Below are 71,619 nucleotides of genomic sequence, written 5' to 3'. Positions count from 1 at the left end.
TTGGCTTTGGCTCTCCATCCACTGGCAAAGGCATGTTTTGGCATCTTGCCACTTTGTATCCTCAAGTACAGCCCTTCTCTACCCCTATTTCCTCACGTGGATAACACCTCATGACTACCAGTTGCTGAGGGAGTAGTGTCACTGAATGGCATGTCAGTCCCAGTCCTGTCTCATTTCTCCAAGCACACGCTGCCAGCCATCCAGATCATAACATCCAGAGTCCCTTTTCTCCCATCAAGGGCATCAGAGGACTCCCTACCTGAGACTGCCTTCTAACTTTCCTAGCAGAGACCTAAGGTAATGTGTACAGGCTGCACTTGGCCATGGATTCTTTTTGCCTGCTATTTATTCCATGGATAGCCTCTGCCTTTATAATTCTCCTCACAGGACTACCCCAAAACAATATGATAATGGCTTAGAGAACCAGGTCCTTGAGTACTTTTGTTCTTCCAGCCTTCTCCAGGTGCTTTCCAATAATGTTTCTTTGTCAGGGTTAGGAGAGGGGCCCTGTCTATTTCCCCCAAGTTTACCAAGTCAAATGTAGTTATCTATTGCTTGTGTCAAACCCATCACACAGGGCAAGAGCACTGGGGGTCCTATCATCATCCACAGTCTAGCTTGAAACCTGAGTAGAATGGCCTTACTCCGACCCTGTCTTGTTGACCTGTGTGGTCCTTGGGGTCAGTGACAGGTCTGACATAGAATGTCCCTCAAGGACCAAAACTGTTTCAATTCTTCAGAACAAAGAGGACAAACAAGGGCTGGGGAAGCCAATACAACAACCAAAGGACCTCAAGTGTTTGAGACACTCTATCCTGCATTGACATTCCTGAAGTTGCAGTGACTAAGGCTAGACGGCCAAGGGAAAAGATCCAGCATTCCACGGAAATCCACACACAGCAAATAGCCAAAATATGTACTAGCCTCTCTTCCAAACCCTTGATTATTCTGGCCTGGAACCCTCTCTGTCCTGACATTAGAAGCACCTCTCCTTTTCCTGCCCAACTGCCTTCTTGGTATGGACATCAGCTATAGCTCATCTCCGAATGTGCTGAGAAGCACCCTCTGAATGTCTCCTAACACTTCAGGAACAGCACTGCTGGTGTCAGATGCCACTCTCAAATAAATATCTACCTGTTGATGAGCATATCTCTCATTGTTCTTTACACTCAAATGACATATATGTATATAGAAGAAAGTCAACATTATTCACATATGTGCTAACACACACACACACAAGAAAAAGAGGTAGAGAGAGTGGTCTATAGATAGATAGATAGATAGATAGATAGATAGATAGATAGATAGATAGATAGATATAGATATAGAGAGACAGACAGAGAAAGACAGACAGAGACAGACTGAGAGAGAAACACACAAAGAAAAGCAGGGAGAGAGAGAGATTGAGAGAGAGGGAAACAAACACACACAAACACATACAAAGAAAAACAGGAAGAGAGAGACAGAGACAGAGAGAGACAGGGAGATGGAGAGAGACAGAGAGTGAGAGGGAGATAGAAAAACACACATTTGGGATGATGTCACAGGTGAGGCAGGTACAGGATAGAAGGAGGTCTGTGTTTGAATGAGAAGGAAGGACAGGCAGGAGAAAAGTTTGAAGGAAGATGAGAAGATTGGAACGGAAAAGAAGAAACAGGAGGGGGAGGGACAGAAGACGTGACAGAACAATATGACAGGGGATGTTAAGATTCCATGCTGTACCTTTACAGGTTGTTATGGATGTTTTTAAGGGATGGATATGTATTGGGCTTTGTATGTTTAGGTGGGCGATTGTATCTTATTAATTGGGCCAAAGGTTATTGTGTTGTGTGTTCTTTCATGTAGTGATTTTAGTGTAAGAAAGTGTGCACTGGCTGTCTGGCCACCACAGAGTTGGGATGTGTGTTTCTGGCATGGAAACCTGCCTTGGGAACTAAATAGGAAGAAAGATTGCTGATGGCTCACAGAGAGGCCTTCGGTAGTGTGATATGGGTTGGAGCAGAGCAAGTGAGAGGCTTTGCTGACTGACAGTTAAGATATCCAGCAGATATCTTGGGACACTGTGGAATAGACCTAAAGTGGTGATAAATGACCACCATACTTTTTTATTTTTTATATTTTGACAACAACAACAGACACACACACACACACACACACACACACACACACACACACACCCCAATAGTCACCTACGTAGGCTGTATATCCATCAAATACTTTACCTTCCTTATCATCAACAACTACTCCACATCACGTGTCCTGCTTGTAGTCCCAATGTCACCTTCTATCCCATATTTGTAGGTACACACTCAGAACTGTAAGATACAGGGTGCCCTGCCAGGAATGACTCCTAAGGTGCTTCTAGGTATTGCAATGCTTATAGGAACATTCATGTAGGTGTCGATGCTCCCCACCAGTGCCAAGCTAGCAACGGGATCAGACAAGTATGCTAGCCATTTGGTTATAATCATCATAGGAAGGAATTAGGCAAAAGGACCCACCACAGTCCCAGGAAACCATTCACTCTTGCTGGCGCCTAAGGGTATAGAGACTAGGGCCTGACCAGGAAGGTATATGAAGAAGGTATCCATTTCCATGTCATTGCCACATCTTTGAGATCCTCATAAATTCTGAGTGACACATAGATACATAAATTCTGTGTCTGTGACAGAATATGAAGGAGGTCATGTTAGACATTCTTGCAGGCCACTGGAGTCAGGAAATTGACATGGCCCTGACTCTGTAGGAAGCTGACTAGACAATTTCTGCTTGGTCCTAGGACTTTGGCTGAAGGACTCTAAGAAACACCTCTCAGCTGACAGGAGCCTCCTAAGGAGCTGTCTCCTAAGAGGCTCTGCCAGAGCTTGACAAATGCAGAGGCAGATGCTTTCAGCCAACCATTGAACTGAGAATGGGATCCCCAATGGAGGAGATAGAGAAAAGACTGAAGGAGCTGAAGGGGTTTACAACCCCATAAGAACAACAACAGTATCAGCCAATAGCCCCCCGAGGGCTCCCAGGGACTAAACCAATGTCCCAGGAGTACATAGGGATGGCTCCAGTTGCATATGTAGCAGAGGATGGCTTTGTTGGCCATCAACAGTAAGAGAGGCCCTTGTTTCAAAGCTTGATGTCCCAGTGTAGGTCAATGTTGGGTGGCAGAGGTGGGACGGAGTGGGGGTGTGGGTGAAGGAGCACCCTCATAGAAGCTGAGGGAGGATGGGATAGCGGATTTCTGGAGAAAAAACTGGCAAAGCGAAAACATTTAGAGTGTAAATAATATAATCCAATAACAAGTATTTATATATAAAAAAAAAACCTCTCATCCCCAGAGTGACTATTTTGTTCGTCAGCATGAATTGATTTCCCCTAATGTTCTAATTTTTTTTAATAGTTCTCCTTTTTGACTTTGTTGAAATTATATCTGATAATTGAGCTAAATCTGCATAATTGAATTATTAAAATATGTGTAATGTCTAACCTACAAAGAAAAATAGACTGTCACTTCACTCAGTTAAGGAAGAAAATATAAACAACAGGAGAAAAGGTTGTTTTATTATGGAAGGTAGGTAGACGGGAAGTAGAAAGTTAGGAAGTTCTTCCTCGTATCCTCCCTTTTTTGTTTTTCTTTTTCTCCTCCTTAACCCAGGTTCTCTCCATCTGCCCTCTTGTCTCTCCTTGCAAAACCACCAAACAATGTATGTGTGTAGAGACATTATATTCTTAAAACCAGCGAAAAGGAAAACTATATTGTATCTTGTGTCTAAGCATGCTCATACATATGAAGAATAAAGGGGGCTTCAGCTCAGAGTCTCTTAATCATTGTTCCAGCACCATAGTTTTAACTGGGTTCCCACAGCTAAATTCTTTTAGATGATGTGAACATAAATGTGATGATGACTCTGATACAAGCCGAACAAAACTAAAAGACTACATGCTATATAAGTCATAAAGACTGGGTTATGCCTTCTACAAGGTTTGCCTGTGTGCTTGCAAGCCTAAAGGTTTTGCAGGGTGTACACAGTTAATATTAATTTGCTTCATTACACTCTGTGTGGAAAGGGATTCAGTCTTCTCTTAATAAGGAGATGTGGCAAAATGTCTTGATAAATTCTGTCTTCAGAACTCTAGTGAGACTGCCTAAAACACAGCTGGACTTGTTAACTGTTCTTATTCCTTCCAAAGGGAGGAGACAGGCAAGATCACTGGGCTTTCAACTGTGTATCTTGTCAATCCTCCCACCTGGTTGTATGAGATTAGGCTCTAGTTATATGAGACCGCAAGGTTTTCTGGGTATACAGGCTAAAAACTCGAAATAGGGAGGATCCCTTCAAAGAAGATATACTGAAGAAAGGCCTCAAATATTGCCTAACATTTCCCCTTGAAAATTTTCTTATAACAAATGATGTCTCTGCCTACTATTTTATATCTCATGGTAGTTAAGATGTTGTTTTCAATGTTGTATATACATTAAAATCACATAAATTTCTCTCTCTCTCTCTGTCTCTCTCTCTCTCTCTCTCTCTCACACACACACACACACACATACACACACATTGAAGAGTATTTTCAAATGCATAAAAATAATTATGGGTGTCTACCACTCTGTCTACTGCCTCCACCTTCTTAGTTCTTGTTAACCTAGCACCTATGACAAAAACTTAATACTTAAATATCCATATAAGGTAATCTTCTCTTGTACAATATGCCAGCATACATTCCCATAATTATCATAGTCAACACATGTTGACAAAATATGACTGAAAGATGTATGTCTAATCCCTTATATCTTTGTTAACTTTGTTAAGCTTTATCTATTTAGAGTCCCTGAGTCACATAAAAAGCCTTGGTGGTTTGTAGAAGGATTCATAGAAAGAAATGGGGTTCCTACTCTCTCTCTCTATACTGTAATCGATAGTCCAAAGTTTATTTTCATTGTAAAAGAGCTTCAATTCAAAATGATAATTTCTAAGACTCATTAAGATAAAATTATAAAAATCTAGTGTCCTGAACATTAGTTATTGTAAGCTCTTAAAGACATTTAAGCCATACAAATTAATGGTCAGTCTCCTTATAAACGATCACGTTCTTTCATGTACTCAGAACTGTGATTGTAGTCAAGCTAATGCAGATCTATTTCTTTTACCGAGACTAGCTTGGCAGGATGGACAAACTACATCTCCCATCTGTATATGTTGTCAAAGTTAAGTCCGAATCAAGTATCTCGAAGCAAGTAAACTTACTCTCTTTAATGTAAAATAATATTCAAAATTGGAATACTAGAAGCAAAAACAAAACTATTTTTATGAAAAAATAAATGCTTGGGTAAAATAGGTTTCATTTATAATACACTTGCATAGCAGGATTTCCGTAGGCCTATAAGTAGGTCCATTGTATGGAAGACAAGAGTAAGCCCCAGGCTAGCTTTGTTGCAGGAGAAATATGCATAGGAAAATAGGATGTCAAAAGGCTGATGGTGCTGTCTTTGTCTGTTCAGGCCTGACCAGCTCTGACTGTTGTAGACCTGACCAGCTCCTGCCTCATGGAGGATCTTCCAGTCTCACAAGCTTCCTTTATTTCCCAAAGAACAGAGAGTGAAAAATCAACTACTCTGGCCTCACTGTCTCCTACACTGACATGTGAGGATGCTATAAACAGTGGAACCTGGAAAGTAAGCCTATCACTGGACTGGTATGGGACCTGCGTGCTAGTTCAATTGACCATGCCCTCTGCTATGCCTTTCAAGTCTTCATTTTAACAGGAGCTAATTTCATGGTCCACACACTAACCACAAATGATCCATGACTAAAGGGGGCTGCCAAGTTCTCTGCCATCAAACTCATAGTTTAGGGCAATGATTCTGTGTACTGAAGTGGTGCCTTTGGAAACTTAGCTAGACAATTTTGTAAACATAACTCAGAATGGGGTTCTATTTGTCTTGTAAATTGCCGATTAGATGCCGAATTCCATGGAGTTTTTTTAAAAAAAAGCTTCCAGGTGGTCTTTCTTTATCTGGGAGTCCTGATGTAGCACACTGCTATTACAGTTGTTTTTTCCTACAAAACTCTGGTACATCCTCCAGCCAGTTGTACAATGGCATTTGAGGTTACTAAACAAAAGTTATTTTGGACTGTCTCTTAATGTTCCCTACAAAGATGTACAGTTATTACCTCCTGACTTTTGTCCTGGATCTTTGCCATCTGTTGAGTTTTATCGTGACCCCTTGGATGGACCCTGTCACCGTTGTCTCCTGCTATTCTTCTTGTTGGACCTGACAACCTAGGACCTGAAAGAATGTGATTGACTATGCTGTAATAGTGTACCCACCCTTACTTTAGTTTCGGTGTACTTGTATACATGAAGGTACTTTTGTACACGGATGTGACAAAGAAAGCAATGACCCAAGGACAGTTGTTTGAACTGAGAAAAGCATGTAAATAAACACCAGTAAGAACATACAAAATATTAACAAGAGCAGCAATTTCCCAGATCTCGGTCTGGACAGACCAAAGTTAAACACAACTGCCTGGCATGTACTGTAGATTATATCTGGGAAAGCATGAAAGCAAAGCAGAAGGCCAAGTCTAGATTCAAGTACACCGACCAGATTGGAACCTATAGCTGTGGACTGACATCCAACAAGAATAAAACATGCCTTATGAATTGAATGAAAATGTTTGTCACAGGAGGCACAAAATCACATCCAACAACAATCTAGGGGACAAAGTGGACATGAGGGGGAAAAAATAAGGTCCTCTGCCCTTTTCCGATATCATCTCTCACAGTCCCCAAGGCATTGCTCACATTGGACCATTCTTTCAATGTTTCAGCAGACACTATTTTAGTGTGCAACAGCTGCTGCCCTTTCTACACAGTCCCTTTTGTCAGCTCAAAAAGGAATCTGCATGCTAAAGTCCTAAAGGCAATTCTGGCAACCTCTGACGCCTGGATCCACCTCTTCACTCTTTTGGCCACACTGAGCACTGTTTTCAGGTCTCAGAGCGAAAACGGGTGAACTATATCCTTTTAATGTCTCTGCTTCACCAGTTCTCAAAAACCTTAGAGAAGTTTCTAGCCCTTCAGAACCATGGCTGCTGCAATATCTACCCCAAGACTAGATCTGACTACTGCTAAAGAGAGGATCGGTGCCCTCTTCATCCAACAATGCTGCTCATGCACCAACAAACCCTAACTGGTTTGAAAGGTGGTTGAAATACACAAGGACAGACAAAAATACAACCACAAGCCTCCTCTTATGCATGGGCCATGAGTTCTCTCTCAGTCTGTCTCTTTCCCTGGATCACTCCTTTCCTCATTATCATCTGCATTTTCACACTTTTACACCGTCTTCACCCTACTGAAATTCACCTCATACCCAAAGAAACCCTCCATGTAAGCAGCTCTCCCAGTGGATCTCACCAGCACGAGGCATTAAGAGGCACCCACGTACGAGCAATTGAGCTCCAAGCGGTACAAGACAGCCAAAGGAAGACCTGACTTTGGTACAGCAAAGTATAGTCACCCTACTGAACCAAATAGATTGCCTGGCTGTAGTGTTCCTCCCAAAATGCAATGCATTAGATGTAATGATTGCCGAAAAGGAAGGTGTCTCTGCCTTGCTAGAGGAAGAAGGATGCTGGCTTTCTGTGACCGATCTGGCCAAGTACCAGAGAAAGCTAAGCCATCACTGAACAGAATTAAAAACAGAAAAGGGGCAGACAGCATTTACCTGACTGCCAAGTGATGGTTTTGCTTCCTAGTCAGGTACTAACATTATGATTTGTGCTAACTTCACTCTTTGTTTCCGGTCTTTCTGCTGTCTCACCGAGTTTCTCCAATGTAGACTACAAGCTTGCACTGCTCAGAGGGTCACAGAGTCCTTTATGGTCCAAACCTCACAGTCCCTGCCTATCCTACCTGGAAGGGTCTCAGCATGCTCCTTCCACCATTCAGAACATACCCATCTCCTTGACTCCTCTAGATGGATGATGTCCCATCCCCACTTGCCACCCGGCCTTCCCACTCACATGAAACTATGGCCCCTCTCCCATCTTCTTTTTACCCTTCCAGAATTGGGCTATGTTGGATAATGATAATAGCCTCAGGTCATGAGGAATCAAGTCAAGATGTAAGGGTCAACAACCCTCAGTCAAAAAGAGTGACTTAGGTCCATCCTGCCTGGTCATTTCTGTCCACCTGCAGAAACAATATGTCTGGGCCTCAAAAGCAAACTACACAGATTCCACTCAAATCACACACACACACACACACACACACACACACACACACACACACACACACACACACACACACACACACACACAGAGTACACACAAGCTGGAAGTTCCTGGTAGCTACCCAAGTATGTGTTTATGTATAAAAATATTTTCCTTCACGCCACTAAGTGCACTCAACGTTCATCCCAGGAAAAGGTTGACGCCACTCACTATTGCAACAAAACAGTCTCAGCCTGTTGAGATGGAGTCATTCTGCCTCTCTGCCTTACTTTTCTTACACTCAGGATGGTACAACAAGCACCCTTAAATGTATCTCTGAGTCCCATCTGTCCAGTTCTTCTCCCCATTAAGCCATCAAAATACAAAAGTACACAGGGTAACAATGTTGTGCTCTCTCCCATGTGCACTTAATCTCTGTTGGGAATAAAACAGTAACAAATTCAGAGACTGATGAAAGAAAAAGTCATTCTCAGCACCGAGTTCTGCAGAAAGGGAATGTGTACACACTGTCATGGAGACCAGGGGCAAAAACGTCTCTGGAACATTGGTTTAGGGGCAAGAGAGTGGGTTTTACAGTCCTCCCATGGGGAGAAATGTCTGCCCCCTCTCTCTGTCTGTATGTTGGAACCAAACTTCACATCTCATTGGCCAAGTACACATGCCTCATCCAATAAACAATCTTGGGCTAGAGGTTGCTTCCCCCTTTCCTGATATTCCCCTGTAAAATGTGTAACAGAGTGCTGAGTCCAACATGTACCAGACACCAGCTAAGAGAGAGAAGAGGAGGCCTAGCATCTCCTGTAAACCCAGTGAGGCCTATGAGCACCAGTGAGGCAAGTTCTCACTATGCACTGTAGGCTGGCCTCAGACTCACTGTGTGACTCATACTGGCCACAATCAGTATGAGTTTTAGGCGATTGTGGGGTCAATGTTAGGAAAGAAGCTGTGTTTCCTGTGCAGAGATTGGAATGTGACAGGTCCAGACGCTACTTACCTTACCTTGGGCTACATCTAATTTACTGAAAGAACCATTCCTTGCCTCTCTGTGTACCCATACCTCCAGGAGTCTTCAGGGAGCCAGTGAATTAAAACTTGATAACTACTATTTGGCCTGAACAGAAGGGAAAACTAGGTTTGGATTCCAAGTGTGACACTGAAGCAATAGATGACCATGGACGTTAACCCAAGAGGTACTTAAACTTGGACACCAACTATGTACGCTGTGCAAGCTCTTCACTTTATAAAAAGAATATAAAACCATGTGATTTCACACTACTTATCAAGGGCCTGTTTGTTTGAATTGGAGGCAGGGTCTTGCTATGAATTCCAGGCTAGTCTTAGCCTTCCTCCCCTCCTCTGCCTCACAAGGGCGTGATAAACATTGGTGTGGATGCCAGTTCTGTGGTGAAAGTGTAGTGAGGTGCTCAAAATCCATAACTAGCTTTTGTTATATGGTTATGCAGCACACATTTGCTTTTCTAAAATCATTCATTTGTCCCCTGTCACAATGGCAGGGGGTCAGCCTGTCTAAACAAAGGATATCAGATGTCACTTGACATTCAAAAGAAAAAATCATTCATTTGGGCTCAGCCATTGCAGTTGAAAAACCTGGAGAATAGCTCTTTGCGCCCGTTGGTTTGGTGTTTTATAGCTTGTTTGCTTTTTGACTTTGTGTGTTTTGCTTCTCTATGCAAGTCCATGATATACTTTGGGGACTGTTGTCACCTGCTGCCAGTGTTATAATCACAAACCTAAGTTCATTTACTCCTTGTCAGCTAGAAAGGGCAAACAGCCAGGGCAGTTGTTGGAGAAAGAAAAAGTTTTATTTAGAAGACTACTAAGAAGGCAGAGAGGCAGACAGTATCACAACAAAGACTGTGTTCTTTTAGAGTAGCAGGACTTTTTAAAAACCTTTAGTCAAGTGCTTAATTGCCTGGCTGTGCATGGTTGGGGCATATGTCTTAAGTGCCAGCATAAGCCAGCAGAGAGTGTTGGGTCCCCTGTAGCTGGAATTCCTACAGGCATTTGTATGCCAAACTCCTGTGTCAGAACACGAATCACTCTTAACCACGAAGCCATCTCTCAAGTCTCTTAACCCATTAGGTGGCTTTTGTCAGACTCACCAGTTGCAGCAAAGCCAGTGGAAAACTTCTAGACTGCACTCTGCCTTCCAAGGATCAGAGATCCATTGTGGAATGGTAGGGGTGGAAAAGACAGAATATGAGAGCCAGAGGATGTGGATGGCTACAGGTCAATGGTATTCCTTCTCATACAGCAGGGCAGCTGCACATATGAACTCACAGAGGTTCTGAAGTCATGCAGAAGACTATTGCAATAGTTACAAGTACACATGTGACATCTGAAGCCACACTAAATTCCAGTGTCTTTCTTATCCTTGTATTGTCATGAAGTACCCCATGAACAAGGTACCTCAAGAAGCTAAGATTGATTCACTGGGAGCTCACAGTACCAGAGGGCTGGCGTCCTTGACTATGATGGAGATAGGCTGGCAGGCAGGCACACAGAATTGTGCTCAGAGCATTTAGCAACCGTCCAGAGCCAAGTGCAGCTGGCCGTCTCTGACTATTGTCAGGGTCCAGCCTCAATTCTGAATGACAGTTCTCAACTGGAAGCAGGGGAAAAAGTATAAAAGACTACTTTGGAGTACAAACCGACAGGCAATTTTTCAATGCTTAAAGTTTCTTCAATTCTTCTTCTTCGTTGTCTTTGTCATCTTCCTCCTCCTCCCTCCCTCCTCTTCCTCTTCTTCCTTTCATTCTTCTTCTCCTCCTCCATCTCTCTCTCTCCCTCTCTGTCTCTCTGTGTCTGTCTGTCTGTCTGTCTCTCTCTCTCATACACACACACACAAACACACACACACACACACACACACAAACACACACACCTGCAGCTTGAGGCTGCACACTCTGCACTTTCTTGTGTGCTCTTCTTTTCTCCTCTGTACTTTTCTTTTCTCAAACTCACACACACATACACAGATGTCTTAATTCCTCTTTCACTCTCACACACACTCGTCATACACACCTCACACATATCTCACACATATCACATGCACTTTCCTTTCACTCACACACACATTCTTCATACACACCTCACATTCTCTCTTCACTCACTCTTCACACTCTCTCTTCACTCACGCTTAGCTTCACATGCTCCTCTCGTTCTCTCTCGCCTCCTTCTTGCCCCACTATTTTAATGTTACTCCAAAAGCAGGTTTAAAGAAAAGACATTGCACAATCATTGCCAAATCAAATTCAAAAGAATAACCACATTGCACAAAGAATTAAGAATTACAGTTGTTACCCAAAGTTTCAAGCTTTCCCTAATTCTCAGGCCTGTGACCAAAATAATAACAATTGCAAACTTATCATTAGTTAAACTTTAACTTTCGACTTACTATACTTCAGAGCTCAGAGCTCTGAGCTCAGCCTGTTGCAATTTCCTGGGAAGCTCTAATGATAAATGACAGACAAAACTGCCAGGCAGTAGTCAGAAAGAATCAAGTTAACCCTTAACTCAATAGTTCTGCTAGCTTTCTGCTCCTTTATATTGCACACAAACACTCTCCTAAGAATTCCACTATTTTGACTTAGTTTTACTAGTACGTAATTTTACGTATTTTATTCTTCCTTATCTAGGATCCACTGTTAAGTGTTATATAAAACGTTTTTCGTTACTTCAATAAATTTTTCCTTTCTTGGAGTCCCAATGTTGGTGCTAATTCATTTTCTAATAAATCCTTTAAAGTTTCTTTGCAAGTCAAGCATTAATCTGAACTATTATTGTGCAGTTACTACATTGATTCCAAGATGAGCACACACAGCATGCACCTGGGCCATTAGGACTGTGCTGTGCTGTGCCCTTATCTCTCAATTTCCAATTGTTTAAGAATCATTGCATCAGGGAACATCTAGTTACACAAAATTCACCAGAGCAGAAGGAGAAAGAAGTAGGAAGGTCAGATGTAATGGAATAATTATGCACACCAAGGCCAACTGCAAAACAGCCACGCACAAATGAAAGCTACACAGCTGTTGTGCAGGACTAAGTTTAGGAGAAATGGGAACAACTGGCTTTTTATAAAGAGCTGCTTCAGGTTACTGAGATGTCCCCATCCCAGCCTACTGCAGGCAGCCTCTTATTTCAGATGGTCAGTCCCCTGGAGTGATGTGTGTCCTGCTTCTCAGGGTCCCAGATGCCACCCTTTTTAAGTGGCGGTCATTGTCATGGTATGCTGTGAAAAAATGTCATACATAGAGAGCTGTTCAGAACAAACAAAACCTAACTGTCCAGCACCACCATATCATCTGCATGCAAACTCAGGCTGTCACCTGTCTAATCACCAGAGCATCCAAAGTCTCACTGTGGAAAGACTAGAGCTTCAGACAGTCCAAACCTCCTATCACCCATGTAAAAGTCCACACAAGTGACTGTTAAGACTTGTTACTGTCCCCCCAACCCCACACATTTAGAAGAGCAGGGGAGTAGGATTAGGGTAGGGAGTGACCTGGTGAAGGGAAGTGATGGAAAGTGAATGAGTAAAAAGTAATCAAAAAAAAAAAAAAAAAAAAAAGCTCATACCCAGGTCTAGCTCTGCAGAGGACCCATCTGTAGAGTTTCTGGTTCCCACAGCTTTAGACTTCACAGTGCCTATAATGCCCAGTCCTCACAGCTTCTGACTATGTAAGACAGTGAATGAAACTCCACAGACTTGAAAGCAAATGACTGGCCAGAGACCACAGAGTCTGTCAATTCTAAATCCACCACTATTAACTGTCTCAGTTCACAACTTCCACCTCCCTCACAAGTGCAGTCCTTCATCTTCCAGTCTCACAGCTTGTCACTGTTGAGAGACCACAGCATTTAACTGCCCAAAGCCCATAGCTTCCAAGTATACAGAACCCCTCACTCTCTTACTATGCAAGATCAACAGCTTCTACCTTTATAGACAGTCTGTGTGACTTTAGGTCCCAGAGTATCTGACTGCCCACTGTCCACAGGATCTAGCTTCCAGGAATATGCATGGTCAACGGCCCAGCATGAGCAATGATTTCTGACAGTGTATTACCCACAGCCTTTGGCCAGCTAGAGTTAATATGTGCGTACAGTCTGCTGTCCAAGTTTTCAGAACCCAAGGGTCTGACAGCCCACAGCCCAAATCTTATGACTGTCCGTAATCTGGACCTTCTGATAGCCACCAGCACAAAGTGACTAAATGATGTCCATTCCTCACATCGTCCGTATGTCAGGCATCATGTCACGGTCAGAGCCAACCTGGTGTGACTGCCCACAAGCCTACAGATTAGGACTTTGCAGGGGGAAAAGGCAATCATTGTCCAGATCTCTCGATGACTGACAACCCCAAATTTCTAAATCTACATTGTCCAGAACCTTCAGTAACTGACGTTCCCGAGGATCCTGAACAGTTGTGGGACATTCCATCCTGCAGGGAAGCAGAGTGAGAAGACAACTCTATTCCAGCTCGCAGGGAAGCTCCATAGGCAGAGATAAAGCCACTCAAAAGAGCTCAGCAAGCATCTGAAACTGACTAGATTCAGTAGGCCCCTCCCCCCAGTGCAAAGAAGCCAAGCCTCAAAGAAAACTCTTGAGACAAGACCAGTTGCCCAGAAGAAGCAAACACAAGTTGAGTCACCTGGAAGAGGTTTAGACCAGCAATCTCTTGAAAAGGACATTCTCTACCCTGCAGTCTGTGCTCCATGTTCCCAGCTTCGTGAACTGTCACCCACACTGGGGGGTTGGTTTGAATGGAAGCTGTCTTTGAGTCACTTCTGCTCCCGTAAGTAACCCCAATTAAACTCACTGGTCCACCAAGTCGGACTGTCCTAATATGTGCACTTTGGTCTGTCATGAACTCCCAACCTGGGGTGCTCAAACCTGTGTTCCCTGACCCCACGAGAAGTCTTGTCACACAACAGGAGCACAGGCAAGAGACAGCTCTTTGAAACTAGCAGTCCTCATGGAGTATCCACTATCGAAGCTCTCAGCTTCTGGATGACTCTTGTCCTCCAGAGTCCACGGAATCTGACAAAGAAGTGTTCACAGCAGTTGATTATCCAGTTCCCACAGCATTGATCAGAATCTCATAGAAGGAGACTGTGCTGGGCACACATTGTTCAACTGTTGAGAAGTCTCTACACCCTGCATGTAGTGCCTAGAGCATTCAATTCTATATGACTCAGGGCACCGAAGTGTCCAGAAGACATGATGCATGGATTTGCATGGTGCATACATCAGCAGGCGGTGACATTCTATACTTCAGGCTCTGTAGAACACAGAGCACCTCTATATTCAGATACAACAATATTTGACATCTACAGAATGAACTGGCTGGCTGTTTAGGCCCGCTCCTTTGGGCTGTAATCAATCCTCAGCATCCAGAGGTACATAGCCCATGTTATCCAATTAACCAGAGATGAAGGACACAAACTGATTCTAGGAGGGTCACAATAGCAGCCTGCCCAGAGCTAACATAGTCTAACATTAATCTGTCATTAAAACAACATCCTCACTTTCTCATGCCTACACCTGACTTCAGAGTCCAGCTGCTGTGTGTTCAGTGCATGTTCAAGAAGAATACCTTTCTAAAGTCCATAGCCCATGACCCACTCTCCAGATTGCATCCTATACTGATATAAAGAGTTACAGTATTAAACTGTGCAGGAGGAGGAAGTAAGTGGCCAAATAAGGAAATAGTCCCTTGGTGGCTTGCTTTGGGAATGTAACCTAGTTGATTTGTAGCAAGGCAGAGGGAATGGTGAGTAGGGTAAGCCTGGCCAGATTCCCTTCAGTATCTGTCTCCAAGAACTATGGCTTTAAACTGTCCAGGGCACATAGCTTCAAACTTCCCAGGTACTTACACTCTGTCTAGGACCCTCAGCACTCAACTGTCCCAACCCCACAGCATCTCTACTCAACATAGCCCACACGTTCCCCTTTCCAGAGTATAGAGTATCTGAAGGTCCAGAGCCTAGCCTCTGACATCCTAGATCCCACTACTTCTGGTTGTCCTAGGCTGACAGCATCTGGTGGTCCAGAGGAAACAGCGGCTTTCTTTCTGGAGCCCACCACGTCTAAATCAGTAAGACGGTCAGACAAGTAACAAGTTGTAACAAGTCTGAACAGTGCATTACTCACAGTGTTTCCTTTATTCTTACTTGAATTGAGCTGGCATTCAGACTCTCTGCCTGAAAGGACTTTGCCTCAGCATTTCCCAAACACCCGACAATACCTTCCTGCCCAAGAGCTGACAAACCTTTCTGTGCCTTCTTGGGCCAAGCAGACATATGTGGTAGGTCCTTCTTGGGCCAAGCAGACATATGTGGTAGGTCCTTCTTGGGCCAAGCAGACATATGTGGTTGGTCCTTCTTGGGCCAAGCAGACATATGTGGTAAGTCCTTCTTGGGCCAAGCAGACATATGTGGTAGGGCCTTCTTGGGCAAAGCAGACATATGTGGTAGGTCCTTGAAGCAAACTGGGAGAGACATAGGCTTGGCTGTGGATGTTGAGAAATACCTGTCCTATTGCCTCACAGGAGGGACCTATAGCAAATGGCTTTTCCCTGACCTGGAGGTCTGCATCTTCTGCTCCCCACATTACTCTACTTACCGACATTGGCTCCTCTGGTAGGCCATCTACCGTCCACTGAACTAAGAGATGGTTTGTCTGGCACTCTGTGAAGTGTCTCTGCCTGTGCTAAGAGTCCCCCTACCATCCCTTGTACACACTGCTTATCTTCTGGACAATGTGGTCAAATCCAGATAGGTCAGCAGCTCTGTGAACTCTCATATACCAGGCAGCTCAGCCAGGATTGCATGTGTTCTCCCTCCAGCCTTCTCTGTCGGAGAGAGAAGTACTTCTGGAGATCCAGACAGATGTCTTCTGCAGTGACCTGAGGCAAATGTCTCTAGCTTCTGGATGGGGGTCCCTTACACTGGTAAGGAATTTCGAGGTCACAGAAACTTATTTTGGGAGTAGTGTGGCCAGCAATACTCCAGCATGACCAGCCTCTTACCTCCTGCTCAGTTGTGAGCACACATGCACTCCTGGAAAACTCAGGCTCCAAGTTTCCTACCAGTAGCTATATGAAACAGGGCCAGGGATAGTAAACAGCTACAGAGTGCTGGACCAGGACTCATCATGTCATCGGAGATGTGATAAAGAGAGTGTATGAGGTCTGGGTACAACACTCTCTCTCCTTCCTTCTGAAGAAGTACCAACATGGATGGCCTGTGTCTGTCTGTTTATGGACAGGCCTATTACCAGAGAGGCTGAGCCTGTGACTCCTTAACTATCATCACTCTCTTGTGGAAGGAAGGGTTGATGCCAAGGAGAAAGGTGAACCTGCTCAGCCTCCTGGCCCTGTTTACCTCCCCCACCTGTCAGAGCACAGCACAATTAAGAGGAAACTGTGTCTACCAGAGCCAACACAGAGGGGCCTGCTTGAAGGGAGGCAACACTACCCCGTCCCCCACAGGAGCTCAAAGAGTACTTTTCATTAACACTCCCCACTGCTGAGTTCAGACACCATTCCCTGGGAAGCAGTGGTCTTTCAACATGTACCTCAGCAAGTCTTCATCTTGCTCACTGAGCATAACTAAGATATTGGCCTGGTTCCTCATCTACTTTTTGTCATGGAGTCCTGCTGACTGTAAAACGGTGACCCTGCAACCAGAAGAAAGCAGTATCAGCCCCAACGCTGTCAGAGTCCCTGGAAGTATGTATGGCACTCCCTCTTCCTCAAGAACTCTCTTCTGTTGCCTGACAGGAACTCAGGACCACTTCGTCTAGACACAGGAGGATATCTTGTGACTTGGTGGTTGCCCCTTGACATCTACCGTGTCTAAAGCTAGATGGCCCGTGGTCAGAGAGCAAAACTGTCACTCGTGTAAAAAGTACAACAGGGTCCTGTGGACACTTGTGTCTTTGGGACACTCCAACTTCAGTATTAACAGGGAATCCCACTCACTGAACACATCTAGGCTTTCTCTGTCTAACGTGAGGACCAGGTCAGAACACCATCTGGGAGATAGTGAGAGATTGTGTTGATGGGAAGTGCTTACCCGAGAGTAGCTACTCAAGTTGATGTCAATGACCTCCATTCCACACCTACTCAAGTTGATGTCAATGACCTCCATTCCACACCTACATGGATGGCATCAATATGAAACTCTTCTACCTCAATCTCCCAAGGGTCTCTATAGTCCCCTCGGGGCAGGGACTGTTATTCTGAGAAGTAGCTGCATATGCTGTGGGAATGTAAAGCATAAAAACATACCTGACAGACAGACAGAGACACAAAAATGCACAGAAAGACCATTGCTTCAGGCATTTCTACCATATCCAAGGCCAGACAAGGATGCAGTAAAACTGCTGTTCATGTCAAGTTAACTGGTCTCACTCCTTCCACAGCATAGAGCAACCATACAGTGACCTTCTATTTTCACTGATGCCCTACCAATATCTTCTTCCATATTTGCTCACCCCCCCGAAGTGTGATCATCACTAAAGATAATGCGTGACTCAGAAGCCTTGGATGCCCTCAATCACAGCCTGCCTGCTTTCCAGGTGGGACCTGTTCTGAGCTACATATCTCTTGAGGCTCTCCTGGATCCTGTTGGCTTGGGCATTGACTGAACCTATTAGGGACTGCAGCAGCTCCAGTTCCTGCTTGGGCATTGACTGAGCCTATTAGGGACTACAGCAGCTCCAGTTCCTCCACAGGGAAATGGTGTTTTGCTGGACCATTCCCTGCCCATTCCCACAGACCTTCCTGAACTTTGTCTCTGGCCTCATCCCCGTCTGTTCTGCCTGCACTATGGTGTCCACCTCTGCCAGCTCTGGACTTCCAGCAGCAGCAGTAAGGCCACTTTCTTAGGGCTGCTTCAAATCGCCCAAGTGTTGCCACCTGTTGCTGATGTGCCTCCAAGCCAACGGCTTCAGCTCCAAGCATGGTTGCCTTCAGGAATGGTGGGCAATGCTCAGAATATGACAACCAGGTCAGAAGTCAACTCTGTTGCCGGGTCCGACCCTCCACTTCAGGCTCCTGACAGTCTTCCATGGCAATGGATTTCCATTCAGCACACTGTGTTCTATCAGTGACGGACGCTCGGTTTTTGCTTAAAACTCTGAGGAGCACAGGGTCTTCCAGACAACACTTCCCTGAGCGTCTGTGAAACCAGAGGCTTTTCTTACCAGTGTGGACCAGGGTCTTTCTTCTGTGCAAGCTCATTCAAGGAAGAGTTGGCTTCCTGTAGTTCAGGGACCATTTTGAAACACTGAGCTTAAAAACCCTTCTGCAATCCCGGCACAGATGCAGAGTAGCACCCTGCTTTCACTCAGAATTTGTGGGGGACCTCAAAGATCTAGCCATCAGACATGGTATAGAAACCCTCTTAATGTGCCTTTCTCTCCAGCACCTGATCTAAACCCGTGGTGGCCTAGCAGGATTCCAGGGTTTCATGGTCTTACTGCAGGTTCCCTGCCTCCATTCCAGTCTGTGGCCCTTATAATCCATGGGCAGCATACTTGTGTCCTTCTGCTGCTTGCTTAGCACTGGGGCAGCCTTGGCTTTTACATGAATATTTACTGCATATTCTCCTATCTACATTTCAGCAGATAAAAGCACCTGGCTCTCCTGGCAGACTTTCTTTCCAACCCCCACTTGTATCTTACCATTTGAGTGTGAACTTACAAACTTTAGTTAGAAGGTTATCTACAACAGCAGCAAGGAACCTGTATGTGGAAATGTTGGTGTGTAACAGTTGTTGACAAGTTTGCTGGGTAGTTAGGTGGCTACAGACCCTAGGTGCTTATGTTAATGTACTTGGAGACTGCCTGTGTGTCTGAGTTGTCTGCTGTGTGTTCTTGTGAATGTGCACTCGAGTGTGAGTGTATGTGGATCTTTTTCCACTTACCTGTGGGTGTGTACAGCAGACATGAACTTCCTTCTCCTAGAGAAGCTTTTTATTTGAATGTGGTATTTGACCTCACCACTTCTGTTTTGTGCTAAGAAAAGGTTCCAAGGGAACATACTGAAAGATGCTTCCCAGTGCCTCTTGCAAATGTTCCTTGACTACCCACCATGCAGCAAGGCAGTTAGCAAGGATAGAAGACAGGAGCTCCAAAGGCTTAAGATACAGGGGATTCTCAGAGAAACAAGCTAGTTAAAGTCCAGCTTACAAAGACACAAGGTCCCTAATAACCCCCAGAAGAGTGTATTGTTCACTGTCTTCACATAGTATATATGGGTGCACCCACTGTGGCAGCGGCTTAGGTAAGGACACACTGTGAATCAGGTATAAGAGTGAGGAGTCAGGGAGGGTAGCTACTGGTTTTATTTTTCATGTTGTTTGTGGATTTCCCTGGGAAGCCTGGATCATTTCCCTTAGCCTGGCCTTCTCCATTGCATCTGCAGGAACAAATGGTTGAGACAGGAGTGTCCCTGATGAAGGGTTCTTTGGCTGGGCATGTTGTGTTCTCCTCCCCTGCGTTTGTCCACTTTGCTCTTGAGGCCCTTGAGGCAGACCTGCCAGTGGCCAGCTGGGACTGTCCAGGTCAACAACAGCATCAGAACAGTGCTCTTTACCTCAGGGTTCAAGCTTCAGTGTGGGTGGTGATGCCCCCGTCAATTCCCTTATCCTATGTGATGTGTTCTGATACTGGCAATACAGTAAATAAGTTGGTCTTGGTAAACTGGTGGGAGATGCAAAGGTCCCCGCTCCTATTCCCAGCATAGAGACATATTATTGGAAAGTAGTTGAGAATGCCAGAGGACCAAAAGTTCCCAAGAGACTGGATCTATTAAGCCAGACGCTTGGATCTGGGTACTGGCAAGATGTGGCTGGAGAAAAGATACAGAACTAGGATTGGAATGCCATTCAGTGACTCTACTCTAAACCTTAGCATTTTGTAGGCATGAGCTGTTACCCAGAGGAGGGAAGTACAGGTGGAGCAGGCCTGCAGTTTAGTGTACAATATAATATGGCATGATGCCAATCGTGGAAATGGTGTCTTTGCCTTAGTAGCCTGGTGCGAGGTGCAAAGGGTTCCTCTCCTATCCTTGAGAAAAGACAGAAGAAAGCCATAGCATATTCTTTTGGGGTGGTCCTGTGAGCAAAATTATAGAAAGCAGAGGCTGTCCATAGAACAGGCAGCAAGCAAGAAGCAACCATGGCCAAGCCCTAGGTGATTCATTCATATCACTGTAGGTGTCTACACGCAGCAGCTAGTCCTAAGATACCCCCAGTGGGAGAAGGACAACTCCAGGTGCTTGTATCTGGAGGACTGGCAAGCTGTGGCCAGAGAAAAACACAGGACCAGGACTTAATTTACATTCAGTGATTCTACTTCCTTAGCACTTAGTAGGCATGAGCGGTTTACCCAGGCGATGAAGTGTCCCTAGCCTATGAGCATTCCTTAATGGACGGTCCCAGTACGCAGAAACCAATTTACTTGGTACTTCCAAGGCCACGATCCTCAAGTTTCACACTGTCTACAATCCAGAGAGGAAACAGAAACCAAGGAACAAAGCAGCTTGGTACCCAGAAAAGACAAACTAGAAATCAGCAGCAAGATCTGTAATCACTTTCTAAACCCAGATCCTTCAATCCCAGGGTCAGAACAGAATAATAGCAGGGAAATGCATATATCCCTACAGCCAGATATCCTACCACAGTAGGCCCCAAATAGTTCAAGAGAGATAAAGCGTATGAAAAAGAAGCTCCTTAAAGGGTAAATTAATAAAGCCCGTAAGTAAATCCGGAAAACACAAAGAATGTGTGGAATTAAATAAACGTATTAAGGAAATCTAGCAAGACACAGACAGTTGGAAGAAATGAACAAATCCATTCTAGACTTGAAAGTGGAAACAGAATCAATAAATCAATCCCAAACCTCGGGAATCCTGGAAGTGAAAAATTTGGAGCTGGAACAAGAACTACAGAGGCAAGCTTTACCAAGAAAATACAGGAGATGGAGGAAAGAATCTCTGACCTTAAAAATATGACAGAAAAATGGATACATCTTTCAAAACAAAACATTAAATGTAAAAATTTCCTCTCACAAAACAACCATGGACAGACAACTGGGGCACTATGAAAACTCCCAACTAAGATGCCTTACTCAAAGGCCCACAAAATGTTTTCAACAAAAGCACAGAAGAAAAACTTTGAAGCTAAAGAAGGAGATGCTTGTAATAGTACAAGGAGCATACACAACACTACATAATTTGGACCAGAAAGCAAAGTTCCTGCAGCACATAATAACCAAAGGACTAAACATACAGATCAAGAAAAACTGATTAAAGCTGCAAGGGAAGAACACCAAGTAAGAAATAAAGGCAGACCTATCAGAATTATTCCTGAATTCTCAATGGAGTCCTGAAACCCAGAAGAGTCTAGACAGATTGTAAGAGACCATGGATTGCCAGTCCAGCTTACTATATACCTGGCAAAACGTTCAATCATAATTTGTAGAGAAAATAAGACATTCAACTGCTATGACTACATTTAAACAATATGTATATACAAAACGAGTCCTACAGAAGGTGCTAGGAGGGAAACTCCCAAGAGTCTGTCAGCTGGTATCTTCCTCGTTTGTTATTTACTTTCAAACATGGGGCCGAGTGTCCCATGGGGTCTGGCAGATTGAGCCTATCTAGCTAGTCGACTTGCTCCAAGGATTCCCTAATGTGCAACTTCCAGATGCTGGGATTAGGTGACAGGCATTTCTGTGAGTGCTGGGGAGCTGAACTTTCTTCACTTGATGTAGCATGCAAACATTTCACGAACTCAACCCTCTTTCTAGCCTTTTTTCCCTATTATTTTTGCTTTCCCCTTCACAACATGTTGCAATGGGGAAAATTGGTCTCATTTTGAGCCTACTGTACAAGATGTCTAAAACACTTCATCAGTCAAATTAGACAATGGTTGAAAAGCCAAAGAATTCAAGTTAGTTTCTAAAATTATCAATGAACACAAGAGGACTCATCAAAGTAATAAACATCAGTATAAAAAAATCTTGATGAAAACAGTTGAGAAAATTATCCCAGAAACATTAAGCTCCTGTGGAACAACAGAAACCTCAGAACAGGAAAAGTGAAGAGGTCAAACACAGGGGTAAGCATCATCGCTAAACTAAATCAACCAGAAAGAAAAGAACTGTCAGACTGAAGATGGGCTGGGGATACCCACACAGAAAAAATAAACAAGCATTCCTACAACTTTGGGACATGATCATGCTTAGAGAGCATTTAAGAATCCATGTAAGAGAATTTTCAGCTGAGGAATATTGAGTGGCTGAGAAGCACCTAAAGAAATGCTCAACATCCTTAACTCCTCCATTGTTGGTGGGATTGCAGACTGGTACAACCATTCTGGAAATCAGTCTGGAGGTTCCTCAGAAAATTGGACATTGAACTACCGGAGGACCCAGCTATACCTCTCCTGGGCATATACCCAAGATGCTCCACCATATCTCAAGGACATGTGCTCCATCCATCATATTTATAGCAGTCTTATCGATAATACCCAATAGCTGGAAACAACCTAGATACAGAAAAAGTGGTTCATTTGCACATTCAAACTAGAAAATATCCTAAGTCAGGAAACCCAGAACCAAAAGGACATGCCTTGTATGTACTCACTGTAAGTGGGAATTAGCCAAAAAGTTCAGAATACCCAAGATACAACTCACAGACTGTGGGAATCTTAACAAGAAGGCAGGCCCAAGTGTGGTTATTTCAAACCCACTTAGATCGTGAAACAAAATAATCACCAGAGGCAAGAGTGAGTTTGGACAGGAGAGGGGAAGGAAAGGGGGCGGGGAGCGGGGCAGAATGAAGTATGGCAGGAGACAAGGGAAGAGGCCAGAGGGCCAGGAGAATGGCAATATGAAGCAGTGTGGGGTGGGGGCAGGGGGAACCCCCAGAGAGGTGAGAGGTTCCCAGGACTGGATGGGAATAATTTTAGCCAAAATGCCCAACAGTAGAGAGATGGAACCTGAAGAAACCACATCCAGCACAGACATGGCCCCCAGCTGAGGCCTGGGGTCACCCACCCACCTTCAAATTTTTTGACCCAGAATTGTTCCTAAACATTTCTAAAGGAAATGCAGGGACAGAAAGGGAGAAGAGACTAAAGGATAGGACTTCCAGTGACTGGGCCCAACTTGGGATCCATCCTATGGGCAGGTACAAAACCCTGACACTTATTACTCATGTTCTGCTGTGCTTGAACACAGGAGTCTAGCAGCGGTGTCCTCTGAGAGGCTCTAAGGTGCTGACTGAAACAGATACAGATACTTACAGCCTACCATTGGATTGAGGTCAGGGGCCCCTATGGAAGAATTAGGAAAAAGACTAAATGAACTGAAGGGTTCCCAACCCTGTAGGAAGGCCCTGGATCCCTCACGGCTCCCAGAGGCTAACCCACCATCAAGGAGCATACAGGGGCTCATATGTAGCAGCAGACTGCCTTGTCTGGCCTCAGTGGGAGAGGATGTGCTTAACCCTATACAAACTTGATGCCCCAGGGGAGCGGGAGGCTGGTGGTGAGGTGTGTGTGGGTAGGTGAGGTAGCACCCTCTCAAGCAAAAGGAAGGGGCATGTGGCGAAGAACTCTGGGAGGAGGAAGGCAGGGTGGGGAGCAGGGAGCAGGGGGCATTTGGAATGTTAACTAAAACAGACAACTGAATAAAAAGAAACGAAGCCATGTGTGTAAGAATGATACAGAGGTCTGTAGAAACGAAGAGAGGTATTGGGTCATTCATGTACATACTTCATACATATGAAATGAACATGAACTCAATTTAAAAAAAAATCCATATATAGAACAAGGAGCTAGAAACAAAGGAGACCAAAATTAAGTGAATAAAAGTTCAATGGAAGCACAGCCCCCAACTCCCCAAAATCAGGGAAATGTGTGCACATGCAAATACAGGAGACATTTCGAAGTCAAATACACGTGACCCAAAAGAGCTGCCCAAAGTAAAGGAGACAGATTACATGAAAGCCTACGCAAAACCTCTATATTCAATAAGACACAAGTTAAGCGGCAACTAATTTTAAGGCCCTTATTTCTAACAACAACTTTTTATCCTCTTATCTCAGATGAGCAACTGGCAGGGAAAAAACAATCAGGAAACAAGATAAAGACACAGGATCCCAGCCCAGCCTAGCCAGACTATGAGTCTCTGCTTCACCTGATCATCACTAGGACTGGTATGTGGCAAGAGAAAAGAAAGGGTATTAATTTTAGGCAAGGGCTGACCGCCTCATTATGGCCTTGCTGCCACAGGCTTCATTTCTCCCTAAGCAGAAATAGCAAGAGGAATGAGAACAGCTTAAGTTTCATCTTCAGTACTCTATCTGAATACTGGATAAATGTCCATGCTGCTTCTGTGCCGCTGGACTCTGAATGTCACCTTTTAACAGCTGCAGGTTAGGGGTTGGGGATTTAGCTCAGTGGTAGAGCGCTTGCCTAGCATACGCAAGGCCCTGGGTTCGGTCCCCAGCTCCGAAAAAAAGAAAAAGAAAAAAAAAAAAAAAAAGAGTTGCAGGTTAGTATAAGGACTCCCATTTCTTCCTAGGGACATCAGCACACCCGCCCTTAAAAGGAGAGGAAGACACACTACTTACTGGCTGAAAATGTATTATTACGAATTTCAGTTCTAAGCATTGTAAATAAAAACAGCACTAAACAAAGGTCTTAGGAACAAGGAAGTCTGAAATCAGGTTTTATCACAACTAGAAAGGTTTTGGTACAGACTGACAGAACTGAAAGAATGGAGTCAGTAAGAGATCAGCCGATGATGTATCGTACATAAGGAACTTCAATGTCGTCTCCACTCTCATTGTTGCAGCACAGCTCAAACACAAGGGACTTCACGTGCTGGCCCAGTTTCCGCTTTGACACACGGCTCACAATCTCTGTCATCCTGAAATCAAGGAACACGAGACTTAAGAAAGAAGAAAACAAACACAGAAGGAAAGGTGGTAGCAGATTGCAGAAAAAGAATGGGGAACCATGAGGGGCACCCTGGGTGGTTGAGAATCCCATACAAGGTTTCCACTCCCACCAGCCCGGAGGCTAACTCACGGCTGATCCAACCGTTCCTGGAGTTTGGTGGCTGGCATAAAGAAGGAATAGAGCATGGACACACCCTGGGATAGTATGGTGATTTCCAGCTTGTGCTCTGTCTGCAGAGGTTAGAAGAGATAGCAGTGGTGACTGTACTAAATCAAATATACAAGTCCCCACGAAGGGGGAGTTCACAGAAGGAGCCCTACCTTAAAGTAGTCTAGAAACTGCTTGAGGGTCATCTCTTCACCACTAGGTTGCAGTCCCTGCACATCAAAACGATCCCACAATGTCCACTTTTTATCATAGTACTAGAGGACAAAGATAAGAGATAAGAGTGTTCTTAACATTGTTACAACTGCAGCTCTATTGTCAAAAATACACTTGTGGCATTACCTAACCATGATTAGGCAGCTTGAATCTTTGTAAGGAAAAGGACACACACCACTAAGACCCTACTTTCTCCTTCTCTCATTTAACATCCCCTGTAGCTCTCCATGAAATGTTTTGTCAGCACCCTTCTGGCTGATTTTCTGCTTTCTTGAGACAGAATCTCACACTCTAGCAATACCTGGCCCGCACTACAGTTTATGTTGTCCATGTGTTTGATGGATGAACAGAGGTATTCAAATTATATCTCAGGGAAATGACCCCTTATCCGCTGTGAAGTCCCCATTCCCCATCCCAACACTAACACACACACACACACACACACACACACACACACACACACACACACACACACACGCACACACACGCACAGAGAGAAAGAGAAAGAGAGAGCGTGTGTGTGCGTGCGTGTGTGTTTGTGTATACTGGTGTACTCAGATTTCCTGAATGGTAATATCAATATTTCCTATGCTTGTAGGTCCCATACCTGGTGATACCCTGGAGCTAGAGGTGCAGAGAAGCTGAAGAAAGGCAGAGCCAAGTTGATAAAACTGTTTTTAAAAGAATCCAGTTGTTGGTGACCCTGAACCACCTTATACAGCTCCAGACACACGAGGCCAACTACAGCTGATGTAGTGGTTGCAATAGCTGGGATGATCTTCCCTGCAATCAGTTTGCTCTGTAAGACAGACAGTGGGCACCAGGGATTACTGTTTAGGAGGAAGTGGGGGACCACAGAAGGCCCAAATGAAGAAAAATCAGCTCGGGCAAGGGTCACTGGTACATCACAGACTCCCATTACCTTATGCCGGTCTGCAGGGGGAATGTCATAGTTTTCTGCCCGGAGGTTGGATGCTGCCACAATGAAATCCATGTGAAAGTTGCTGTCATCATCCTTTAAGAGAGTGAATGTCTACTCAGGATACCACTGTCTCTCCCAACTATGTACTGTTAATTCTAATAACCACATGATGTAAATGGATACTGTAGTACAGGTGTCTTTGATTTTGTCGCTTTTGTTGAAGTCAAATATAATTATACAATTCCCTCGTTCAAATCCCTCCCAACTACTGTACTTTTCCCTGTTTTCTCTTTAAAAAGCCATGGCCCTGTCTTGCTTATATTTAAATATAACAGCAAAACAGAACCTACTCAGTCTGTGAGCACTACTTTTATGCCACGATTTCAGGGATAACATCTTGGTAATGAATAAACCATCAGAAGACATTTTTCCTGCCCTCAGACTTCCTTAGTTGCCTGGAGTTCTCTGTGTATGAGGGGTCGGGGGGGAGGGTATGGTTTCCAATAATACCCCTCCCACTTTCCTCCATAGTAAGTGCCCTAAGGGGACTCTCTGCAAATTCATAGGCCACTTAGTGAAGCAGGTAGGCCAACTGTAGACCTTCACTTCTCCTTCTGATCCTCCAAGTCTAATCCTGCCCACCCCCCATATCATCCCCAACTCTGCAGAAGAATAGCTATAGCAGTCTTTCCGCTCATTTCTAGTGGTCCCTGCAGATCTTTCCCTCCTTCCCTCCATCCACACATTCCTTGCTTTGTCCCAGATCTGAACTACACGAGGCCCTCTCTAGGAAACTACAGGCCGCTCTGGTACAGAAAGCAGGTAGGCTAACTTTAACCAGATCTTCATCTCCCTCTCAGTTCCTTCAAATCAAACCTACAAGTCTCATCTCTAGCTCTTTGGGCAGACTATCTGTGGCCGCTACCCAGCCCACTTATCTCTAAAGATCCCACAGATCTTCCCCTCCTAACTCTCCTAATTGCTTTGTTCCATTCCCCAATTTCAGCAAGTCTTGAAACTTCGGAAAACCAGAAGCACAGAAGCTAACTGCATGCCATCACTTCTGCCTCAATTCCTCCAAGTTCAAGATCCAGTCTCATCCCCAGCTCTTTGGTAGACCTTCTGCCATGGTCTCTCCTAACTCTCTGACCCTATAACCATGGCAATGATTCATCAGCTCCTGGTCAAACATCCTACTTTCCCTCTCTCGTAAAGCCCTGTCATAACCCCAAGCCCATTCCCGTTCCCAAGTCTCAGGTCCCAATACTAAGAAACACATTTTACACCTGGAAAACCCAGTCCCCACACCTATCTGGACCCCACACTCCTCAGGACCAACATATCTGAGGCACAAGTAAAAAGGCTTAAACATAAAAACAGCTTTTGTGGATTTGATAAAGGTCCTTAAAGAGGAAATCAGTAAATCTCCTAGAGTAATCTATGAGAACACCACCTGAAAGTGAAAACGGATTCAAAAACGAAAACTCAAACTGGGGGAAACTGGAAGTGAAAAGCATAGGAACTTGGACAGGAACTACGGAGGCAAGCTTCACCATCAGAATTCAGGAGATGGAAGAGATTCTCAGGTGTTGAAGATACCATGGAAAAAATGAAGCCATCCATCAGAGAAAATCTGAGGCACCATGAAAAGACCAAACCTAAGAAAAATGGGGATCAAGAAAAAAGGAGAATCCCCAAGTATCAAGACCCAGGAAGGATTTTCGACAAAATCATAGAAGAAAAACTCCCTGCCCTAAAGAAATAAATGCCTATCAAGGTATAAAGAAGCATACAGAGCACCAAGTAGATTTGGATCATAAAAGAAAGACCTCTTGCCATGTAATAATCAAAACACTAAACATACACAACAATGAAAGAAGATTAAAGGGAAAAGGACCAAGTAACAAATAAAGGCAGACAGACCTATTAGAATTAAACCTGACCTAGAGAGAGACCTTCAAAGCCTTAAAAGCCTGGTGAGATGATGTTCTAGACGATGGTCAGAACACCACACCCAGCAAAACTTTTGATCACTGTAGATGAAGAAAATAAGACATTCCGAGAGAAAGAAAGAAAGAAAGAAAGAAAGAGAGAAAGAAAGAAAGGAAGGGAGGAAGGAAGGAAGGAAGGAAGAAACCCACCCACATTTAAGCAGTATCTGTTTACAAACTCAGCTGTAAAAAGGGGCTAGAAAGAAAACTTCAACCTAAGTAGGTTAGTTACACCAAAGACAACACAGGAACTATATAATCCCAGACTAGCACATCAAAAGAAGGGAGGGGCATGAATGGACAGACGGATGGACAGACAGATGGACGTGGACACACACATACACATCCCTCTGACGTACTTACTTCACCAACAACAACAAAGTTACATGTATCAACAGTCACTGACCATTGGTATCTATCAAAATCAACAGTCTCAAACCCTCACATAAAAGGCAAACACTAACAGAATGGACGGGGAAATACAATCTTATGTTTTGGCTTCATGTAAGAAGTACAGTTCAACACTAAAGGATAGACACCAATCGGCTCAGCATAAAAAGACAGAAAAAAAATATATGCCCAAGGAACAAGCTCGTGTGGCCATTTTAATACTTAACAAATAAGTCTCAAACTAAAACTAATCAAAAGAGATAGGAAAGGACAGTATGTACTCATCAAAAGAAATTCACACAAGAGGACATTTCAAGTCTAAACTTCTATGCCCCAAACACCAGGGCACCCAAGTTTGTAAATCATATACTGACCCTCACACACTCATTGTGGGAGTCTTCAATACCCCAATCTCACCAATGGACAAGTCATCCATACAAAAACTAAACAGAGATATGGTGCAACCAATGGAAGTTAACAGGTATTTACAGAACATTTCACCCAAACACAAAGGAACATGCCTTCTTCTAAGACCCCATGGAACTTCCTTAAAATTATTGACCATGTGCTCAGACACAAAGTCTTAACACATACAAGAAGACTGAAATAACACCCTGCATCCTTTCTGATCACCATGGAGATCAACAACACAAACAATAGAACTCTTACAAATCAAGGAAACTGAACAATCTTCTACTGAATGAAAAAAATGCGTCCAGACACAAACTTGTGAAATACAACACTTTCTACAACTGAATGAAAATTCAATTCTAAAAAGTCTTTAAAAGTCTCCCAGCCAAATAAGATCCAGAGCCAGATAATCTTAGCACAGAATTTTACCACTTTCAAAAAAGTTAATGCTAATACTCTTAAAATCACTCTACAAAATGGAAACAGAGCAGTACTCCTTGAGAACACAGCTTACCCTGATAATCAAACCACATAAAGACTGAAAAAACAGAGAATTGCAGACCAATTTCCCTTAGAACACAGATGCAAAAATACTCAGCGAAGTACTTGCAAACATAATCCAAGAACATTTCAAAAAGATCATCCACCATGATCAAGTGGGCTTCATCCCACTTGGGCTAGGGATGTAGGTCCTCTAGACTGGGCTAGTGCAGGGAATAAGAGAGAATAAGGGGAGAGGCACTTAAAATTATGGTGATGTGAGGGGTTTGCAGAAACCTAATAAAGTAGAAACTTTAAAGTTTGAGCTCACATGTGCAGCTGCACACACACAGACACACACACAGAGACAGAGAGACAGAGACAGACAGACAGACAGCGAGTGTGCATGAGTGTAAGCATATGAGTGGAGAGCACCAGAAGGAATGGAGGACACCAGGAGAACAAGGCCCTCTAAAAACAACTGGGCAAAGCTCCTATGAACTCAAAAAGTGAAGCAGGATATACCTGTCAATTAAAAACCCAATGGCCTATGTAGGAAAGGGTAGAATAGAAGGTGGGCCATCCTGGAGGCAGAAAGAATTCTGGGGTAGAGCCAGGCACAGGAGATTCATCCTGGGAAGATGTTACAAAATAGACACATGGAACCTGAATACAGGTAACCAGCCCTGTGGCAGAACGTAGATCAAAGCAAATGGATTATAAAAACTTACAGTCTAGTCAGAGAGGAGCCTAGCTATATGGTCAAAGTATCTGCAAATATATGTTGAGTCTGTCTGAGCCTTATTTAAGGGAGCATGGGACTGGGGGGGGGGGAAGAACCAGGACTAACCTCTACAATTTGGAGCAGTTGGTCAATACGTAATGAGATAGACTGCTTTTTTTGTGTGGATGATGCTTTTGTTAAAGGGTTTGCCCAAGAAGCTCCTGATGACGATCAGCAATGACAGGTAACACGGCACCACAGGCTGCACTAGCAGCTTGGGCAATGTCACCAAGGCAAATCTAATCCCATTACCATGACCTACCTGGAAAACTGATGGTGCTGCTCACCAAATCTCCCTCTAAAAATAAATCTATCAATCATCTTATGAAGCCCACAGGAGTCACAGTACTGCATGCTTGTAATCTCAGCATGCAGGAGGTAGAGACAGAATGACCTCAAGTTCAAGTCACCCTCGGCAACATAAAACACTGACTTAAAAACATTTGTAACCAACAGCAAATAGTCTCTGGACAGAGGACCCAAGCTCCAATTAGGGCTTTTGTAGAAGACAAAGCAAAAAATAGCTTGAACAAGGTGACATACCTTGTATGAGGTAGCTACCTCCCTAAAGCTCTTTAACACTCAGACTTATTTGACTACTCTGGTCCACAGCAGGGAAGTGGAAGCCTGTACAAAAGATGTAGGGGAGGGGGAAAAATCAAATTATCTGAATTATCTGGAAAGAGAGAGGTTGGGAGAGGTCACTCACTACTTGACACAGCAAAGCCCCAGCTACCTAAAGTAGGAAAGCTGCTTTTGAGCCCGGACAGAGCACAGGTCTATTGTGGTCAGGGTGGTGTGAGGAAAGGAGTCCTGCTGAAATGGCAGGCAAGTGAAGGGAGGAGTGTAGCAGCAGGGGGTGGGAAATTGGGGATAACCACTAGAAAGTCCCAGATGACAGGGAAACAAGGGGTTTTCCCAGGACCCAGGAGAGATGACATTAGGCGCAATACCCAACAAAGGAGAAATAGAACCTATAGAGACCATATCCAGTGGATAGGTTGAAGGATGGGCTCACCTACCCATCTCAAAAATTTTAACCAAGAATGGTTCCTGTCACAAGAGTGGAGCAGAGACTGAGGGAAAGGCCATCCACACACTGCCCCACCTAGGGATCCATCCCAACTGCAGACACCAAACCTAGACACTAATACTGATGCCAAGAAGCGCTTGCTGAAAGGAGCCTGGTACAGCGGTGTCATGATAGTCTCTCCCAGTGCCTGACCAATACAGACATAGATGCTCTCAGCCAAACATTGGACTGAGCATGGCAACCCCAATGGAGGAGTCAGAGGAAGGACTGACTGAAGGAGCTGAAGGGATCTGCAAATCCATAGGAAAAACACCACTACCAACTAATCAACGCCCCCCCCCCCACACACACACAGAGCTTCGAGGGACTAAACCACCCACCAAAGAGTACACATGAGGGGGACTCATGGCTCCAGCTGCATATGTAGAGGATGGCCTTAGGTGACATCAGTGGGAGAGGAGGCTCAATACCCCACGTGTAGGGGGATGATGCTAGGGTGGGTAGATGGGCGGGGGAGCACCCTCGTGGAGGCATGGGAAACAGGGATAAAATTGGGGTGCGGGGGTTAGGTGGGGAAACCAGAAAGGGGGACATTTGAAATGTAAATAAGTAAAATAACCAAGAAAAAGAAGTTGGTGGGTTTTGCTGTTGTCCTCTCTTTGGGTGACATTTTGTTTTCTGGGCTTTGGGAAGTCTTGTTGTTGTACTAAGTTTTGTTTGGTTCTGAGAAAGAACTTAAAAGTTTGGTAGGTAGAGAGGGAAAGAGGATCTAGAAGGACTTGGGGAAGTAGAAGAATATGCTCAAAGTACACTTAAGTTGAAAAATAAATAGTAAAAATATTCTTCTGGTGTTGTCTTTGTTCACGTCTTCTTTCTGTCATTTCTAGGAGATACCAGTTTTTTGGGTTTTTTCTTCTTTTTTTAAATCCCCTTGCTTTTACATTTTTTTCTACCTTCTCTTCCCATTTCTTAGGTGCACTTGTGTTGCAGATGTATCCACTGGACATACTGAATACTGACTGACCGTTGTCCCAGGACTAGTGAACCAATGGATCTTGAAGAAGCTCTTCGGACCACTTTACTAAGCCAGCCTAGTTCCTAACTGCATTCTATGTTTCAACTCACATATACCCACAGATGTAGCTCTCACTCTTCATCAAAGAAACTTCTCTTTTAAACAGGAGACCTCTGTAGGTCCACAATCTTGACAAAAGTCTACTGCTAGGCATCTGTGCCCACCATCCAAACCATCCCAGCTACCCCGCATCAAATACCTTCTCGAAATCAATGGGATGCATCTTGAATCCAAGCATCTTGTCTGGAGTAGGTAGTGAAGTCTTGAGTTCCTCTAGGTGGCTGTCATCTGCAGAAAGCAAAGTGAGCCCACTGCACTGCCCAGGGTGAAATCAGGACTGGGAGGAGGGTGGTGTTTATGTGGAAGAATTGAAAAAGAGAGGCATCCTGGAAGGTGTAAGGGAAGGAAAGGCGAAGAGAGAAAACACTTCCCTGCCCAAAGAGTACAGGGACGCAGGGATGAGGAATACAAACACATGAAGACCTGGAGGTCATGAGTAACAAAAATGAACACCTCACACAAAGAAGCAGCACATGCATACAAGATGAAAGATGATGAACTCAATTACCCATCAATAAGTTAATAGACTGTAAAAAGGGGGAGAAAATCGCAGGAGCATATTAATGTACAGCCATTACACTAGATAGAATGGAAAGGACACAGGAAGAAAAATCTGGTATGATTTCGTTTCTCTGTGGTTCCACTAATATGATATAGCTAGTGGTCAAAAAGATTGAAACAAAAAGGTTTTCGGGGATGGTAGAGGGTGGGAGAAGTTGTTCAATGGGCATAGGGGTTTAGTTTTAGAAGATGAAGACAGAGCTGGGGAAAAGTGATTCAGATTAAGTTCACAGAAAGATAGAAATTAGTTAATGGGAAGAAATGGCAAGCAATGGTACAGGGGAGAGACAAATATCATGAGGAGACAACTACTCTGGAAGGGAAATCGAGGAACCCTATCAACTTGGGAAACCTTACAAGAGAAGAGATTCTGCACAGAGATCAGAAGAGGAAACAGAGCGGGACACAGGAGTGCAGAAAGCGAGGTGTGCTTTAAGCAGATACAGAGAGGACAGAAACACAGAGGTAGATACATGGGTGGCAAAATAGAGGTGACCTGTAGCAAAAGTATCAAGATGCCCACAGGACAGGGAGCACTCAGGTTCTTTTTGCATGAAAATAGATCAAGAAGAAACAAGCAGGAGAATTCTGTAAAGTTAATTACACCAGGAAGGGAATGAACCATTTCCATAAGCCTGTATTGCAGAGAAATGATAGAGAACTTTGTTTTTCCACCCATCCACCTCTAAGCACAGACTAGGTAAATCTCAGAAGAAAATCATGGCCAGTGGCAAATACCAGAGGGAAGGCTGAGAGGGACAGAAGACAAACAGATGATCCCTGAACTAATGGTGAAGCATTCTCACCGACTGTGGCACTGGTACTCTGCAGCTCCTGTTCAGAAACATGGATCCTGATGCCAGACTTGGGAGCAAACTTGGGGGCTGGCAGAGACTGCAGGAGTGTGGTCACAGCAGCACAGTCCTGGGACCCTTCTAGTCCGTATGTCTGAGCAAACAGGTTGGCAGCAGCCATAACATAATCCAGATGTAGGGGCTGAAAGAAAGGTATGGCAAAGAAAAGTTAGCTTAACAACCACAGGGTAAGAGTAGAGACTCCACCACCCCCACCCAACCACCTGGGAGATCCCAAGGACACTTACATTGTTTGTGTCAAAGGTGAGTGGATGTGGACAGCGTTTAGGTCCTGACCAAAAAAGTACCCCAGAGCTTGTAAGCTAGAAGAATGCAAAGGTATGAAGAGGACTGAAGGAGAAGCACTCTCAGGCAAGTCTCAGACTAAGAAGCCTAAGTTCACCATTCTTGGACCCATGATGAGCCAAAAACACACAGCAAGTTCAACTTACCAATTTGTATGAGGCTTAGGCTAAACCAATGCAATACTAAGAAATGCAAATTACTCCTTTCTAAATAATGGCCCACAAGCCATTATCATACCTACTTCACAGATATGGCTTGCCAAGACATCATTAGGCTTGACATGACCCCACTGTCAAACACAGCCATAGACCCATAGACCCATGAACCCATAGACCGCTGTATATTTAACTATCATATTTCTCACTTAAAACTGCAACCCTCCGAGGGAACTCAGATATGACTCAGCCCACAAGTGCAGCTGGAAAGGAAACTAAGCCCCTTGCTTGGTGGGCAGGAGGAGGAAAACGCAAATGCTTACACGGAGAACTAGCCTAATCCTTGCCGTGGGGTGCTTGTGGCACTTAGGCTACCTGGAAGAAGCCAGGTCCAGACAGAGGACAGTAAGCATCCCATTTCCTGGAAATGTGTTTGGGCCAAATATACCCACTGAGTATATAATACCTGGTCTGGAGGGAAGTTGTGCAGCAACTGCTGGATGTTGTGAGAATACTGGGTGTGCCAGTGCTGGTAGGCCCAAGTCACACAGTCGGCCCAAGTCTGTGGCCTCTGCAGGACCAGGCTGCACTGTATAGCCTCCAGTACTTCCAAAGGCTGGGTGCCAGCTAGCTGCAGTGTCCGCTCCATGAACTTGGGGTCCCTATCCAATGCAAAGACCTGGATTACTTCAGAGGCCTAGAAGTAAAGTTTCTAGACAAGCCTTCTTTCTCTATGGAAAAAGTCAACCCGGACCATTTCCCATTACCCAACTCATCCACCAAGGATGTGCCTGAGGAGAGCAGACAAGGATGCCTTTGTTGGTTGGCGTCTGTCTGCTGTTTGGTTTGTCTGTTACTTACATGAGGTATTGGTTAACATTTTCGGCTGACTGCTTGAACAGTCCTTCAAACTCATCCCGAGCCCACTACAGACAGAGCAAACAAATGCATGTCAACAAAACAGGTCTCTGTACATATTAGTAATGCTTGTTCTGGGTAAAGACCACATTCAACCTGGACAATGAGGGCACCCACGTGTTCCAGACCAGTGGTTGTACTTGGCAGCCAATTATGTATCTTGTGAGAAACTGAATGGCAATATGGGTGTGAGGTGTCTGGTTTATAACAAAGAGACACAGAGAGGAAGAAGTCACCCAGGTCTCAATAGGAACTCCTCCTTTGTTTCTTGGTCTTTTGTTTGTTTGTTTATTTGTTTTCAACCCGGTTTCTGAGAACTAGGAGGTCACTGCTGAAATGGTCTGGGGCATCTATACAGACACTAGACATACAGCTTCTAAATTTTCACTCTCACACATACTAACCTGCTTTTATGACCTGTTGCAGAAGAATAAACATCCCTGTTTAAGTCTCTGATATAGCTAGCATTTACACTCATCACTGTTAGTGAATGAGTACATTCATACCACAAGATTGAGAATGGTGTCAACTACAAACCCACAGCTAAGAACTTTACCAAAGTATATGAGCAGCCCATATCCAGTGCTTAAGTGCTTTACAAAATCTCACTTCAATGCTCATTTTGCAGATAAGGAATCTGAGGACCAGACATGGCTCCTACAAAGCTACTGAACACTGTAAAACCTTTTGCACTTCTCTGTCTGCTGCACAGACACAGAGAACCATTTTATAACCTTGAACAAGAAACAGGGCAAGGTAATGTGGTTGGAACTCTCCAGTCTAGTCCTTCCTTATCTCCAACTGCTTAGCATGGCCTCGATGTACTGACACTATGAGCCTACGAGCAAACAGAAACCAAACAACCCCCCTGCCCCAGGCACTGTTGGACTGGAAGAACATAAGCAGGACTAGGCTCTGGTTTTAGTTTCCAGTGCAGCATTCAATTTCTCCAGCCAGAGGGTACACAAGATTATGTACTTGACTACACAGACAGAAGCCGCACTTAAAAACCAGCCGTCTAACTCACTTTGGGTAAGAGTTTAACAAACCAAAAACGCACTCACTATTACAGGTTAATTTAGAAAGTCAGCAGAAACAACATTAGCCGATTTGTGCAGCAAAAAGCATCATTTACAGACCATCCTCACTGTTCAGGCACATGTCCCGTGATGTTCTCTTTAAGTCTTTCCAAATTAAAAGGTTAACGTTAATTACTCTACTTAAGGTATCTTTCATACACTAGAGTTTGGATGTTTTTTCTTTCTGCCAGACCCTCCCAGGACCTCCTCAACTCCCTAGCTGCTTAACCCGTGTGCCATCTCCCGAGGAAAAGTAAAACCCAAAAGAAATAAATAAAAACCCAGCAGCAAGACAAGAAATACCAAAACAGAAAGAAGTGCGCAAAACAAAAACAAAAACAGAAACAAAAAACCTGAAGTCCATCTGGCCACGTACTTCTAGGCATGGCATCCACCCTGAAATGTGGTTGCTAGATACGGTAACATTCCATTGTAGACAATGGTTTTCCCTTTTCTGAGCACGTTTGATACATTCTGAGCTGGAACATTGTGCGGACCTCCCCGTCTTTGTGTTGGGACTTTGCTTGGTTTGAACTTATACAATTTTATGAGTGCTGTCACCAGAAGTGGATGACTCCAAAGAAACCACACATATCTGATAGATACACATGTGGGTTGATACACATATGATCTCAGAGACTTGTGACAGCACACACAAGGTGTACCCAAAGGTCAAAGTTCTTTGTGAAAGAAGGGACCCAATAGCAGGTACTCTGGATAGTGGTATAAAGACGAGAGCAGGAAACTTAGAATCTGTAGCATGAGACTGGCAAAGGCTTGATGACCTAACCCTTCCACCTCCAATTCCTCCCAAGGTTGATCACCTGCAGGGTATGCTCAATGGCATTGGGGAAGTTCTTCAGTGTGCAGATGGGGATGGATTTCTCAGGTGGGTCCTGGCTAGAGCTGTAAGATTCTGTCAAGAAGGGAACAACCACTTGCACGTTGCCCTTGGTGCCCAATGTGCCGGATTCCAGCAGAGGCTTACGATAGTAAACACAACGGCGGTCCATGTATAATCCTTCAGGGAGATGGGAAGAAATGGCAGATGAGTAGTAGGCATGCTTAGATAAAACAGGAACACGGGTCAGCTTGGTCTTCCGAATTGGTTCCAGGACAGCCAAGGCTACAGAGAAACCCTGTCTCCAAAACCCAAGACAAGACAGGAACACAAGAACCTCATCCATACACACTACCCTGCCCTTGCCCTCCTCACTCAACTCCAAACTTACGAGCATCCACATTGTCTAGAGCATTGGCCACACCATCCAGGTTTTGGAAGAAGTCATCATCATAGACGTGTTCTGTCTCAGGGCCTACTCGATTCTGGTGGCTGCACACCCTGATGTGTGGATTTATGTCACGTACTGCTGCAGCAGCAGTCTCAGACTTTAATTTCTAGATGGGAATATGAAAAATAGAGCTGTTTCCCACACACCGATGCAACGAAACTCCAGAGAGGTACCTCAAAATGTATCCGATGTCAAAACCACCTGGCTACCAACAACAGATATTATAAAAGAGATTACGGACCACAGACTGCTCTTTTATGACAGCTACATTTACATTATTCATAAAATTCTGTTGTCTTTTTGCTTTAAGGATTATAAACAAAATCTGGCCCCACAGGATACTGTGAGTACTAAAACAGAATGACCCGACAGCTATTCTCTTTTCAATTAATGACATCTAGAGTAACCCAAATAAAACCACAGACAGACTGAGTCATGTTCCACTTCTCAATAACCTCCTCGGTTTCTACTTTCACTTGTGGTATAAAAGGGGTTGTAGCCTCCTCTGTTCTTAGCCCCTCTCTCTGTAGCCCCAATGTCTTATCTTTCCTCAGGCTTCTACTACTTTTGCATGGTCAACTGTTTGCTCACATACCTTGTTTTACCCTTCTACGTCAATTCCCTTAGGACAAAGTCTTCATAAGCAGTGAAAACCAGCACTCTCCTGGCATTCCCAATTGCTGCCTCTCTGTTCCTCATTCCTTCATTTAACCATATACCACTTAGTACAACATAGGCAAAGATGCTGAAGAACAGTCTCCCAACAGCTTTTGGGGGTATAGGTCATAAGCACCACAATTTCCCATGTTAGATTTTTAAGCAGAATATTTAAAAGCACTAGTCCACTTACCACAGTATGTCATACGAGATAAGCATAAGTTATTTATCTTGAAAAATACTTCCAGTACAGAACATCCCTGAGGACTCATACCATACTCACATTTTATAAATGTTTTAGGTTACATACTCTCTTACAACAGCTGTGTCCATATGTATGTACTTTTGTATGTATGAACGTATGTATGTACACACGTATACACACATGGGGATACACACACACACACCTCTCACATATGCATATATACATATGCATATATACATACATAGTACATGCATGAACTAGTGGAATACTAGTGTACTAGTAGTACTAGAACACATATAGTACGTAGCTTTCTTTCTTTCTTTCCTCCTCCCCCCCCCCACCTCCTCTTCTTCCATTTCCCTCTCCCCCTCCTCCCCTTCTATGTTTTTGGCCATCACATCCTAGTTATACGGGAAAACAGCATCCCAGCTTCCCTGACCTGGCTTTCTAAAAGTATGGAAGAAATTTGTCCTTTCCACTGTTAGAGCAATCTGGGTGAGGAAAGATAAACAGTATTTAATACCATTTAAGTTATTACTGAGTCTGGCAGACTCAGTGTTACAGGAGGATACCAAAATGCACTCAGGAAGATTCTCACTTGCTCCAATCTTCCCAATCTTAGAGAGGAACAGGAACATTTCTTTCGTTACCTTGTAAATCTAGAGGCTAGGATGCTTAGGGTAAAAACAAAGCAAAGCAAAGCAAAGATGGATTATCAGCGAGTCAATCAAGGTAACACTGACCTATAGGGAATACCCAGTAATGACTCTATTACCCATCTTACAATGTCACATCTGCAATGCACAAGCATTCGAGCTTAGGTGGGGAGGGAGAACAAGGCAAATGAAAAAACGTGACAGGTAATTATGTCTACTGACCTTACATCTGAATGCCTGAAAAATAGGAGGGAAATAAAGAAGAGGAGAGGAAAGCAAAAACATGTAAGCCATTTAGATTGCAATCAAACAGAAGCCATCCTACTCACTGTGACATCCCAGGGGCGAAAGAGAAACTGTCTGTTCAGGTTTGACTTCTCAATGGTGTCCATGTCTGTAACTGTGATTTCTCCACCCTCTCCACAGCCAAGGCCAATCATGGCAAAGTTCTTGAGCAGCTCACAACCAATGGCACCTGCACCTACCTGGAAGTTTGGTAAACCCTCTGATCAGAGGGAATAGTGATGGCATATGCTAACCCACAATTCCTTACTCCCAAAAGAAAACACCAACAGAACACAAGATTGTGTAGTAACAAACATTCAATTCAAAGGGATGACAGATATTCCTATGGGTGACTGAGGCAGAGGGGAAGAAAAAAAAAAAAGAGAGAGAGAGATAAACAAAGCCTTTCCTCAACCAACCACAAAACAGAATAGGTGATGTGATCAGGACATGAAAACCAAAAGATCCCTCCCCAAAGGATTAGGGAAGAGATCTTATAAAGAGTGGGCAGAGCCTATTGCTAGTGTCAATCACCAGGAAGTACTTCTGCTTGCCAAGCTTCTCTTGTAGGTCTGATCCAAATACCGCCACTTGCCCATCGTAACGGTTCTGGCGCTGGATTTACGTGAATGAGTACAGACAGGTTAGAGACACTTCCTTCAAGATGTTCCCAAACGTCCCTAGTGTTCCCACAGACCTACCGGCAGGCACTTATCTTCCATGAAGGCCACTCTGTGCTCCGGGAGACATTCGAGGGCATCAAAGTACAGCCACTGCCTAATAGGCATAAACTTTCCAGAACAAGCCTGGAGAAAGAGTGTTGTCAGCAGCCAAACTGGAAGTGACAGGGACTAAAAGGCAGTGAGGGAACCAGAAGCACACAGCAGTCCACCACCCTTTCCCACTACTGCTGACCTTCATGACCTCCTGGGCAGCCAAACCACCAATGAAAGCACTCATGGGTGCCAGATCCCCAGCTGCTACATAGGCCAACTTCCGGATGAGGTCTATATCTAGGCAATCCTGCTGGACTGCTGGCAAAGATTGAGCATTCACAGCCTGTGCTAAGGTCACCATTTCTGCAGCATCCTCCTGGTTGGTCAAAACGAACCAAGATAACAGTCTATCAGGTCCTACTGCAGGAAGAACAGGTACAAGAAACAGACATACCAGAGGTCCCGGGCTGGCTTCCCACTCATTTACCTCATTATGGGGCCGAGGAGGCCTGCTGTGCTGAGTACAGAACTGATGCAGGGCCTGGAAGCCAATGTGGAGCTGAGCAGGGCGACAGCACTTAGCAAAATCTGTTATCACAAACTCTGGCTCTGCCAGCGAGGCAACTAGGGATTTCTGTGGATAACGAAGCATCAAAACCAGATATGAACAACGTATGAATCTCAAAAGCAGGAGTCCTTCCATTCACAGCCCCCCACCACCAACTCACAAAACTGATCTTCTGAGATACTTTCACTTGACTGACAATGCCTCCACGGGTGTACTCAGAGAAGCTGGAGGTATCACAGATACTAAAGGAATAGGGACCTGAAAGATCAACAAGATGGAGAACACTTCCAGTCCAATCGTGCCCTTGCCACCCTCTGAACGTCAAGTACAAAAAACTCATAGTCCAAGTCTTAAGACACACCAGGTTTTTAAAAACTGCAAACTCTACTCAGATAGGGACAAGTGAGCAAGCACACAAGCAAGCAAAAAAAGCAAAGCGATACACATCCATCAGCAAAGCGATACACATCCATCAAAGGCATGGGAGTACACAACTATCACCCCAGCAACTCAGGGCGATTCAGAGTTCAAAGCTAGCTGAGGGCTACCCATACCAAACAGAATGGCCACAATCTCACTCATACAGCTTCAGACTCCAGGGTGCTGGGGAACTGACACATCTGGCTTTTGTTTCAATGCAGAAAAACAAGAAGGGGGAGGGAACAGATGTCTCCTCTGTCTATGATCTGATTCAGAGGCTGAGAGTGAGTGCTTCCTGCTCTCTGGGCCACTCACAAGTGTCTGTATGTCTCAGACATACCCCAAAAACATATATACACACATGCAAAAATAGAATAAATTTAAAACAAGACAAAAAGAAATCTACTTGTCTCCATCTCCCAGGCGCTACGCACAAGCTCTGTAAAGATACAAGCCATAGGACCTAATTCTTCTTACACAGTTTCTGGGGCTGAAACTCAAGCACTTGTGAGACCACAGCAAGAACTTTACCGACTGATTTGCTATATTAATGTCCAGTACTTTACTAACATCTAGTGACTAAAGAGAAGAAAAAAAAAAAAAACCAAAAACCCTGTACTTGTTCAAGACAAAGCAATTCTTTTCCATGTGCTTGTTCATTCGGAGACAGGGATTCAAATGGCCCAGGCTGGCCTCTTGCTCTTGAACTGGGCTTGAACTTCTAATACTCCTGCATCCACCACCTCCTGAGTGCCAGGCTACAGGTGAACGACATCATCCACAGTGACACCCAATTTTCCTTTTTTTTTTTTCTTTAAAAAGAAAAAAACTACAAAATTTATTTACTTATTCTATATAAGTACACTGTAGTTGTCTTCAGACAGACCATGCGAGGGCATGAGATCTCATTACAGTTGTGATGAGATCACAACTTTCCAGCCATTAGTCTACCAGAACCTAGCTTAGTAATCACACACACTAGAAAGGACCTAGTCTCTTAAGACTTTTTATAGCTTAAAAGAGAAGATTTAATTGTCTAAAATAAACCAAAAAGGGGGAAAGTCAAAAGGGAATAAGAAACCAAGGAATAAGTGGGCTGTCTTGACCAATAAGCAAGAATCAGTCCTGTGTCACTCTCCCACAGTGGAGGTGGGAAACACAAGTTAGGCAGTGTTTTATCCCGGCATGTGGCTTTAATGCCAGCACTCAGGAATCAGCACTCAGGCAAGAGGACTCTGGGTTTGAGATCAGCTCAGTCTGCTGGGAAAGTTCTAGAGTGACCTCTTAGCTTCTGAGACAAGCCCACATCACAGGGCCAACCTTCCCTTTGTCCTCTGCCACCACTTCTCACCCTCCTTCCCCAGGCTTGCCATACCCAGAACTTTGATCTCCATAGGACCAATGCCATTCAGTTCACTCATGCCTTGAACTTCTGTGAAAGAGACAAAGTCACCACTTTCAAATCCATGCCGGGTTTCCTCCAAGCAGGTGACAATCCCTGGATTCTCCTGGTTAGGGAGAAAAGGAAAAAGAAAAAGAAAAAGATTGAGAGTTAAGCTATGTACGTACAGTGTGGCATGCTTATAGTCCCACCACTGTGGAAACTGAGGCAGAAGGTTCACCCTAGCCTTAAAATCACCCAAGAACAAACAAGTGAAAAACCACCCAGGATTTTCAGTCAAGGGCAGGCTGACAGCCACTAAGGAGTTTTAATTTACCTCAGTGACAGGCTACTCACCTATTTAGTGGTAGATCCCAAGTTCAATTGTTAGGTGAGGACAGGGGAAGGAAGGAGAAGGGGAACGGGAAAAGAATAAAAAAATGAGAGGGAGGGCTGGAGAGATGGCTCAGCAGTTAAGAGCACCCGACTGCTCTTCCAGAGGTCATGAGTTCAATTCCCAGCAACCACATGGTGGCTCACAACCATCTGTAAAGAGATCTGATGCCCTCTTCTGGTGTATCTGAAGACAGCTACAGTGTACTTATATATAATAAATAAATAAATCTTTAAAAAAAAATGAGAGGGAATGGGAAAAGAAAGGGAGAGGAATTCTCAAGACAAAAATAGGTGAGAAAGGAAGGAGAGGAGAGAGGGTGGAAAAAGGAGGGTGAGAGAAAAGGAAAAGGAAAGGAAAAAAAAAAGTAACTGCCTTTCTTTGCAGGAGGACCTAAGGGGCTAGTCTCCTTACCTTAGTGATCATTGAAACCATAGCACTGAGTGGCTGTTCTCCATTTGCATCAGTGAGAATCATTTCCTCTCCAAAGTCACAGAAGAGTTGTCTAAGGAAGGAGGCAATGGGCGTGGTGATTTGGACCAAGTACAGGACCTTCTGACACTCAAGGTACTGGAGCAGATCAGGTCATGCTCAAAACACACAGGAAAAAATGAAAAATCATTTCAAATCTGGTTGGTGGGGGAGGACATGAAGGCTTGGGAGACTCTTGGCCTATGTTTGGTAGAAGTTAGAGAAGAAAGAAGCAAGTAAGCACTCACCCAACTAGGCCCCGAGTGTCTGCTACTACCAGCTTGATTCCATGGCTATGGCAGAATTCACCCACCTGCAGCTGATATTCCAAAGGAGTGTTGGTAAGAACCACCACCTGTAAAGACCAACAGGCTCAGGTTTAGGGTGGAGCGAGAGAATAAAAAAGCTGACAGAGGTGAAGGAGAAGGGGGAAGAATCCAATCTCCAGGATCTGCTGGCTCAGCCTTTTGTCACATGGACACTCGAGTGAGTCTCAATGGGTATCAGACATAATAAGGGTCAGAGAACAGCTTTAAAAAACACTACCAACTACAGCAAGAATAATAGCACTGCTGGACAAACAAGGTCTGATGACCAGCTAAGTTCATTTATCTGGTGAAAATAAGACAGCTTGGCTACCTACAGCCAGGTTATATTCAACAACAATTACCCAGTCAACCTGGGTTTGCTCTCATCACACCTGCTCATACGACAGTCTGAGAATTATACATGCAGGTGCTGGGCTCCAGATCTCACTATAAACACAACACCCTTTTGAGAAGAATCTGCCCCTCTGGGGCCACCTACATCTCCTAATTTTCCAAAACTAAACCTGTCAGAAGGTGCCAGCCTAAATGACAACAAAGCTGAAAGAATAAGGCAGCAAGAATGGGGATATACTAGTACCAGGATACCTGAAAACCACTAAGGAAGTCGTCAACTAGAGGTCCAGTGTAAGTGTGCACAGGAACATAACTGTTGAGTTCAGCAAGGCGTGGTTGGGATACCTCAGCTCGATTTTTGCCAATATCTTCCTCATGCAGGTAGAACTGTAAGAATGGGATAGGAAGATAAGACTGCAACATAAGCAGTGCCCATGCTGGAGCCTAGGCAAAGGGAAGCCAAAGAGAGATACCTGGGAAGACAGATCAGCCCACTGGGCAGTGCCCTGGTCATGGAGAGTGACAGCCTTGACCCCACCAAGGATGATATTCTTGGCAATTTCCACACCCAGACCCTGCAGGCCTGATATCAGTACACTGGACGTCTGGAGATGTTTCATTGCCTCATGACCTAGTACATACCTGTCAGCAAAGAACTCTAGGTTAGGGTCTGCCCCGCTAGGTACTTCTTCCCAATCTCCACCTCCCATCCTGGGTACCACTCACAGCTGGCGGGAGTAAAGGCTTTCATCTATATCCATTTCCTTGTTTTTTGACATTCCCTAAAGATGAGCACAGAGTTCCAGGGGAGATAAAACAGTAATGAGACTTAGACATTTGGAAAAACAAGAGGTACTTCACCACCTCCGCTGAGAGTTTCCATCTTGACAAAAGCCATACTCACGCTGTTTGGCCCTGGGGGTGCGCCAAACATCACAGAATGGGTAGAAGGCCAACTAGAATCCACCTCAGAGTCAGGTCCAGACACTCTGCGTTTCTTGGACAGGACCGAGCTGGACATCTGAAAAAAATAGGGAACATCACAGCTGAGGCCCTGTGGCAGAAACATTCTCTTCACAAAAGTTTTGTCTGTGTGCGTGCGAGTGTGCCTCGCTACCCTTCTGTGAGAGAAAAAGCACTGAATCTGTATATCTGACATAAGTCAAACTAATGTAGCTCTTCATGGTCAGTGTAGAGGGCAAAAAGTGTTTGTGCACAGAGATAAGCACTAGAGAAACCAGGAAAGTTAAACAAGCAAACAGGCATCCTTCAAAGGAAAGAGATGTTTACCTGTCTTCCTCCTGGAATGCTAGGAATAGGTGTAGTTTACACCATGGTGACATTTTGCTGATGAGCCACCCGTAACCCAGAAATTGTTTTACCCATTCCAGAACCTTTCTCTCTAAATCCTGCACATTGCTTCTAGGCCATAAAAGCCATTCTTATGAGTGATGTGACTGTACTTATCAACAGCCTCAGTGGTTCCTATGCTACCTCAGGGCCAGGTCAATGGCCCTAGATCTCTGGCACTATTCTAATCAATAAGTCCCATCCTTGTGGAAAAAAAAAAGTCAGGGTGTACTTTGTAAAGAATCTCAGTGTCTTAAATTTGTTGTGTACTTGGGACTGAATTATTATTATTAGAACGCGTATCTCCAAAATTGTGCTCTGTGAGCTCAAGGACAAGGACAGACTCCGAAATCTTGGCCCAAGCACCAGTTCCAACATCAGGCTGATCCCAGTTTCATTCATAGCTCATCCTGATGGTTTACTTGCTGTAAAGCCTGCAAGGATGCTACAAAGGGTATATCAGAAGTTTAACAGTTTATATCCAAAAGAATCAGTGAGCAGACACTGATAAGATACCAAACCGAAACTGGGTGTCTCTAAACAATAAAACAGAATTCCACATTATATGCTGCCAGAGAAGTAGGGAAGGAAGGGCCAGTGAAAGGATAAGAATTACAGAGCCCTGACAAATCAGACTGGGAGAGTGACAGCAGATGGACTATACCCTCCAAAAATTCCAGTCTAGTCTTTTGGGAAGTTCTTCACATAACTAAAGTTAATCTGCTGAGAGAGTCAAGCGACTAAGGAAAGTGGAGACTATACCACAAAGGCAGACAAGTCTAAGTACACTCACACAAAATGTCTACAGACTGGCTCTAAGAAGTCTTTTCAGGGTGGTATGTGGGCACTACTACTCTGACGTGAAATCCATCTCACAAGACAGATCTCATGTAAAACATTATGTCTGTGCTGGACCAGAGGAACAGGCAAATCCATGACAAAGATGTCAAGCCTAGGTGAATCACTGCTAACTCTATGTCTAAAATCCTGGTGTTTTTCTCTAGGAAAATGAAAAATGATAACCAAACAAAATAAAACCAAAGAAAAACAACAAAAACAAAACAAATCCCCAAACAACAAAGAAACAAAACAGCAATTTGTCCTTTTTGTCTACTTTTTTTTTTTTTGGGGTTCTTTTTTTTCGGAGCTGGGGACCGAACCCAGGGCCTTGAGCTTCCTAGGTAAGCGCTCTACCACTGAGCTAAATCCCCAGCCCCCTTTTTGTCTACTTTTATCTTAATTATATTAACTGCACAAATTAATAACACCCCATATCTTATTGCCTATATGCCATGATAACCAACTCACAATCCCCTTCCACACACCAAAATGATTTTAGAGGAACCTATGTTGCTGACGTATTAAAAATCGAGGAAAACGCTTTATAAAAAACGAGGAAAAGGAGGGATGGCTGCGGTTAGAGAGGTTGACCCAAGACTGGAGATCCCCAAGCATGTCGATTCCCCCACCCCCACCCCCACCGCCACCGCCACCCCCACCGCCACCCCCACCCCCACCCCCACCGCCACCCCCACCTCTCCGGACCCCATTCTGCCTACCTGCCTGTTGCCCCTGAATCTAGGATAAGGGCATTAAACGGAGTTCCTTAACCTGATAGGAATCCCTTCACTGTACTGTCCCTGCCAGGCCGCCCCTACCAACAAGCCCTGGCGTCACGGCCCAACGGCTCCCGAGGCCCCCACCACAGAGCCCCAGATTGTTACCAATGCTGGTGCCTGTTTGCGCTCCCTGTCGCTCTCTTCGTACTTTCTCTTCCTCGAAGACGTGGTCCCAGGATGGTGCAGCCTCCACCTTCAGGTCCCTGACCAGTTTTTTCAGAAACTCCTTCCACAAAAGGCGCGTCCGCGTCCTCACACGAGGAACAAGATGGCGCTGGCCCGGCCGGAAACGGAAGGGAGGAGCTTGATCCACGTTCCTCATGAATCATTTATGACGTACTGAGCCTGCAGAAATGAATATTCAAGAGGAGGGCAGAGCTTTAATGCGGTGCTGGGAGCCTCAGTTTTCTGAGACTATGTAGCGCCTCACAGAAATGATCATTGCGCCCCCTGGAAGAATGAAACCACAGCAAAATCTGCTGGGAAATGCTTACAATACAGGCTGGTAATAGAGAGTGGCAGGCGAACGCAACATAGAACATGCTTTGAACGTTAAAGCTCTTAAGTCACTTGCCTGTACTGTGGGATCTTTCTTCTACAACCCAGCAAATAATACATACGTATGCTTGTTTAGACTTCGTGCCCGCTTTTCTAAAGCAGACAACATCAGCTATGGCGGTCAGAACGGCTTATTAAATATGACTTGTACCTTCAAAAGAGAAGCTGAGGAAATGTAAACCCGCCATTATGCAACAGAAGAATATGGATTCCAACACTGTAGGGAGAAAATGAAATACAATCATTGTTGTAAAATTGATGTATTGTTGCACAAAGTGTACTTGAATGCGTAATTAAATATGAAGGACACAGAGGAGGCAGGCGACATTTCATTTTAATGTACTGAAGAGAGAGGTGTTTTGGTTTGTTCTTGTTTGATTGGTTGTGGTTTATTTTTCCATTTATTTAAAATAGATCTCTTTCTCACTTCATATATCCTGATTATGGTATCTCCTCCTTCACTTCCCAATACCTGAATCCATCAATTCTGTCCCTTTTTGATCCCCTTCCTTTCTGTCTCTTATTGTAAAAAACAGGCTTTTAATGTTTAATAATAAATTATAACAAGATAAAACATACTAAAAAAAAAGGAAGAAAAGAAAGAAAAAGTAGGTACAAGAATCAGAGACCCCCTCACAAATACCATACAAACACTAAACTGAAACCCATATATATATATACACAGAGGTAGAGACCTAAGGAGGTCCTGTGCATCCAGCCTCAGTCTCTGTGAGTTCATATGAGCTTTGCTCAGTTAATTTAGAGAGACTTGTCTTTTCTTTCTGTCCTCCATTCCCTTTGGCTCTTACAATCTTTCCAGTTACTCTTTCATGAGGTTCCCTGAGTCCTGACTGGAGGATTTGATGAAGAAATCCCATTTAGGGATGAGTGTACCAAAGCTTCTCCCTCCCCACACCCTGTTTCTACCCCACCCCCCCATTCTGTATTATTTCCCATCCGCTGCAGGAGGAAGCTTTGATGACTGAACAAAGCTGTATGAGTACAGCAAAATGCCCTTAACAGTCATTCCGTTGGGATCTTTTAATTTTATTTTTCTATAGATTGGTAGTATTTGCTTTTAGGTCACTGGGCTCTTTAGTCTCAACTTCTTGGCCACCCAAGCAGTGTCAGATATAGGTCTGATGGAGGGAGCCATAAGTCAAGGCAAATATTTCTAGTTAGCCCTCAAATATGTGACATAGATACCATAGCATGTCTTGGAGGTAGGATAGCATTATACATCAACAGATTTGTGGTTGGTACCTTCTGCTGGCCTTCAGGAACAAATAAGCACACATGAGTGAGTGAGCACAGTCTCAGCTACATGAGGCTCACAATACCGCTCTTCCCAGCACATAATTGAACCACAGGTGTGGAAATAGATGTAAACACTATTCATTAATGCTGAAACATCAAAATCTTAAGTTTGCTTAATCATCGTAGGAGGCGGAGTCCGATGTCAGAAGACAGAATGAGCCAAGTGAAATAGTTCAGAGAATCATGGGACCCATCCGTAATCAACCAAATTTTCAGTGAAATATGAAGGGCAATGGTCCGGCAAAAGGGTAAGGAAGGTATCCCATGCACTTGAATCTAAAACACTGACCTTTCTACATCAGCTGCAAGAGCATTACAAGAGGCCAGGGTTAAAAATAGCTGTAAGTTCCCCATATGTGTGTATGTACATGTACCTGTCCTTCAGTCCTTTTGTAAGCATCCATGATTCCAAGAAGAATGATATCCAGATTCAAGTAGCATGTAAATGCAAGGAGTGTTTTATTCTGTAGAAGTTCTGCATGCTGGGGTCTCCCATTATCAAGATAGATACCCGAGTGAGCTTGCAGGTTTGATTTAAAGCACATTGGGGAATTCCCAGGTAGGTGACCTTATCCCGCTCTATCTCTTAGGGAATGTTATTGGAGCATGGAGCCTGGAATCTGTTGTTGAGTAATTCAGGGGTAGGTGGCCTGACCTTGTTATATCTCTTTTTTTTTTTTTTTGGTTCTTTTTTTTTTTTTTTTTTCGGGGCTGGCGACCGAACCCAGGGCCTTGGGATTCCTAGGCAAGCGCTCTACCACTGAGCTAAATCCCCAAACCCTTGTTCTATCTCTTAAGGACATTCAGAACTATTACCTGGGTGTGAAGGCTGGATACTGTTGCTGAGCCATTGTCCTTACTTTAGGCCAAGTGGTGGGGCAGTTTCTGACTAGTTGCATGAAGCCTCAGTTTTTAGTCCTAATCTCTTGAACTGCCAATTTGAGACCTGTCATGGAGTCAGCCTGTCTCATCATTTCACCCTCAGTTTGGGCCATCTCCAATCCTTGAGAGATTTTAATAAAACTGTTCTGAAACAAACCAAACTAAAGCACTGATTATGCAGAGACAGTAAGTCAAAGCTAACATCAGTAGAATCTGGCATGGATTCTTTGACCACCCCTGAGCAGCCAACATAGAAACATCATTCGTCATCTAAGGCTGCACAGAGTCCTCCCTACTAGAGGAACAGCAAGTCTAGGCCTCTTCTGTTCTCTCAGACCACTTCTGTCAGGGATGCATTATTTCATCTCCTATTTTCCTGTATCTATCTCTATCCGTAGGGCCTTGAAATTTTTATCTAGGAGTATTAGGGCTGAGGCACCTACAATAGCAGCTCCAGCCAGCCCTATAGGCCAAGGAGAGAACCTAGAAACACAACAGAAGTGACCTGATTGTGTGGAGGTGCTAGCTGGTTGGAGACATCCTACCCAGAGTAGTAAGTCATTCTGGGTACATGGTGTACTAGAACATAAAAATCCTCAGTCATATTTATAGCCAGGCCATAAATGTATGTAGTTAGCCCTGAAGTACGCGTTACAGTGCAGTGGGAGAGGCGGGAATCAGTTGGGGATATCTTCTTTCCAATGCAGATGCAGGTAACCAACGGTTCTTTATTAAGTCCAGGGAGAGAGGAGTTAAGAACCAGCAATCTGATCTGCCTTCTTGCCAGCCACTGTGAACTTGATGACAAGGTTTGTAGCATCTCCATTGGGGGAATCCAGATAGTAATGGGGCTAGTGGCTGGTGCAGCAAAATGTAGGCAGCAAGCAAGCAGGATCACTGGAGTACTGGAGTCACAGTTTCAGTATCAACAGGGTATGGAGTGACCTTCCATTGTTCCTGTTGTGCTGGGACCTTGACTGCTGGATCGTCTCTCCTCGTAGGGTTAACATGAGAGTGATGTATCCACATTCTGATCCTGTCCACCTTATCAGCCCTATGTGTGGTCAGGAACACGATGTAAGGCCCTTTCCAGCAAGGTTCCAGAGTCTTGTGGTTATATCTGTTAATCCAGATTTGTCACATGGTTCAAAGTAATGGGGGCTACGGAGAGGGACAAACTCATAAACCTGGCTGATGGAAGGCCAGAGTTGCGTGTAGATCCTATGGAGGGCTCCCAAGGATTTTTAAAACGTTTGCTGGTCATATTCAGCTAAGATACCGACTGGAGGTAGGGCAGCATGGGAGGGGGCCTCCCATATAGGATCTCAAAAAGCAGAGAAACCTAAAATATAGGCAGTGTTCCTAGCTGTAAATAAGGCATAAAGTAGGAGAGATTCCCAGTCGCTGCCAGTTTCAGGTGTAGATTTGGTAAAGGCCTCCTTCAGGGTCTGATTCATCCCTTCTACTTGCCCTGAACCATGGGGAAGGTATGCATAATATAATTTTCTATTGGTTCCCCAGAATCTCAACCTATGGTAGAGGTGGAGTTACCTAAGAGAGGAATGCTGGTTCATTGTCAGACCGAAGCAGGGTAGGCAAACCATATCTGGGTATGATGTCCTCCAGAAGCTTTTTTTCCCACTATTTTGGCAGTCTCCCTCTCTGTGGGGTAGGCTTCAACCCATCCTGAAAAGGTATCCATAACAATTAGCAAATACTTGTGTCCATAAGTTCCTGGTTTTATTTCTGTAGTCTATTTCCCAATTAGCCCCTGGCTGTTGACCCCTGATTCTGGTTCCTGTAGTCTGAGGAGTTCACAGCCTGGCAGATGGCTCAGTCTGAGATTACCTGATCAACCACGTGTCCTAAGTCAAATATTTTGTACCTTGCCCCTCACAAAAATTACTTCAGTTTGCAGTGACCAACAGTGAAGTTTAATGGATCTGATGGATGACTGGCTTAGCAAACTTCTTAGGTAGGATGGTACAGCCTTCAGAGGTCAGCAACCGTCAGTCTCTTCTGAAAACTCCTTGGCATTTCACCTGATGTTGTTTGTCTTCAGTAGTATACTCAGGGATGGTTAGGAGTGCATTGGGCAGCAAAGCTATCAGGAGTTGGCAGCTTGAGTAGCCTCCCTTTTGGCTTTATCAGCTAGCCTGTTCCCTCAGACAATTTCTGATATCCCTGTCTGATTGATGCCCAGGGCAATGAACTATAGCCATTTTGAGAGTGTTTTGAATAAAACAAGTATTCCTTCCTTATTTTTGATGGTTTTTCCTTGGGCAGTTATTAGTCCTATCTGCTGTCAGTGTAAATGTTGGCTATGGCTCTTTTTGCCAGTTTTAAGGCCTGGGTAAGAGCCTTTTGCTCAGCTTTCTGAGCTGAAGTTCCCAGCAGCAAATCAGTGGTCCAAATAACAGGTCCAAGTCCACTACCACCACCCCTGCGTCCCTGACTCCATTCTGGATGAAGCTGCTCCTATCCCTGTGGTACATACGTTCCCCATCAGCCTGACACTCTGGATGTGCCCCAGTACTATATAGAGAGCAAACATGCTGCACATCTGTGGCTGGGTCAGAGAGGAGGATGGCTGGGTTTAGGGCAGAAGATGGGTTATATCTTATGTGAGGGGACTCAAAAGTAGAGCCTGAAAGTGCACCAACTGGGGTTGGACAGCCACTGGCTGGGTGGATTCTTGAGGGTCCCCTCAGTAGCATGGGGGAGGGGAGATAGTGATAACAAGTCCCTGACCCATGGTTATGTTGCCAGCATCTTTGACTAGAAGGACAGTGGCAGCTGTGGTCCAGAAGCAGGCTGGCCATTTTTGGCCCACCGGGTCCAACTTCTTAGATAAATCAGACTCAGGTCTTTTCTATGATCCCAAAGTTTGGGTGAGCACCCCCTTTGCTGTCCCCTCTCTCTGATCCACATACAGGTGAAATGGTTTGTGACTCTCTAGGAGGGCCAATGCTGCCATCTCCAGTAAGGCTCTTCTTAGAGTCTTAAGAGCTACATTCCTCTTAAGGGTCCATCTACTTTGTTTTCTTGGTCCTGGAAGACCTCATAAGGCTTTGGCTAGCTCAAGACCTTTGCACCCAAAGTCTACAAAACCTGTGAGATCCCAGAAATTCCTGTACTTGCTTTAGGGTTGTTGCACCTGGGATGCTGAGGATGGTTTGCTTCCAGGTGTCCAACAGCATGTTGGCTGGCCCCCGTTGACTATGCATCCCAGATAGGGGACCTCAAGATGACAATGCTGGGCCTGCCTTCTTAGCAGACACTGGGCAGCCAAGTTGTCTCAGTTCCTGTAGGAGTCTCATGCGGCCTCCTAGCATGTCTCCAAGCCGGGAGCCCTGCAATACACACAGGAACACAGTTATTTGGGGGTGGGCCCACAGGTGCTGACCCAAGTACTCAGGCAGTGCCTCCTCCAAGGTGATAGGTTCAGAGACCAGATCTTTTAAATCCAGACTCCATTTTAGAGAACCTGCCCTAAGTTTGAACTCAGGTTCAAACAGGCATTAGTTTCCAAGTTACGCCCCAGCCCCCACCCCCCAACAAAACCTGGGCCTCTCTCCAGTCTCTAGGCTCACCCCAGTAAGATCTGCACTCCAGGTTACACCCCCAACAAGACCAGTGGCTCCAGGTTATTACCCCAACAGATCTGCAGCCCCAGGTTACAAGCCCCCAACTCCCTTCCCCATCTCCTCACCCCCGCTGCCTAATGAGCACCAATGCAGAGAGAAATAGAAATTGAGTCTACAATTTGATCTCCAGCACCAGCCAGTTAAACTAAAGGCCTTAGTATCTTTCCAATTTAGATGCTTGCACACTTATCTGCTCCCCCCACCCCTTTGCGGCTTGCTGTAAAGCTTAATCCTGGATAGATGCTCAGGGCCCCTTATTCCAACAAAAGAAGTCCTGCCTGCCTGAGGTTAACTGAGGGGCTGAGCTAGCTTAACTAGAATAAACCCTCATGTGAGACTGCATTGGATCAGCTCCTGTCCAGTTTAATACTTTAGTGGCACTAACAGCCTGCAGTCCTGAATCCTTGATGCAGGTGTGTCCATGTCAGTTGTCCCTTGAAGCCTCTCTCCCAGTCTTGCCATTCAAAGACAAATAGAGGCTGGCTTTAGGCCACAAAGCTATTCAGTGTCTGAAGCTTTCAAAAGGATGTCAAGGGCAGTTTGGTTAACAAAAGCCATGTTCACAGCTGACTGTTACTCTCTGGCTTCTGGGTCAAAAGCAGTATAGGTCCTACAGGTTTAAAAAACTCTAGATATTCCCTGGGGTCCTCATTCTTTCCCTGCATCACCTGGCTAACCTTACATAAATTTGTGGGCTATCCGGTGGCCTCTCAGAGCCCCCACCCCGCCCATCAGAATCTGGCACCTGTTCTTTAACAGCATTGCTAAATTCTCAGTCAGGTCCAGTCCAAGGAAAGGCTGCACCTATATCAGCCTGAACTAGAGTAGGCAGCCCATTTGCTCCCAGAACCATTTTCTGGGTGGCTCCCAAGAACCCTCTCTCTTTTTCCTCTGTTGTGTAGTGCAGCTAGAGCTGACACCTGGGTTGACTGACACTCATCCCAGGTAAGTCAACATGACTGAATCTAGAAGACCTGTGAGAGCTCATGGTCTATCTAAAAATGGGAGGGGGGTTTCTGCCAGTTCCTGCAAATGGCACATGTGTCATGAACACATATTCCCCTGAACATCTTGGGGGAGATTCTACCTGGGTTCCATAGCCTGGAGAGGTAAGGCCTTAGTAGACTGCCCTCTGGAGAGTATGGGCCTGAATGTGAGGTGGACTCCAAGTGGGGTCGGGGAGGTCAGGGGCTGCTCTTCCCTCTGCCTGTGCTGGCTGAGGAAGGGTAGTGGCAGAGAGGGCATGATGAGAACATAGGAAGGGGACAGAAATCCTCCTTGGGAGCAGAAAGAGGAAGCAAGGCAAAGGGGCCAAGGCTGATTCTCCTTTAGAAGAAGAAGGGTGGGGAGCAGAGAGGCCCATAACAAAAAAAGACCTCATCCAAACAGGGACTTCTCAACCAGGTATTGCCACGTGAAGATGTATGACAGTTGGTCTGGGTGGCCTCAAAGTCTCATAAACTAAACCTTCACCCTGTAAATGATGGAGAGATGGAAAGTCCCCTCCTCAGTCTATAGGTGGGTCATTCATTCCTGCAGTTATGCCTAGCTTGTAGGGACAAACTGCTAGCATTGGTCTAAGCTCCACCCCCCCCAGTTACCTGGCAACAGCCAGGTATGCATGACACTATAAAAGGGGCTGATGGCCCCCTCCTCATTCTGTTGCTCTCTTGCTCTTACTCTCTTCCCCCTTTGTCCATCTCTCCACATTCCCCTCTCCCCTACTCTTCCAAGTACTCATAGACAGCCTCTACTTCTCTATTTCTCTACTCTTATTCCCCCACCCCCAGTCTCTCTAGGCTTCTGCCACCCTCCCTGCCTGGTTGCTGACTTTGCAGCCTCTAGTTCTAATGGTGGGCTGGGAGAGCAGAAGCAGGTCTGGCCTAGCCCCTTGAGTCCTGCTGGAGACTGGCTGAGGAGACCTTCTCTTTCCCTGTGTGCAGCCATCTTCCCTCCCAAGTGTTCCAGTGCTCGCTAGCTCTCTGTCTCTCTCTCTCCCTATCTCTCTCTCTCTCTTTCTCCTTCTGTCTTGCTCTCTTTCTCTCTCCGTGTCTCCATCTGTCTGTCTATGTCTCTGTCTTTCTCTGTTCTCTCTGTCTCTATCTCTCTCTTGCTTTCTCTGTCTCTCTGTCTCTCTAGTTCTCCTTCTGTCTCTCCTCTTTCTCTGTCTCTCTCTTTCTCCTTCTGTCTCGCTCTCTTTCTCTCTGTGTCTCCATCTGTCTATGTCTCTGTCTGACTCTATTCTCTCTATCTCTCTTTCTCTGTCTCTCTGTCTCTCTTTCTCCTTCTGTCTCTCCTTCTCTCTCTGTGTGTGTCTCTCTGTCTCTCTATTTCTCTGTCTCTGTATTTCTCTCTCTGTCTCTCTGTTTCTATTCTCTCTGCCTCTGACTCTCTCTGCCTCTGTCTCTCATGGTCTCTCTCTGTCTCTTGCTTTCTCTATTTCTCTTTCTCTGTCTCTCCCTTTCTCTCTGTCTTTCTCTGTGTCTCTCTGTCTCTCTTTCTCCTTCTGTCTCTCTCTTTCTCTCTGTGTGTCTCCATCTGTCTGTCTCTCTATGTCTCCTTCTCTATTCTCTCTGTTTCTGGCTCTCTCTCTCTCTCTTGCTTTCTCTGTCTCTCTGTCTTTCTCTTTCTCTGTCTCTCTGTCTCTCTCTGTATCTCTCTCTTTCTCTCTCTCTGTCTCTGTCTGTCTCTCTGTCTTTCTTTGTCTCTCTATTCCTCTGTCTCTCTGTCTGTCTCTATTCTCTCTGTCTGTGTCTCTTTCGGTCTCTGTCTCTCACGGACTCTCTCTGTCTCTCTCTTGCTTTCTGTATTTCTCTTTCTCGCTCTCTCTTTCTCTGTGTCTCTATCTCTCTATCTTTCTATTTCTCTCTCTATCTCTCCGTTTGTCTGTCTCTCTGTCTGTCTCTGTCTGTCTCTCTGCCTCTGTCTCTCTGTCTCTCTCTGTCTTTCTCTTTCTCCTCAGTCTCTCTGACTATCTGTCTGTCTGTCTCTCTCTGTCACTCTGCCTCTGTCTTACTGTCTTTCTCTGTTTCTCCTCTGTCTATCTCTCTGTCTCTCTTTCTCTCTCTGTCTGCCTCTCTGTCCTTCTGTCTCTCCTCTCTGACTCTCTCTATCTCTCTATCTTTGTCTCTGTCTCCCTCTGACTCTCTCTCTGTCTCTCTCTTTTTCTCTGTCTCTCTCTCTCTGTGTCTCTCTCTCTCTGACTCTCAGTCTCTCTATCTCTCTCCATGACTCTCTCTTTCTGTCTCCCTCTCTGTCTCTCTCTCCCTCTCTCTGTCTCTGTCTGTGTGTCCTGCGTGTGTATGTGTGTTTGGGACTGTGCTCCTGCTCTCTGCCCGCAGCAGGCTCAAAAGAAAAAAAAATACAGCTTTCGCCCTGTCCCCTTTCATAATCTGTTTGTCACCCACCGCAATAATAGCATACTCATTGCTGGGATGGGAAACAGGCTACTTTGAGTCCTCCTTGTCCCCCACCCCAACCAGGGCTGGGCCTGAAACAGTGGTCAGGGACTTGCAGATGCCAGGTGGAAACTCTGCCCACATGCCAGGTGGAACTAGGAGCGTGCACCGCAGAACCAAAGAACCAACCTCTCGGCTGCCCTCTACCTCAACTATGTGCATGCGTGTATGCATGCATGCGTGTGCCCACTCCTGTCCCTACCTAGCTCCACAGACTAGCCATTACCAAGACTGGCCTGTGTTCAGTTCCATCACTCTCTCCCTCACAGCACAACTTTCTTATTCCTTTTCTCTACCTACAAAACCTGTCAAAGTTCCGTATTATGACTTTCATTCTTATCCTGTCTGATAGGATTTTTGCTACTGCCGTTAAATTATGGTATGCTCTATTCAGATATTACTAGGCAATATAGCCCCCGATCTTGTTAGAAATCTGCTAATTATTAATATATTTAAGTTTATGAGACAGAATCTTCTGAAATCTCTAACAGTTTGCCCCACAAGGTTTCAGAAGATATGAACACAGCTTCAAGAGTCTGCTTGGATTGTGATATGATAGCCACTGAGAAACACAGTGTACAAAACTGGATACCCTTAGAGTCAAATGATTTATCTAAATTAAGGTAAGTCAAAAATCTCATGTCACACCTATCCATTACACAGAGAAAAAGCTCTGTGTCTTCTGGGCTCCAAAGCCAGACTGAGTCTGCCCAAGTTGCCATGGAGACCTTAGGGAACTGTTGGGTAGTACACTCTGTCATGTTTTAAATAACATATGACTGCTAGATTATAAGCTATTCCCAGATTTCTGACTACATTGACAGCTAAGGTAGCTGTAGCTTAACAACTAGGACACAGACTCTAAACTCAGTTTCTAGCGACTAGTTCAGCCGTAAGCCTTCACAGATGGAATTGGTTGTTTCCTTATCTAAACCTGGATCCCGTTGATTAAATGTTTCATATCCCCCCCCTTTTTTTTGTTTTCAGTTTAAACATTTTTAAACCAGGGTTGATCACAACAGTCAACAGCACAACAGAGGGGGAGCATAGCTATTGCCAACCCGGTCAGCTGAGGCTCTAGGAAGAGCTTTAGCTTTGTGATACAAGGGACCCCTAGACCCCCAAGGCTGCAGGCTGTCTTCCCTCTCCCCCTGGCCTCCCCCCACCAGCGAGGTGGCATCTATGAGGCCCAGCAGATGGCACTCTCCCTCTTCCAGTCTCTGTGGCTCACAACCAGGCTAAGGGGCAGAGGTAGCTGGGGAGACAAGGGGGTACACGAGGCCCAGGTGGCAGTGAGGGAGCTTGGAACCCTGAGGAGGGCATGCTGACTCCTTGCTGGAGAAAAGGCACCTAAATAGGGAAGCTGGACTTGTGGGCCTCCCAGGGAGACACGGGTTAAAGGGAGCAGTATGGTGAAAACTCCAATTCTGGTTCCCACTGCCAACATCCTACAGGGAAAGGCAAGGAATCCTGGAGCAGAGCCTTATGCCTGAAACCTGTCTGAGGGAGCCTCATCCTTTCCCACCCTGCTCCCCCAAGCCCAGGTTAGCCTCCTTCCCACTGCCCAGCTGTAGGCCATGTGCTGGGAGAGAATGGATGTTAAAGGGGTCTCAGGCTGTCTTGGTGCCTCAGCCCACCTCCTCGTGGGCCCAGAGCTCCACGTGGTGTTTTGGACCAAACCCCTCATCTTAGTTGCCTTTGCTCTTAAACAGCTGCTGAAAGTGAGGTTTGCAGTAAAATGCACGTGCATTGCAGCATAACTGCCCAGGCTGAATTTGGTGCGGCAGTGTTCGCAACAGAAACTGGAGTTGTGGAAAATGAGCTTGTCTGCCACCAGCCGCTCCATAGGGTACACAGTCTTCTGGCAGGCTGCACAGGTCTCCTTCACCTGAGTCTGCAAGCTAAAGGACTTAGATAGCTGCACCGTGCTGTTGCCACTGCTGCCTTTGGCTTCATGAGACAAGGTGGCCTGGGCGGCTCCAGCAGCCTGGAACATGGCTCTTCAGAGGTGCTTGGCGGCCCTGGAGGAGATGCCAAGCCAAGAAGGCTCGGGCTGGCCTGCGCTGCAGGGCGGGGGTAGGTCGCTGGGGGACCGCTTCCGGTGCAAGAGGCTCGGGCTCTAGCTGCCATAGCTGCCAGTAGTCCCTGAGCAGCAGCCCCGTATTTCCTCTTCTTGTTAAACTTTTCACTACATGGATCTAACTGTATAATCGCAAATTCTTATTCCTTCTGTTCCACAAACAGATTATCTTAAAGAATGTTCATGTCGTTAACTCTTTTTTTTTTTAAGGATTATTTTATTTATATATGCGATTACACTGTCTCTGTCTTCAGACACACCAGAAGAGGGCATTAGATCTCATTTCAGATGGTTGTGTGCCACCATGTGGTTGCTGGGATTTGAACTCAGGATCTTGGGAAGAACAGTCAGTTCTCTTAACCTCTGGGCCACCTCTCCAGCCCCATGTTGTTAAATTAACTTTTGTTGTTATCTCTTTTGTAAACTTGTAAACTACAGGAAACCCACTCAGATCTATCCCTTATGGACCAAATAGACTCCACCCAGATAACCTGGGTAATCTGTCTATCTGTCTAATGTTCCCACTTACTACCTATTCCAAAGGGTGGGATTCCTCTGGGTTTCAAATGTACATCTAAGAAAAATTTACTTTTCTCCCAAATACACTTAATCTTATTCTCTGCCTATAATATATATATATATATATATATATATATATGTGTGTGTGTGTGTGTGTGTGTGTGTGTGTGTGTGTGTGTGTGCGTGTGTGTGTGTCTGTGTGTGTGTGTGTGTCTGTGTGTGTGTGTGTGTGTCTCTGTGTGTGTGTGTGTGTGTGTGTGGTTTGTAATGTTGATTGTCTTTGTTTTGAATTTCAATTATCAGAGAACAAAGGATCTCACAGTCCCTGGTCAGTAGGAAGTTAATATCCAGGGACCAAAAACTGCTTATTTCAGAGATAAAAGAAACTTCTTTAGTTAAACAAAATTAGCTAACAGCAGTTTAATTTTACAGTTTGTGTCATTAAGTGCTTTGAAACCTTGGACATAAAGCCAAAATAATACTTCTTGTCACAATTCCAGAGTTTCAATATACTTTGTGGAAAACCTAACAAAACAAAAAGAACAAGGATACTTAGTATTTACTTATTTATAGTTTTGGTGTTTATTTATTTATAGTTTTCCCTGTCTAGTTTAGATTTTCAGTGAAATCTCATGCAATTTGCTTGCAACTCCCCTTTTGCTATACAACTTACTTTAAAAGTTGGAGGACCGAACAAAGTGTTTCAGGACTGTAAACCCCACGTTCACCATCGTTGTACAAGTTTCTCCCAGATATCGGTGCAGTGATCAGTGCCTTCGTTTGGACTCCTTGGTATGCCATGAAAAAGTAACAGGCAGAGGGATGGGGGTGGCATCTAACAAAAGAATGAATCTCATGAGTTCTCCAAGAATAGCCACCAATCCCAGTACTGACCTCTAAGCTGATAGTGGGGTGAACATTTTGGAGAAAAGGACTCTAAATCTTAGGCAGAGCACTGCTTACGAAATTCAAGCTGCAACTAACTACAAAGCTTTCTTGCACAAGGATACTCCTGTGCACAAAGATGAAGGAGAGTGAGGAGGAAGAGGAGGAAGGAGGAGGAGGTAGTGGAAAAGGAAGAGAGAGAAAAGGAGGAAGATAAGAAGCAAATAGGTCCAGGTGAGAAAGAGGAAGCCTGTGGACTGCCATAGGATCCATGAGGTCCTTGGCCTGTATCTACGGCTCTTTGCTTATAATCCACACAATGGAGAAACAAAAGACAAAAGACACGGGGAACACATGCAGAAACTCTCCAGCGAAAGATTAATAAGCACCCATTGAGTAGATATATTTGCATTCATTTATATTAGAAGTCTACCCAAAGACATAAACCCTTATTGAGTGTTGGCATTGAAATGTGCTGAAGCATGCCCTGACTTAGAGGTCCAGTAGTGTCAACTAACTAATCCACTGAATTCTGGAGAACAGTCTTTTAACTGATTTACAGAAACAATACATGTAAGTTAGTTAGTGTGAACACTAAATGGTTTGAAAATCAATTAAAGCTCAAAGGTTTTACGGTCCTGTAGAACAGTAGTTTGTTTCAAAGAGTTCAATACATCAGGTAATACACTGTATTGTATTTACTTAGTGTGTAAGATATCACAATTGAAGCTCCATGGGCTGCTCTTTCCTTCCGACCTATGCCTTAGGGTTACATAGTCGATTCAAGAGCTTACGGGGAACAGTTTGTATGAGAGAAACACTGTGGGAGAATAATGTGATGAAACTGGAAGAGGCTAACTGAAGCTCTGGGTATGAAACTTGGTATAGACAAACTTATGCCTGGTTCCTTGAGCTTTCTTAAAGAAGCTATGGCAGGGGTTGCTGTATTCTGTTTTAAGCTTGCTTGTAAGAGTTTGTAACTTTGAACCATTCTTTAGCTTAAAAATCTGGCGGGTGAGCTAATGGGTAAATGGCCACTTATACTTCCCCTTCCCTTCACCTTTTGTAGTAGTCCATTTTGCATCACTTTGTATATGGGGAGTGTTACCTGCAGGCTAAGTGTCCACTTAGCTTGCCTATGTAACTTGGTGCTTTGTACATTTTGTTTCTGATTCTTACCCGGTCCTGGAAAACATAGCTTTGTCTGTACTGCTTTTATACAAAAATTTTGTGAATAAAACTGTTTATTCTTTAAAGATAGGTAAAAGAGAAGCAGAATGTGACTTCCTGTGCATGAACTTGTATAAATGCTTATTTTATCAAACGATGTTACAGAGAGAAGAGTTTACAGAACAAATGGGTTTATCATAGTGTGAAGGAGAAGTGAAAAAGACAAACCCATGCACACTGGCACGCACGTGCACACGCAAGCACACACAGTGACAGAAGTCATATATGATGTAGTTTTGTGTGCTGGAGAGAGAGACCCTGATAAACAGATAGATGTGTCTGATCTACAAAGGAGTACTTTGCATGCTAAAGGGGCACAGCCAGTGTTTTTACAGCATTATGTATGTTTTTCAGAGATGAGTACTGACCACTTACAGATAGACAATGGTTTCCATGGTGATGCTGAAAGGACAGGACAGCCAGCCCAGACCTGAGGGCACTGTGTTTTTGCCTGCTCAGAAATGAACTACTGTATCCTAGTCATTAGAATACTCAACCTAAGTGATAATTTACATATGTTCCCCTTGGTGGCTAAAGAACTTTAATATGCATCCAGGCATCCAGTAAAGTCCCTTGACCTTTGCATTGGAATGCCTGCAAGATCCTACTGTCTGGAGTTTAAGAAAAGAATAGAACAATGGGCTGGGAAGAATTAACAGCTGCCTCTGTTCCTGTAACACCTTCTTATCTGTGGGAAAGGGATTGAAATAGTCCTTTATTCCTATCAAACAGGAATGAAAAGAATTTCCTTGCCCAGCTGGATATTTGTAGTGTGTACCCTTCTGATGTTTCCTTTAAAACTCCACCTTCCCCTCTCCCACCTCCCACTTTAGCATGTCAAGCTGTATTGGCTCTAAAGCTGTTTGCTGCCTTTGAGCTGGCAGTACAGATAAATTCATTATGAGTCTAAACCTAGTTTCTTCCATCGATTAAATGCCATAAGAATGCGAGTAGTACGCTGTTAAACAAAAAGTATGTAGTAAGCCCTTCTAAGCATTCTCCTTTCTTACACACTACACATCCTTACACACATTTTGGTCTCCTCCCCCACACCCCCACCAGAAAAAAAAGGGGAGCAGGACCTTTATTACAACCAGAGGGAACTCAGTATCCAAACCAAGTAGGAATCTCAAGCTGTAAATTACAGCAAGGGGAGTGTTGGGATAGGTAGGAGCAGAGCCAGTATCATGAGATTACCTATCACAGGGCTTTGCTGAGGTGCTCCTGCTATGGTGTAGGGTCACCAGTGATATCAGCGGACAGTAAGTAGGTTAGCTGCTGCTAGTGGAACTGGTGCTGCTGCTGCTGCTGCTGCTGCTGCAGGTGCACGTGCTGCTGCTGCTGGTGCTGCTGTTTCTGCTGTAGTGGGTATCCAGTGGGGATGTCCACAGGCTGTAAATAAATGCTTTTCTGGTTCTTGGAGGACTGGTGTGCAGCTCTAGCCCAGTCCTGTCCGTATATGATAGTGTGTAGGTTGTTGTCCCATTGCAACAGGTTGTACAGTTTTGTTGAGGCAACTTCACGCTGCAAAGTATAACTCCTCTGTGGCACTTTAACCCTTCGATGAGTCTGATATTTATAGTTTGGATATTTCTCTCTGTGTAGGGTCTTCAGTCTCTGCGCCTCCTGGAAAAAGGGCCTTTTTTCGGCTTCTGTAAGGCTTTTCCACTGATATCCCAGCTGCTTGCTGATCTCTGAATTCTGCATGCTGGGATTCTGTTGAGCCAACTTGCGCCTCTCTCCACGGGACCACACCATAAATGCATTCATGGGGCGCTTGACATGGCCCTCCATGCTATCTAGACAACTGTCACTGCTCCCAAAGCTCTCCCTTCTCCAGAGATTAATATGTCCTCAGGCTGTAGGGCTGAACACTGAAAGTGAAGATCTGAAATGCTGAATGTAGTGGAAGAATTAGAATTGCAACCAGGAAGTCAGAGATGAGATGAGAGAGACAGAGATAGAGACAGAAACAGAGAGACAGAGACAGACAGAGACAGAAGTCAAGATATAAAGTGTAAGGGGTAAAAGCTAGTATCCAAATTGTGTTTGTAACAAAGATTTTAGTATTTAAAGTGTGTCAGAAAATATTCATCCCTCCTCCCTCAGGACCTTCCACGTCCAGCCCAACTAATCTACTTTGAAGCCACCACACAAACCTACATATTGTCAACCAAAACCCCTATGGATTGTAAATGTAGAGACTGCACTTTTACACTCCTTAAAAACATACAACTTTCTCTTTGGTCATTTCTTCTCAACAAGCATTAAGATACAACAATGAGCATACTAAGCCGTTCTTTTTGCCCTGTAGCATACATGATATTTATGATGGACTAACTGAGAAATAAACAAGCATGTACAAGTGGTAGAGAGGGTCAAAGATAAGTAGGAAAACAATTGTATCCTAGTCCAGTAAGCGAGGTGGCATGAAGAAAAAGAATCAGTCTGTCCAGGGCAATAGCCCACTATAAAGATCTACACCATGGGACAAAGAAAAACCAAAAACAAAAACAGTAGTAATGCTGAGTTTTAGAATTGAAAGCTACAAAACCTAAAACTCAACAAATATCTCAAGGAAGTTTTCTTTCTCTCTTTGTCATATACATGCATCATAAAGCTCGTTTGTACAAATTTCCTATGTAGTAATACTAAAAATATTGTTATTAGGATTATTTCAATACAACCAACAGTTGTTGCTGGCATGTTGCTAAAGTGCATTTGAGACTCAATTATTTGCAGATACACACAGACACACACACACTCCACATGCAGGTAATCACGCACAGACACTCAGACAAATACAACAGAAACACACTACTGTATTGTCTACTCTGAAAAAATGTGTCCTGAGCCTTGGTGGGCTGCAGAGGGACCCCCATCCAGAAGCTAGAGACATTTGCCTCAGGTCACTGCAGAAGACATCTGTCTGGATATCCAGAAGTACTTCTCTCTCCGACAGAGAAGGCTGGAGGGAGAACACATGCAATCCTGGCTGAGCTGCCTGGTATATGAGAGTTCACAGAGCTGCTGACCTATCTGGATTTGACCACATTGTCCAGAAGATAAGCAGTGTGTACAAGGGATGGTAGGGGGACTCTTAGCACAGGCAGAGACATTTCACAGAGTGCCAGACAAACCATCTCTTAGTTCAGTGGATGGTAGATGGCCTACCAGAGGAGCCAATGTCGGTAAGTAGAGTAATGTGGGGAGCAGAAGATGCAGACCTCCAGGTCAGGGAAAAGCCATTTGCTAGAGGTCCCTCCTGTGAGGCAATAGGACAGGTATTTCTCAACATCCACAGCCAAGCCTATGTCTCTCCCAGTTTGCTTCAAGGACCTACCACATATGTCTGCTTTGCCCAAGAAGGACCTACCACATATGTGTGCTTGGCCCAAGAATGACCTACCACATATGTGTGCTTGGCCCAAGAATGACCTACCACATATGTCTGCTTGGCCCAAGAAGGACCTACCACATATGTCTGCTTGGCCCAAGATGGACCTACCACATATGTCTGCTTGGCCCAAGAAGGACCTACCACATTTGTCTGCTTGGCCCAAGAAGGCACAGAAAGGTTTGTCAGCTCTTGGGCAGGAAGGGTGTTCGGGAAATGCTGAGGCAAAGTCCTTTCAGGCAGAGAGTCTGAATGCCAGCTCAATTCAAGTAAGAGTAAAGGAAACACTGTGAGTAATGCCCAGCCAGCCTTCCTCAATTGTGTGCTGGCATTTCATATTCTGTGTATATTCATGCCGGATAGGTCTTGGCCAGACCTTGAAGAAGTAGACCTTGAAGTAGGAAGGGGCCACATCTTCTTGAGAATCAGCAAGGGAAGATCTGGAGAAGCCCCCATGATCCTCAGACTCATCAATCCCTGCTCTGCAGCTGCTGTGTCAATATAAGTCAAGGTGGAGGGGCACCAGACACCCAGGTGAGGCCTAGCAGTTTTCCTGTGTTGTGGACACAATAACAGGAAAAGCTGATACTTGTGGAGAAAGTCAGTTTGAGGGCACTGATGGGATGGAAGTTGGGGAGTTCCATAACCGTGCTGACAATGAAGCTGCACCTTTCCTAACACTGCGGGGATGGGCTTTCTGGGTTACTCTCAGAAACCCAGACTTTACTCTTGAATCCTGTGTCTGAGTCAGTGTGTCTAGTGAGGTCACATCCCAACATTGAGAACTGCACTGGAGGGTGGCACAGGGAATTCTGTCAAGGCCAACATTCTGTGATTTCCCACATGAGGCAGGAGCAATTAGTGTGTCCTCCAGGACTCTGAAGCAGGAGTTAAAGTGCCCCAAATGCCTTGTCTGGTAGCCTGTTATTGCCTGGTTGCTCTTGATGGAGGCATTGATGATCTGTGTGCTGTCTTCCTAAGAGAGTGCACGTAACCTATTAGGAGGAGGAACTACCTTTCTCTCTGACTTCCTCACTCAGCTCCAGAAAGGACCCCCGTCCATTCTGCCAAGCCACTGCCCTTGGCTTTGGCTCTCCATCCACTGGCAAAGGCATGTTTTGGCATCTTGCCACTTTGTATCCTCAAGTACAGCCCTTCTCTACCCCTATTTCCTCACGTGGATAACACCTCATGACTACCAGTTGCTGAGGGAGTAGTGTCACTGAATGGCATGTCAGTCCCAGTCCTGTCTCATTTCTCCAAGCACACGCTGCCAGCCATCCAGATCATAACATCCAGAGTCCCTTTTCTCCCATCAAGGGCATCAGAGGACTCCCTACCTGAGACTGCCTTCTAACTTTCCTAGCAGAGACCTAAGGTAATGTGTACAGGCTGCACTTGGCCATGGATTCTTTTTGCCTGCTATTTATTCCATGGATAGCCTCTGCCTTTATAATTCTCCTCACGGGACTACCCCAAAACAATATGATAATGGCTTAGAGAACCAGGTCCTTGAGTACTTTTGTTCTTCCAGCCTTCTCCAGGTGCTTTCCAATAATGTTTCTTTGTCAGGGTTAGGAGAGGGGCCCTGTCTATTTCCCCCAAGTTTACCAAGTCAAATGTAGTTATCATTGCTTGTGTCAAACCCATCACACAGGACAAGAGCACTGGGGGTCCTATCATCATCCACAGTCTAGCTTGAAACCTGAGTAGAATGGCCCTACTCCGACCCTGTCTTGTTGACCTGTGTGGTCCTTGGGGTCAGTGACAGGTCTGACATAGAATGTCCCTCAAGGACCAAAACTGTTTCAATTCTTCAGAACAAAGAGGACAAACAAGGGCTGGGGAAGCCAATACAACAACCAAAGGACCTCAAGTGTTTGAGACACTCTATCCTGCATTGACATTCCTGAAGTTGCAGTGACTAAGGCTAGGCGGCCAAGGGAAAAGATCCAGCATTCCACGGAAATCCACACACAGCAAATAGCCAAAATATGTACTAGCCTCTCTTCCAAACCCTTGATTATTCTGGCCTGGAACCCCCTCTATCCTGACATTAGAAGCACCTCTCCTTTTCCTGCCCAACTGCCTTCTTGGTATGGACATCAGCTATAGCTCATCTCAGAATGTACTGAGAAGCACCCTCTGAATGTCTCCTAACACTTCAGGAACAGCACTGCTGGTGTCAGATGCCACTCTCAAATAAATATCTACCTGTTGATGAGCATATCTCTCATTGTTCTTTACACTCAAATGACATATATGTATATAGAAGAAAGTCAACATTATTCACATATGTGCTAACACACACACACAAGAAAAAGAGGTAGAGAGAGTGGTCTATAGATAGATAGATAGATAGATAGATAGATAGATAGATAGATAGATATAGAGAGACAGACAGAGAAAGACAGACAGAGACAGACTGAGAGAGAGGAACACACAAAGAAAAGCAGGGAGAGAGAGAGATGGAGAGAGAGAGAAACAAACACACACAAACACATACAAAGAAAAACAGGAAGAGAGAGACAGAGACAGAGAGAGACAGGGAGATGGAGAGAGACAGAGAGTGAGAGGGAGATAGAAAAACACACATTTGGGATGATGTCACAGGTGAGGCAGGTACAGGATAGAAGGAGGTCTGTGTTTGAATGAGAAGGAAGGACAGGCAGGAGAAAAGTTTGAAGGAAGATGAGGAGATTGGAACGGAAAAGAAGAAACAGGAGGGGGAGGGACAGAAGCCGTGACAGAACAATATGACAGGGGATGTTAAGATTCCATGCTGTACCTTTACAGGTTGTTATGGATGTTTTTAAGGGATGGATATGTATTGGGCTTTGTATGTTTAGGTGGGCGATTGTATCTTATTAATTGGGCCAAAGGTTATTGTGTTGTGTGTTCTTTCATGTAGTGATTTTAGTGTAAGAAAGTGGGCACTGGCTGTCTGGCCACCACAGAGTTGGGATGTGTGTTTCTGGCATGGAAACCTGCCTTGGGAACTAAATAGGAAGAAAGATTGCTGATGGCTCACAGAGAGGCCTTCGGTAGTGTGATATGGGTTGGAGCAGAGCAAGTGAGAGGCTTTGCTGACTGACAGTTAAGATATCCAGCAGGTATCTTGGGACACTGTGGAATAGACCTAAAGTGGTGATAAATGACCACCATACTTTTTTATTTTTTATATTTTGACAACAACAACAGACACACACACACACACACACACACACACACACACACACACACCCCAATAGTCACCTACGTAGGCTGTATATCCATCAAATACTTTACCTTCCTTATCATCAACAACTACTCCACATCACATGTCCTGCTTGTAGTCCCAATGTCACCTTCTATCCCATATTTGTAGGTACACACTCAGAACTGTAAGATACAGGGTGCCCTGCCAGGAATGACTCCTAAGGTGCTTCTAGGTATTGCAATGCTTATAGGAACATTCATGTAGGTGTCGAGGCTCCCCACCAGTGCCAAGCTAGCAACGGGATCAGACAAGTATGCTAGCCATTTGGTTATAATCATCATAGGAAGGAATTAGGCAAAAGGACCCACCACAGTCCCAGGAAACCATTCACTCTTGCTGGCGCCTAAGGGTATAGAGACTAGGGCCTGACCAGGAAGGTATATGAAGAAGGTATCCATTTCCATGTCATTGCCACATCTTTGAGATCCTCATAAATTCTGAGTGACACATAGATTCATAAATTCTGTGTCTGTGACAGAATATGAAGGAGGTCATGTTAGACATTCTTGCAGGCCACTGGAGTCAGGAAATTGACATGGCCCTGACTCTGTAGGAAGCTGACTAGACAATTTCTGCTTGGTCCTAGGACTTTGGCTGAAGGACTCTAAGAAACACCTCTCAGCTGACAGGAGCCTCCTAAGGAGCTGTCTCCTAAGAGGCTCTGCCAGAGCTTGACAAATGCAGAGGCAGATGCTTTCAGCCAACCATTGAACTGAGAATGGGATCCCCAATGGAGGAGATAGAGAAAAGACTGAAGGAGCTGAAGGGGTTTACAACCCCATAAGAACAACAACAGTATCAGCCAATAGCCCCCCGAGGGCTCCCAGGGACTAAACCAATGTCCCAGGAGTACATAGGGATGGCTCCAGTTGCATATGTAGCAGAGGATGGCTTTGTTGGCCATCAACAGTAAGAGAGGCCCTTGTTTCAAAGCTTGATGTCCCAGTGTAGGTCAATGTTGGGTGGCAGAGGTGGGACGGAGTGGGGGTGTGGGTGAAGGAGCACCCTCATAGAAGCTGAGGGAGGATGGGATAGCGGATTTCTGGAGAAAAAACTGGCAAAGCGAAAACATTTAGAGTGTAAATAATATAATCCAATAACAAGTATTTATATATAAAAAAAAAACCTCTCATCCCCAGAGTGACTATTTTGTTCGTCAGCATGAATTGATTTCCCCTAATGTTCTAATTTTTTTAATAGTTCTCCTTTTTGACTTTGTTGAAATTATATCTGATAATTGAGCTAAATCTGCATAATTGAATTATTAAAATATGTGTAATGTCTAACCTACAAAGAAAAATAGACTGTCACTTCACTGAGTTAAGGAAGAAAATATAAACAACAGGAGAAAAGGTTGTTTTATTATGGAAGGTAGGTAGACGGGAAGTAGAAAGTTAGGAAGTTCTTCCTCGTATCCTCCCTTTTTTGTTTTTCTTTTTCTCCTCCTTAACCCAGGTTCTCTCCATCTGCCCTCTTGTCTCTCCTTGCAAAACCACCAAACAATGTATGTGTGTAGAGACATTATATTCTTAAAACCAGCGAAAAGGAAAACTATATTGTATCTTGTGTCTAAGCATGCTCATACATATGAAGAATAAAGGGGGCTTCAGCTCAGAGTCTCTTAATCATTGTTCCAGCACCATAGTTTTAACTGGGTTCCCACAGCTAAATTCTTTTAGATGATGTGAACATAAATGTGATGATGACTCTGATACAAGCCGAACAAAACTAAAAGACTACATGCTATATAAGTCATAAAGACTGGGTTATGCCTTCTACAAGGTTTGCCTGTGTGCTTGCAAGCCTAAAGGTTTTGCAGGGTGTACACAGTTAATATTAATTTGCTTCATTACACTCTGTGTGGAAAGGGATTCAGTCTTCTCTTAATAAGGAGATGTGGCAAAATGTCTTGATAAATTCTGTCTTCAGAACTCTAGTGAGACTGCCTAAAACACAGCTGGATTTGTTAACTGTTCTTATTCCTTCCAAAGGGAGGAGACAGGCAAGATCACTGGGCTTTCAACTGTGTATCTTGTCAATCCTCCCACCTGGTTGTATGAGATTAGGCTCTAGTTATATGAGACCGCAAGGTTTTCTGGGTATACAGGCTAAAAACTCGAAATAGGGAGGATCCCTTCAAAGAAGATATACTGAAGAAAGGCCTCAAATATTGCCTAACATTTCCCCTTGAAAATTTTCTTATAACAAATGATGTCTCTGCCTACTATTTTATAATTCATGGTAGTTAAGATGTTGTATTCAATGTCGTATATACATTAAAATCACATAAATCTCTCTCTCTCTCTCTCTCTCTCTCTCACACAGACACACACACACATACACACACACACACACACACACACACACACACACACACACACATACATTGAAGAGTATTTTCAAATGCATAAAAATAATTATGGGTGTCTACCGCTCTGTCTACTGCCTGCACCTTCTTAGTTCTTGTTAACCTAGCACCTACGACAAAAACTTAATACTTAAATATCCATATAAGGTAATCTTCTCTTGTACAATATGCCAGCATACATTCCCATAATTATCATAGTCAACACATGTTGACAAGATATGACTGAAAGATGTATGTCTAATCCCTTATATCTTTGTTAACTTTGTTAAGCTTTATCTATTTAGAGTCCCTGAGTCACATAAAAAGTCTTGGTGGTTTGTAGAAGGATTCATAGAAAGAAATGGGGTTCCTACTCTCTCTCTATACTGTAACCGATAGTCCAAAGTTTATTTTCATTGTAAAAGAGCTTCAATTCAAAATGATAATTTCTACGACTCATTAAGATAAAATTATAAAAATCTAGTGTCCTGAACATTAGTTATTGTAAGCTCTTAAAGACATTTAAGCCATACAAATTAATGGTCAGTCTCCTTATAAACGATCACGTTCTTTCATGTACTCAGAACTGTGATTGTAGTCAAGCTAATGCAGATCTATTTCTTTTACCGAGACTAGCTTGGCAGGATGGACAAACTACATCTCCCATCTGTATATGTTGTCAAAGTTAAGTCCGAATCAAGTATCTCGAAGCAAGTAAACT

At 44.5% G+C, this 71,619-nt stretch overlaps 2 protein-coding genes and 1 pseudogene across 2 annotated transcripts; all 3 read right to left on the bottom strand.

Annotated features, from left to right (window-relative positions):
- Positions 1-24,910: 24,910 nt before the first annotated feature.
- On the bottom strand, positions 24,911-47,597 carry Uba1y (ubiquitin-activating enzyme, Chr Y). Its single transcript, NM_001408738.1, has 26 exons — positions 47,425-47,597; positions 45,255-45,371; positions 45,077-45,132; positions 44,824-44,992; positions 44,603-44,737; positions 43,937-44,043; positions 43,632-43,722; positions 42,818-42,950; positions 41,183-41,280; positions 40,942-41,088; positions 40,654-40,830; positions 40,440-40,544; positions 40,273-40,353; positions 39,783-39,938; positions 37,876-38,041; positions 37,468-37,664; positions 35,508-35,572; positions 35,113-35,308; positions 34,434-34,508; positions 34,138-34,327; positions 32,910-32,998; positions 26,547-26,639; positions 26,232-26,423; positions 25,564-25,665; positions 25,373-25,473; positions 24,911-25,211 (listed from the first exon to the last, which is right to left on the bottom strand). Exons 2-26 carry the CDS (start codon positions 45,369-45,371, stop codon positions 25,076-25,078), a joined length of 3,174 nt encoding a protein of 1,057 aa, NP_001395667.1. The 5' UTR covers positions 47,425-47,597; the 3' UTR covers positions 24,911-25,075.
- Positions 47,598-58,624: 11,027 nt separating this feature from the next.
- Positions 58,625-59,222, bottom strand: LOC103694546 (LIM domain-containing protein 2 pseudogene; annotated as a pseudogene).
- Positions 59,223-63,176: 3,954 nt separating this feature from the next.
- Sry (sex determining region Y) lies at positions 63,177-63,689 on the bottom strand. Its single transcript, NM_001416740.1, has one exon. It carries the CDS (start codon positions 63,687-63,689, stop codon positions 63,177-63,179), a length of 513 nt encoding a protein of 170 aa, NP_001403669.1.
- Between the last annotated feature and the right edge of the window lie 7,930 nt (positions 63,690-71,619).

The sequence above is a fragment of the Rattus norvegicus genome, chromosome Y (assembly GCF_036323735.1).
Source record: "Rattus norvegicus strain BN/NHsdMcwi chromosome Y, GRCr8, whole genome shotgun sequence".
NCBI lineage: Eukaryota > Metazoa > Chordata > Mammalia > Rodentia > Muridae > Rattus > Rattus norvegicus.
This window is presented reverse-complemented; position numbering and strand designations above follow the sequence as displayed.

Coding starts and splice junctions, on each gene's coding strand:
- Uba1y (NM_001408738.1), bottom strand. CDS start 45,371: ATGTCCAGCTCGGTCCTGTCCAAGAAACGCAGAGTGTCTGGACCTGAC. Junction 38,042..39,782: donor TTCGCCCCTGGGATGTCACA/GTGAGTAGGATG, acceptor ATTCCCATCTAG/AAATTAAAGTCTGAGACTGC. Junction 35,309..35,507: donor AATGTTAACCAATACCTCAT/GTAAGTAACAGA, acceptor TGCATTGGATAG/GGACCCCAAGTTCATGGAGC.
- Sry (NM_001416740.1), bottom strand. CDS start 63,689: ATGGAGGGCCATGTCAAGCGCCCCATGAATGCATTTATGGTGTGGTCC.